The 72,089-nt window shown below is 34.5% G+C and overlaps 2 protein-coding genes across 2 annotated transcripts; one reads left to right on the top strand and one right to left on the bottom strand.

The window, feature by feature from the left end:
• Positions 1–43,011: 43,011 nt before the first annotated feature.
• LOC141697019 (uncharacterized) lies at positions 43,012–45,770 on the bottom strand. The gene is made up of 3 exons (XM_074501198.1): positions 45,622–45,770; positions 43,884–45,385; positions 43,012–43,428 (listed from the first exon to the last, which is right to left on the bottom strand). Exons 2-3 carry the CDS (start codon positions 45,260–45,262, stop codon positions 43,182–43,184), a joined length of 1,626 nt encoding a protein of 541 aa, XP_074357299.1. The 5' UTR covers positions 45,263–45,385; positions 45,622–45,770; the 3' UTR covers positions 43,012–43,181.
• A 12,814-nt stretch (positions 45,771–58,584) lies between these two features.
• On the top strand, positions 58,585–61,293 carry LOC141695973 (uncharacterized). The gene has a single exon (XM_074500173.1). It carries the CDS (start codon positions 58,585–58,587, stop codon positions 61,291–61,293), a length of 2,709 nt encoding a protein of 902 aa, XP_074356274.1.
• The last annotated feature ends 10,796 nt before the right edge of the window (positions 61,294–72,089 follow it).

Here is a 72,089-nt window from a genome sequence, read left to right as displayed (position 1 = left end):
TTGTTTGGTCTAATGTTTGTAAGTGATTCTTTTTTAATATATCTTTGTTAAACTTAAAAAAAATCGTCAATACTTTGGACATATTAAATAATATGTTATAATGTTATATGGAATTTTAACATTGGATCAATATACAACCATGTAGGATACTGTTGTATACTATAAATACCAATTCAAATGGTGGTATAAATGAGACATACAATTGCAGTAAGATAACTTTTTAGTGGATATTTCATTCATTCATTTGTATATGTTGAATGATATTTTATATACTTTCTAAAACAAATTTTACTATACTTTCTAAACTTTGTTAACTTTAATTGTATAATCGATACTTTTATACTAGCCTTGCCTATTAAGAATGTCCCATTTATTCTAATCTAGCTATACAATCAAACAACATGTAAATTTATGTTGACCAAATGATCCATTTGAATAATGATTATCATAACAAGTGAAATTAATTAATGCATAATTAGAAGTTCCTCCCAAAATAATGATTACGAAGACATGAACGTACTTATTTTCGTCCATTAAAATTGCAAGTTGTGATATTGTCTTCAAAACTAAGAAATATTAGAAACATATGCCTTATTTTTTTATTTTCTTAAGACTGCTTAAAGATAATCGAACCAAACATACACAATATATCTCGCAAAAAACAGAATATGAAAAAAGTATGATGTACGCATGTTATTCCCAAGGAACTAACAATGAGATTTACAGAAGGGGGGTTGAATGTAAATCTCAAAACTTTTTCAAGTTTTGAGCAGTTTCAAAGGCTAAGTGTTTTGATGAACAATTGTGTGTGAATTGCTTTGAGCAGGTGCAGACAGATATATATTCAAGACGCAAATGTAAAGAACACAAAGGCTTCAAAAACTTTTCTGGTGGATTTGTTGTTCCACCAGAGATGTGTATTTCAGAAAATATGTGATTCAAAGAATTGATCACAGCTGCGTCCTAGTACAAACTAGATGATTTTCTCTCTATATTTTTCTAAACAGCTCTGGAAAATTCATCATCTAATTACTAGCTGCAACTTGATTTATATATCACCAAGTTTACAAGTGAAGACAAAAATAAAATACAATTTTTAAAATAGTTCTTCACATGTTTCTTCTTCATTTCTCTATCCAATGTAATCTTTGATAATCTGTGAATCTTTGAATACTTCCTTGTTTGTACCAGAATGGAAATGCTGCATTTTCTTGATTCCTCCAAGAGGCTACCACATTCCAATTGTCTCTGTCAACCCATTTGCCTCTGTCAACTTATGAATTATCACTGTCAACTGCTATTGAACTGAGTATCCGTTAATGGCTTTATCCGTTGATGCTTTATCAGTTGAAGCTTTACCTGTTGATGCATTCATCCATTGATGGATGTTATCCGTTGAAGCTTTAGAGACATCCGTTGAAGCTTTGTTTCTTATCCGTTGAAGGCCTTTAATCTATCAGTTGATACTACTTCATTTATACAAAATTACAAGGCATGAAATATTTACAATTAGCCCTCCTATTTGTATATCCACTAGTAGTCAACATGACTTATAATTTCCCATAACTTCTAAGAATTATAACTTAAATACAGAAACTGAAATGTGCTACAATACTAAACTTATTTCTAAGTAAAGCTGTTCCATCAACGGATAGCCAGAATGGTCTTATCCGTTGAGGCTACAAACACTAGATTTCTACTTAAGTATTTTGCTTAACTTATCATTAAACTAATACACATATTCCTAACAATCTCCCCTATTTATGTCTACTAGAATTGTAGGCATAAATTTAGGTTTAACTTGATGATAACAAAATACTTAACAAATATATGAGCTGAAATCAAGTAGAAATTCAAAAGTGCTGCAAAAGTGTATGTACTGAGATAGAATTGAAGAATTACATTATTTCCAAGGATGCTCCTTTAGACTGGGCAAATTATTTTCTTTTCCTTTATTCCCTTGTTTTCTTCCCTAGCCTCCTGTCATTTTACTCTACATGGAGTTGGAGTTGTCTGTAGAATTCAGCTTCATCTTCTTCACTAATATCCAACTTAGATTGCATGTCCTTGAGAGTTTCATTATTGGCAATTTTAAGCTGGTCTTCAAGTCTGAAAAATCTTCTGACTCCTTTATTGTCTCTGAACTCCATCAGCCAATGAGGTGATTTATGAATTGTAATTCCATGCTCAGGGATGAGCAATATTCTAGGCAAGGAATTAGACTCCCACCAAGTTTTCCTTATGCTGGCAATCTTGTTGAGAATCTCAGTTTTGGCAGTCCTGGTAAAGCCAGAATCCCTTTTGATAGCTGAGTAGACTCTAACTAAGGTAGAATAGCCCTCATTCAGAATTCTTTGAAGAGGCCAAGTCCTTTCCTCACTTCCTTTATACTTGAACACTAGCCTTTTTGGTAGCTGTTTGTAGGCACTTATTCCCCTTACTTCCTCCAGCTCATCCAGATAGAGTTCAATATCTGTATACTCCTTTATGTCATAAATATGAACATAATCATCCTTTGAGGCTTGTGGCTTAGGCCTAGGTTTATGTTTCTGAGTGAATTTACTTGACGTTACGAGAGGTGTTGATTTGGATTTTCTTTTCAGTTTCTTTGGTGGTGGAGAGGTAGTTAGGAAGGTAGGAAAGTTGATGGTGTCCCAATCAATAGGTTCCTCTTTAGGGATGATTGGTTCACCATGGACATTTATACTGGGATCAGCAACAAAAGGTTCAGGAATGGAAGGTAGTGGTTTAGATTTTGATTGGGTTTCCACAGTGTCATCTCCACTCTTCCTTTTTGTATTGGCCTTCTTTCTGTTCCCTTTCTTCCATTCCTTTCTTTCCTCCAGACTCTCATCAGCCACATTCCCCATATCCACATTTCTGCTTTTAATCTTGTCTTCTTCACTCTTATCTTCAATTTTCTTCTTTTCTTCAGTCTAACTTGACTTTAGCTATTTTTCAAGCTTTGCTTGTGCTCTTTTGTCAGCCTTCATCTTTTTAGCTTCTTCCTTTAACCTCATGGTTTCTTCCCTCTTGGCTATTGAGAATTTGGGTTGTCCTTGCATCACACAAATGCTCTTTCCCTCTCTATAGATGATAGCCATGTTCATTCTTTCCACTACATCTTTGGTCTCTTTGTGCTTTATGATGTTACCACCCAAAACTTTGTCTTCATCAGGCTTTGAAAGAGGAAAATCCACTTCTTTGAGTTGAGCAGAGCTTAGAGGGTTCTTTGTAGAGTCCTTGTTGAATCTAGTAGATGGCTTGAGTACCATGGGCTTAAGGTTCCTGAAAGAAGTTTCTCCAACCTTATTCCTCCTTACTGGCTTGTGCTCCATTATGATTGGCTCAACTTTTGTGCTATGTTTCACATATAAGAATTTTGTAGTTGAAGAGCCAAACACTTGTTGCATCCTTTCATCAATTTTTCTCCTTTGCTCTTTCACCTTCATCTCAGCTGCTGCTAGCTGGATTAGATCAATTCCATCAAGCTTTCCTTTAATTTGAAGTGTTGGAGAAGTAGTGATGGCAGGAACTAGCACTTTGGATATTTGAATGTTTGTAGATGGCTCCCCTCCCCCTTCCACTTTATTCTCCCTCTTTTTGTTATCATCAAGGAGAGGAGTCAATCCTTGTGCTTTAGCTAGTTGCATTAGAAGACTGGTCTGAGACTGTTGATTTTGAAGAATGGTGACCACATAGTTTTCAATAACCTGAACTCTGTCCTCCAATTTGGCCAGCTTCTTTTCAGCATCTGATTCTCTTCTCAGTCTCAGTAACAAGTCCTGCATGGTACCATAGGGCACGATTGAGTCCGGCTTCTCAGAATTGTAGGACTTCAAGTCAGCTATATCCTTTTTGAGTTCATCCACACTCAAATTCTGTCTTAATTGCTGTAGCTTCATGAGATGTAGAGAATCTAGGTGGGCTTGAAGAGTAGCCTTGGTATCAGCATTTGAGGTGTTCTGAATGGCCTTTTGGATAGACATGATTTGTTTGACTAAAGATACATTGAATTGTCCTGGTGTAGACTCATTTGTTAATGCCCATTCAGGTAAATCTGGAATAGAACTTGGGCCTTCATCTCCCCCTAAGTTCATGCTTCCATCAAATGAAACAAAGTCATCATCATTAGAATTTACTCCAAATTCTTCAAATGGCTCACCAGCTGTAGAAGGCATCAAGTTGACAATAGTTTTATCCCTTTGTAGAGATTCTGAAGTATGTACTAGATTTAAAGTCTTCGCTGCCTCCTCATTGCCCTGAGCAGCCAACAGTTGATAGGCTGACACAGGATGAGTAAAAGTGTCAGCATCCAAGGAAATGTTATCAATTACAGCTTTGTAATGCTGCTGAAATTGTCTTTCTTTTTCAGCATCATCCACAATCATTGACTCATGAGCAATGGCTGGATCCACCCTTATACCTTCTGTACCTGCTTTTCTCTCAATTTCTCTCTTTTCTTGCATCAGGGCTCCCCCTAGCTCACACTCCTCACACCCTCACCTTCACCTACTAAGGTGGCACTCCTCTCACTTTCTTTTGCCATGCTGAAAGAAATAACATACATATTTAGACTCTCAAACTCTCCTTTTGCCTGGGAGCAACCCAGTCTCTCACTCAAATTTTCACTCCCTTCCCTCAATCATAGAAGTGATTGTACAGTAACCATGTCTTCTACACTTGGAATTAATTCAGTTATTTGTGTAGAGGCTATCAACGGATAAGGAGTATCCGTTGAAGTGGAAACTGATGGTATCAACGGATAACTGCTGTTAAGCTTATCCGTTGAAGAACAACCACTTGTCAACGAATGAGAGATATCCGTTGAAGAAAGAAAAGAAGTAGAAATTGAAAGTGACATAATTGTTGAATCTGTGTGGATTGATTTTAATTTAGGTGACACAGATTCTTCAACTAAGTCTGAAAGAATTGGCTGATGATCCAACAAAGCATCTAAAAGATGATAATCACCAGTATTTGAGTGGGGCTCCTCCCTGAGTTGTAAAGAGGGAGAATCAGGAATTGATGTGAATATCATGTCCATATCCATAGATGGTGATGGAGAGTTTGGTGATTGATGTGTGTCAATTTTGAGAGAATGGGGCTGTGACTCCACTTTTGTTGGAGTCACATCAAGCTGAATTTGAGAAGGCATAGATACAGGTGGGTGTATCTGTGCAGTGTGTGCCTCCTGTGTGGAAACTAGGGTTTTGACCCTTTTTCTTCTTGTAAAGTCTTTTACAGGTGAGTGTGTGGCTTCAGTGTCCCTCCCTCTTTTGTTTTGTGTCCCTGGTTGGGGACTATTTTCAATAATTGCGCCTTTTTGGGAGGATGCAACTAGGGATGAGTTTGAATCCTTTTCAACCACCACAGTCTTTTGAGAAACTGTGGCTTGGCTAGCTAGGGTATCACTCACCTCTCCTACCTTATCCTGGGGGTTTTCTTGATGTTCACCCTTCCCCTCATCACTCACACCCTGTTCACTCCCCTCAGGGTTTATGGTAGTTGTTACAACTGTTGTCTTTTGAGAAACAACAGAGGTGGCTTTCTTTGACTTTGGTTTTGAAACTTTAGGTTTGGTGGCCTTGGTAGGAATCTGTTGGGACAAAGACACAGATTCCATGGCCACACTTGAAGGAAAAGAAATGATGGGGTTGGAAGTAGTAGGAGTTGAAGAAGTATTTACCTCACTTACCTGAGGTGCATTCATGATTGGTAAGTATACCGTTGGCACCTGATTGTTGAGGTTAATTCTCAAAAGGTCTGCAAGGACCCTCTTCTCTTGTGCCCAGCATTTGAGTTTATTACTCTCATTGGTTATGACCAAACCTTTGAGAGAGAAAGTGATGGTCATATCAGTGGGGTTGAACTCTGCGGTTATCCAAATCTCCTCAATTACCTCACAGTAAATCGTTGGGGCTTCCAGCATTGCATAGCTTAGTTTGCAGTTTTTGATGAAGTCCATCATCTTGTGATAATCTGAGTGGGCTTCGTTCTTTTCCACCAAAGCTACGAAATTGTTTTTCTCATAGATAAATCCAGATTGGGACATTATCTTTACTACTGGTGCCATTGTAGTGGGTAGAGGTTGCAGAGAAAGGTTGAGAGTTTTGGGAGAGAAAGAGAGTAAAAGCTTTTGAAAAATTGTAAGAAAGCGTAAAATGAAAATAAGAATTCAAAGGAGCTTTTATACTTTCTTAAATTAAAATATAAAGAGAATAATTAAACAATATTTTTAAGCAAATTACAGCTGTTCGAGAATAAAGGCAAACTGTATGTATTCTAAAAACTGCCTTTAATACACATACATACAAATATGTATAGATATATGTATCAACGGTTAAGTAAAAAGAATCAACGGCTGTGACTTACTTAGAATGACTGATGTGACGCTTCAACGGATGAGGTAAACAGTTATCCGTTGAAGATTAACACAGTTTTATCCGTTGAAGGATAAAATTACCAGAAATGTATTTGTCTTTCAACGGATAATGAACATCCGTTGATAGAACAGTTTTGGCTTTCAACGGATAGGGAACATCCATTGATAGAATAGACTTTACTTAAAGCCAACTTTTTTCTTGCAACAAATTCATTTCAGGCTACAAAACAAATTACAATAAGGACATGAATGTATGAATAATTAAGCATGCCTAGCTCACTTACTAATCTTGTGAATATTGATTCATCAAGTGGCTTGGTAAATATGTCTGCAATCTGTTTTTCACTTGGAACAAAATGAAGTTCCACTGTACCATTCATCACATGTTCCCTTATGAAGTGGTACTTGATGTCAATGTGCTTGGTTCTTGAGTGTTGTACTGGATTTTCAGTAATGGCAATAGCACTTGTGTTGTCACAGAAAATTGGAATTTTGTCAACATTTAGCCAATAGTCAAATAGTTGATTCCTCATCCATAGTATCTGTGCACATCAACTACCAGCAGCAATATACTCAGCTTCAGTTGTTGATGTAGAAACAGAATTTTGCTTCTTACTGAACCATGACACAAGCTTATTCCCTAGAAATTGACAGGTGCCAGTTGTACTTTTCCTGTCTATTTTGCAACCTGCATAATCTGTATCTGAGTAGCCAATTAGATCAAAACCAGACTCTCTAGGGTACCAAATTCCTAGATTTTGAGTCCCTTTAAGATATCTAAAAATTCTTTTAATAGCAACTAAGTGGGATTCTTTAGGGTCAGCTTGAAATCTAGCATAGAGACATGTAGAAAATATTATATCAGGTCTACTAGCAGTTAAATATAGAAGTGAACCAACCATGCCTCTATAACTTGTAATGTCCACAGACTTTTCAGCCTTGTTTAATTCAAGCTTGGTGGCAGTGGCCATGGGAGTTTTTGCAGATGAACATTCCATTAAGTCAAACTTCTTTAAAAGATCATAAATATATTTAGTTTGACTAATGAAAATTCCACCACTAACTTGTTTAACTTGTAAACCAAAAAAATAAGTTAGTTCTCCCATCATGCTCATTTCATATTTACTTTGCATTAACTTAGCAAAATTCTTACAAAGCTTATCATCTATAGAACTAAATATAATATCATCTACATAAATTTGAACAAGTATTGTAGAGCCATTAACATTTCTAAAGAAGAGAGTTTTGTCAACAGTACCTCTTATGAAGTAATTATCTAGGAGAAATTTTGACAAAGTCTCATACCAGGCTATAGGTGCTTGCTTTAGTCCATAGAGTGCTTTCAACAGATAATACACATAGTCTGGAAAATTTGGATCTTCAAATCCTGGAGGTTGGCTCACATAAACTTCTTCCTCCAATTCTCCATTCAGAAATGCACTCTTGACATCCATTTGATAGACTCTGAAATTGGCATGGGCTGCATAGGCTAGAAAAATTCGGATGGCTTCAAGTCTTGCAACTGGAGAAAATGTCTCATCAAAATCTATTCCCTCTTGTTGAGAATAGTCCTTGGCAACCAATCTAGCTTTATTTATTATGACAATGCCATTTTCATCCATCTTGTTTCTGAATACCCATTTTGTGTCAATGGAGCTCTTGTTCTTTGGCTTGGGTACCAGCTTCCATACCTTGTACCTCTCAAATTGGTTTAGCTCCTCTTGCATTGCTAAAATCCAATCTGGATCCAATAGAGCTTCTTCCACTCTCTTAGGTTCTTTCTTTGATAGAAAACTACTATATAGACATTCATCTTGAGTAGCCCTTCTAGTTTGCACCTTAGATGTCGCATCACCAATGATCAATTCAAAAGGATGACTCTTGGTCCATTTCCTTTGAGGTGGTAGATTAGCTCTAGATGAGGTTGCCTCAGTATTGTCATGATGTGAGACAGAGTGTTGATTGGTTGAAACTCCCCCTAAGTTACTGATCCTTTGAAAGGAACTGGGAGTTCTATCAAATGATGAAGTAAATTGATTATCCGTTGATAGATTATGATCAACGGATGCTTCATTTTGTACTTCAACGGATGATGCACTTTGTCTTTCAACGGATGCTGAATTATGACTTTCAACTAATGCAGCATTTTATGCATTATCCAGAGGCAGACTTTGAATCCTTTTTGAAGTGTCTTCTCCATCATTTTCATCTTCAATATCATCACAATATATCTCAATGTTGCCAAATTTGAGTCCTTCATGATGTCCCTCATCTGTTAGTCCATCAATCTTTTTATCATCAAACACAACATGCACAGATTCCATAATAATGTTGGTTCTTAGATTGTAGACCCTATATGATTTTCCAGCATAATAACAAACAAATATCCTTTCATCAGCCTTTGCATCAAATTTTCCTTTATAATTAGGTTGGTTCCTTAGAATGTAGCATTTGCAACCAAAAACATGAAGGAAGTTTAAGGTTGGTTTTCTTCTCTTGAACAATTGATAGGGAGTCATGCCTTTTGCCTGATTGATTAGAGAGATATTCTGAGTGTAACATGCACAGTTAACAGCCTCAGTCCAAAAATATGTTGGGAGTTTTGACTCTTCAAGCATTGTTCTTGCAGCTTCAATTAGTGATCTGTTCTTTCTTTCCACCACACCATTTTGTTGTGGAGTCCTTGGAGCTGAGAACTCAAGCATGATCCCATTTTCTTCACAGAACAACCTCATGGTAGAATTCCCGAACTCAGTTCCATTGTCACTCCTGATATTTCTTACTTTGAAATCTGGATGATTGTTGACTTGCTTGATATGATTGATAATGATTTCACTAGCTTCATCCTTTGATCCAAGAAAGTAGGTCCATGAAAACTTTGAGAAATCATCTACAATCACTAGACAATATCTTTTCCTTGAAATTGACAATACATTGACTGGTCCAAAAAGATCCATGTGTAGCAGTTGTAATGGTTCATCAATTGTTGATTCAAGCTTCTTACTGAATGATGCTCTCTTTTGCTTTCCTTTCTGACAAGCATCACACAATCCGTCCCTTGAGAATTCGACTAGAGGCATTCCTCTAACTAAGTCCTTTTTGACTAGATCATTCATTGTCTTAAAATTCAAATTAGACAGCTTCCTGTGCCATAGCCAACTTTCATCTTGACTTGCTTTGCTGAAAAGACAAGTAATTGATTTTGCATCTGTAGAGTTGAAGTCAGCTAAGTACACATTCCCTTTTCTAACTCCAGTTAGAACCACTTTGTTGTCCTTCTTACTTGTGACAACACAGGCTTCAGAATTGAAGGAAACAGTATTCCCTCTGTCACATAGTTGACTGATGCTCAATAGATTGTGTTTGAGACCATCAACTAATGCAACTTCATCAATGATGACATTTTCTTTTGAAATCAAGCCATATCCCATAGTGAACCCTTTGCTGTCATCTCCAAAGGTTATGTTAGGGCCAGCTCTCTCCTTAAACTCTGTGAGCAGGGTGACATCTCCTGTCATGTGCCTTGAACAATCACTGTCCAAGTACCATAGATTCCTTCTTTTTCCCTGCACACAACAAAATCAAATCAAGTTGATTTTGGTACCCAAGTTTCCTTGGGTCCAGCCTTGTTAGTCTTTTTCCTAGACTTCATACTTCCCGCACCTTTTGACTTAGGTAACTTTGGGTCAGCCTTGGTCTCAGATTTAGTTGGTTGAAGTGTAGGGTTAGTCACAGAATCATTTAGCACATTTGGTTGAATTTGATAAGGCATAGATTGTGCAAACATGTTATTCTACATAGGCGTGTTGTATGGCATTTGAGGCATACTGAATGCAGCAAAATAAGGATTATTAACATATGGCATGTTTGTAAAATGTGCATGAGGATTCTGTTGAGACATAACAGGCATAACATGTAGAGGTGACATAGACATGTTAGGCATGGAAGGAGTTAAAGGCATGGGAGCATTCTTAACAGACTTGCAGTTAGCAGATAGATGATTAACACTTTTACAATGCACACAACTTTTTCTAGGAGCATACTTATCAGGTGTGTAATTATTGTGCTTGTTAATCCCTACCTTCCCATTTCTATTAGATTTCCTTTTAGTTTCCTTTTTATCCTCAACCAACTTAAGCCTATTTTTCAACTGATCTAAAGTCATGTGTCCTATGTTCACCTTACTGGCATCTTTGGATGTGCTAGCCTCTTCTTTGACAAAGTTCTTGGAAGTTGAACCAAACTTCTTATTGATATTTTTCGAATTGTCCTTTTTAGAATCACTTGCCTGTTTTAATTGATGAGCCTTCAACGGATGCTCCTTTTCTTCCTTCAACGGATAATTTTCATCATCCGTTGATTCCACATATGTTGACAATCCATCAATTAATTCTACTTCCTTTTTGTTTTTCTTCCAGGCATTCTCACAGAGTGATTCAATTCCCTGAACCTTGACAATCTGAGTACTAACATCCCTAGATATTTTCCAGGCCTTGATTACTTCTTGCTCACGTTCTAGTTGTTTAGAAAGAATTTCTAATTTCTTAACAGACTCTTCTAGTTCACTCTCAACAGATAAGCATTTGATTTTAATCTTTTGAAGCTCAATTACCTTGCCCTCTAACACAGTATTCCTATCACTTAAAAACAAATTATTCTCTTTAATTCTTGTGTTCTCTTTAGCTAGTGATTTAAGGGAAACACGTATTTGATATAATTCATTGGACATATCATTTATAGCTTCATTGCATTCATTTTTAGAAAGCTGAGAGAGGTCAGTAGTAATTACCTGGTTACTTGATGAACTAGTTTCATTTTCATCAGAATTAGCCATTCGGGCTAGGTTGACATACTCCATATCATCATCTTCATTGGCTCCATCAGCTGCCCAGTCATTTTTTTGAGTCAGAAAAGCTCTTTCCTTTTGTTTGAGCAAATTGAAATATTTCTTTTTGTAATCCACTTGCTCAAATTTCTTCTTTTCAGAAGTTGGCTTTCTGCACTCATTTGCAAAGTGTCCACTTATGCCACAGTTATAACATTTGAACTTAGATTTGTCCACCATGTTCTTGCTTGGCTTAGTGAATCTAGTATTTTTCTTGAATTTCATCTTTGCAAACCTTCTGGAAAGAAAAGCCAGATGTTCATCAACATCATCAGAGTCATCTTGACTGGAATTGTCTTCAACCTCAGCTACTTGCTCCTTTCCCTTGCTTGATTCTGATTTGCTTGTGCCAATTTTGGGACTTGGCATTGTCTTTTCTTCATTCCTGGATTTAGTTCTCTCATTGTCAGCTACAAGTGCAAATGATCCACTTTTTCTCTTTCCCTTTTCCAACAGCTCATCTTGCTCCATCTCAAGTTCATAGGTCTTTAAAATTCTATATAATCTTTCAAGTGTGAAGTCCTTATAATCTTGAGAATTCCTTAGTGAAACAGTCATAAGTTTCCATTCTTTTGGTAGAGACCTCAGAAATTTTAAGTTGGAATCCTTGACTTGGTACACTCTGCCATACAGCTTCAATCCATTCAACAGTTTCTGAAATCTATTGAAGGTATCATTCAGTGATTCTCCTTCTTCAAAATGAAAATATTCATACTGTTGAATGAGAAGCTGCATTTTGTTTTCTCTAACTTGTTCAGTACCTTCACAGATAAGTTACACAGTATCCCAAATTTCCTTAGCAGTTTGGCTGTTAATGACATTATCAAACATATCTTGGTCTAGGCCATTAAACAGAATGTTCATGGCTTTCTTGTCCTTGTGAACCTCTTCAATATCTTCATCAGTCCATTTTGCTTTTGGCTTGGGAATAGACTGTCCAACAGCAATTGTGGTAGTGGCAGCTGTGGCCACCTTGTGAGGGATGTGAGGACCTGTTAGGTCACACACACTGTAGAAGGGGGTTGAATACAGTGTATAGCACAATCAAATCGAATTCAAATAACACAAGTAACAGAAAACAGACTTTATTCAATGCAATAAACTCTGTTACAATATGGAACTGTCCTCTCTCAGTGATGAACAAATATCACGAGAGCTGCTAGGGTTATAATGAATAATATTCTCGATTATGATAACACTTTTAGTGTAAACCCTATATCTGTGTTTATATACTACACAGTTACAAGATAATCGCTAATTGATATGGAATATAATTCTGCTTCCTAAAATATATCAATCAGTTATCTTTTCTTCCAAGTATTCCATTCTTCATAGAATTCCTTCTTCATGCATATCTCTTCTTACGTTTGTCTTGATCTTCTTTCCTTTCAATCAGCCGCCTTCCTTATCTGAAAGTTTCCTTTAAGTCCTGATATTATCTCCTGATAAATATCTCCTGAATCTTAAGTACTGATAACTTAAGTTCTGACTTTAGTATAAGTGCTGATTTCAGTTAAGTGCTGATTTGTCCTGTTTAAGTAAGATCTGAAAACTAAATATAAATCATATTAGACATGACATTATCAAATATATCTAACAATCTCCCCCAACTTGTAAATTAGCATAATATACAAGTTTAACAGATATTTGATGATGTCAAAAACATTAACTACAAATGCATGAGAATTTGACTAGATAACTACAACTTACAGTCCTTAAAGCTTTACCAACTTTAACTTCTGATAACAACTTCAGTCTGTATACATATCAGAATTTGAGCAGTTGTAGATCTTGACTTGGCTTCACGTTCTGATCTCTTTGATGTCAGGAGTTGTTCTGAGATAGTTCTTTAACAAACATCTCTCAGCATATCTAAGTTCATCAATCATCCTCCTTTTAGCATCTTTGAGTTCTGCAGTATCTTCACCAGTTTGGAAGATAGCATATCCGAGATCATTAATTTTTGCTTTTCTCAACTCCTGATCTAGTCTTATGACATAGGCTTTGTCAGACTCTAGATTGAATTCAAGTCCCTTAATACCAAGATATGTTCTGATCTGTGCAGTATTAGGCTTCATATCAACAATATCACCCTTGTGATCTCTGTACTTGGGACATCATGTGCTGTCAGACTTTACAGAATAAAGCCTTTTCTGTCTCTGAATTTGAGTCTTCAAATAGTTTGCAGCACTTTCTGTTATTCTGTCATTCACTTGAAGTAAGAATAAACCATGTTCTAGTTCTTCAAAATACTTCAGTGGTATAGCATTTTCCCTTATATGGTAAACCCTACCATCTGTCATGAAATATAACAAGATGTGTTCTTTCAAGAAGGTATGATAGACCATCTGTATAGATTCTAGTTGATTCAATCTTTCAGGAGTTGCTCCAATACCTGGTTCACTTAAGGAAGTTGGATCATTGGTTGTGTTTTGCACTCTTCTTTCATCAGCACTACCCAATCCAGATTTATCTCTTGCTTCCTTTCCATTAACCACTCTTGCTTCAAAACCACTTGATGCAGCCTTCAAAGGTTGAGTCTGTTTGGCTTTAGTGAATCCTGGTAGGAGTAACTTTGAGGATTTAACATGAGCAATGTCAGAGGTTTCCTTTGACTTATCTTCTGATATCAAGTCAACTTGAGCTATGTCAGAGGTTGCTTGCTTCATGGTTATATCAGAACTAACTATATCTTGACTCTGAACAACTTAAGCCATGTCAGAGGTTGTCTTAGAAATCTTTCTTAAAGTCAGAGTAAGATCAGCATCTTCAACAGAAATTTCTTCATCCATAGGAGGCACATAAACCTTTATAGGTTCACCAAATTTTTCTTTGCCCTTGGACCTTGGATCTATCTGCAATTGTGATTTGGCCTTGGTTGCCACAGGATTTGTCCTTTCTTTTATCACAATGCCTTTAGCCGTAGGAAGTTTCTTTTTACCAACAGAAGCTTCATATTTGGAGTTGACTTTTTCTGACTTAAGTCTAGCTTCTTCTTCCATTAGACTCTCAAAGTCCATTCCTGGATTTTCTTTTAGAAATAACTGTCTTGAAATTTCTTCATCAAGATCCAAAAGTTCATCAGAACTTATCCTTTTACCAGTATCAGAAGTTATTCTTCTTCCAGTATCAGAACTTGTTCTATGACTTGTAGTTCCAGCTCTTCTTCATGAGAGACCTCCATCTTGACCACGACCTCCACCCATTCCAGAGTTTCCCGGATCATTACCATCATCCTTTCTCTTTAGTGTCTTATCAGGTTTGTATTTGGACTTAATTACTTTCTCCCCCTTTTTGGCATCAGCAGGTAAAAGAAGAGAGAGAAGCAATTCCACTGAGGATTGGATTTTATTGAGTTGAGATTGATGAGAAGCTTGATTTTACAAAATTTCATCAATCTGAGATTGTTGCTTCTCTTGGGTTTTCTCAATGTAGGCAACTCTGTCAAAGGTAGGTTTGAAAAAGTTTTTCTTTTCAAGTTTCATAGTTGTTTCTTGCTTGAGTAAAGCTTCTTGAATTTTATGCACCTCGGCATGAGTTGTTGAGTGTTGACCTTGAAGATGTCTAGTACTCAAAGCATTAACTCTCGGCTGTGTTTTGAAATCATCATTAACTAACATCTCATCAGCTTTTGCCAAGTGATCAGCAAGAATCTTTTCAGAAGGAATAAAATTGACTAAGTTCAATTCCTTAGTCCACTCCTGTCCTCTAGGAGTTTCACTCCAAGGTACTGGTGCATCTCCTCTAACAAACTTTTTAACTAGTTCAGCTTTTGAAGGAGCTTGTAGAGGTGCATGTCCAGAAGGACCAGCTTCATCAACATCTGCATTCGTAGCAACATCACCAGTATCATCAGCATTTACAGCATCAGAACTTACAGAGTCAACATCCTCTGATAAAAGAACAGTATGAGAGGCTATGGAGGCTTCAACATCATCCTCTAAGTGCTGATCTGCTTCCAAATTCTGATCAACAGCCATATTCTGATGCTCATCTATAGTCTGATCTTCAATGTCTAGATGCAGAGAAGGTGTTGTAGACAATTCTGGAGTTTCATTAGCATCAGGAATTGGTGTTGTTGATGGATTGATTTGAGCTGGTGGAGCTTCTAAATAGAGAACCTCAGGCACAATTAGGTTGTGAATATCAATCTCAGCACTTGTGCCTGGGTCTGCAGTAGATACTGGTTCATTTACAGGAGACACAGGTGGTGTAGATACTTTATCTTGAGCAGTTTCCTGAGTTGGTGACAATGGAGGTATAGATGCAGTAGCTTCAGCAAATTCTGGCTATTTTGATATCAGAGATTCCTGATCTCCTTCCTTAGTTGTTGCTTCCTCATCCTCTGAAACTGACTCAGCCATGTACCTTTGTGCTCTCTGTTTCTTGTATCTCTTTGAAGGTGGAGATTCCTTGGGAATTTCAGCAGAATACATCCTTCTAAGCCTTTTGAGAAGCTTAGAACCCCCAATTCCAATATCCTTCTGAGAAGAGACCTTCTCGGCTTCTTTGACAATAGGTTCTGACACAGGAACCTGTTCCTCACTGTCTGACTCATCTCTCAGAACAATCCTCCTTCTCTTCTATTATGTCTGAGGTACAGTCTTTGTCCTTTTGGGCTTTGAAGATGAAGGCCTCACAATATGTGATGATGATGAAGGTTGAGATATCTGTGAAGGTTTGAAATATGTTCTGACAGAGGGTTGAGTAGGTTAAGGTATATGTGTATTATGTTCTAATGGTTGTTGTGGTGTCTGGGATGTGCTGGTGGGTTGAACATCAGGGTAAACAGATCTGTAGGTGTGAGTATCAGCATTTACCAGGATCTGTTTTACAGACTGAGGTATCTGTAAGGGTCTAACCACCTTTTTCTTAAGGTCAGCATTTACCAAGTCATTAAAAGCCCGTTTTGCAAGCTTAAAGGGTGGAATTAAGTCAGTGGTAGGTTGGGGTTCATCAGCACAACAAAAGTTATATATAAGCTGACAGAATCTAGCAAAGTACACTACATTCCTATCTTCTGTCATCCTATCCCCTATAAAACCTAGCACATCACTTGCAAAATCAAAATGAGTTTGGTGAATAATAGCATACCCGATGTGCTGACTCATAATTGGAATGGCATCAAAGTTGGAACACTTATTGGTGAATGCCTTAGTGATGCAGTCGAAGAAAAAGCTCAATTCCTTCCTGATATGTTCCCTTTTCAACTGTCCAAGCTTGGCCAAACTCTTCTCATACCCCAAATTGGCCATGAGCTGCTGTAGAATAGGTTCCTCCGCTGTTGAAAAAGTGCAGCCTTCTGGTAAGTGGAGAGCTTTACGAACTGCTCCAGGAGTTACCACATGCTCAACATCATTCACTTCAAAAATAATGCTTGGGGTACCAGTAGCACCACCATTATCAAAATGCCCAGTCCGCCAGAACGTCAGAACTTGTTGGCTTGAAATGACTTGAGGTTGGGTCAACGCATACCCAACCTCACTGTGTGCTAGAAGATCTTGTACAAAGTGCAAATCAGATGGAGCTTCAGCCTTGTTTAAGATTGCAGCATAGTTGTTGGGAACAAACTTGGCTCCATCTATAATCAAATCCTTAGGTGCCATGAGAAAAAATTGAGAAATTAGGTTGCCTGTAAGGTATTTGATAAAATGTTTGTATGAAAAAGCGTCAGTAGATGAGAGAGAATAAAAGTAAAGAAAGAGAGATAAAATGTGAAAATAAATAAAAGATTTTACAATCTTTTCTCTCTTTTACTTATACACGGTAGAAAAAGTAACCTTTGGTACACCTGTCAGACATGCAGCAGTAAAGGATAATTAATGGGCACGGGAATTCAGTAATCATTACTTATCACATGCAGTTTTTCAAGGAAAAACAATTTCACTTACCAAGTAATCCCATTAATCAAGGTAGTTCAGTTTTATTTTAAAATTTAAAATTGTTCCCACTTAATAAATTATTTTTACTGCTAGACCAATATTCTTTAAAAATATGACCAATGAGAGAAGGACCATAAAGAAACCAAGTAAACAGATACTGCCATGTCAGGATCAGAACTTGATTTTTATCAAAGCTAAAAAGGTCATCAGAATATGGGTAAATCAGGATTTAAAAATTCATCAGAATATCAAACGACTCAGAGACAAAATCTTGCATAAATATAAAATTTCATTAAAATATTGAACAAATACATTTCATGAAATTTAAATTACATCACAAAATTACAAGATTGTCCTAAGCTACAAATCCTAACATCAACAACTTTTGTCCTAAGCTAAAAAGCCAGACAAAGCTGATGGTGAAGAGAAACAGGTAGGAGAAATTATTTCTTCTTCCTACTCTCAACAAAAAGAACAGCGAGATGAATGATTCGCTCCTGCTGTCGGAGAGCTTCCAGCCGTTCCTCTTCCAGTCGCTCAAGATGGCGATGGTAGTCCATGTAGAAGAACAAGAGGTCTGTGAGGACCTCTTGGGGAACCGAGTCCCAAATCTCATCAGGAATGGTAGTGACATGCCAGTCCTGCTGCCATTCTGTACACCTCATGGTGAGAGTGAAAGTATCATATTTCAGAGCTAAGTCGTAATGAACCATGGTTGTGATGAGAGAAAAAAAAATGAGTTTGAGAGTTTGAGAGAAAATGAGAGATGTGTTGGCTGAGGTGTTGGTTTATATAGTCAATAGAATGTCAAGAGACGCAAGGAAAATTGAATAGTGATAGGTAAAATTAATTCTACCTCGTCTCCCTAGACTGATGAGAATAAAAACAGCCATTGGAAGTGAAAAACAGGGTTTAATACGCACAAGAAACAAGTAAAAATTATTGTGCTTAGACGTGTACCACTAACCCAAATTATATTGACTGTTAATATCTCACCCAAACATATTCTGATTTTAAATAAGACTGTTCCAGATTTTAACCACAAATAAGTCAAGTAAAGAATCAGAGTGTAATATCAGAACTTAGACTTATATCAGAACTTAACAGTCATCAGAACATGATTTCTTAACTCGAAAAGTGAATGCCTATTTCTGTAATTCTTCACATAAATTCTGATTTCATTTATTTCAGAACTTACTCATCAGAACTTCCATCAGAAATTGTCCTCAGAATTTATGTAACTGACACTTAAACATACATCTAAAACACCATTTATCACCACAGTAATTTTCATCATTCATATGGAGTGTATGTGTGTACAGTAAGCTAAATATCAGATAAAGATTAAAGTCTGATTCACTTCAGTTCATCTTAAAAATAAGGCATAACTAAGAACTTTGCTCAAAATCTTTCATGATTCTGAAGTCTACTTTAGAATGAGTTCATGCATGAGTCTACCTCAACTATTTTGTGCTCATTTTATGCATCTTTTGAAATTCCATTTTACAGTGGCTTCTCAGTGTAAGTGAGTCATGACTGCTTATCAGAATTTATGCTATTATCAGAGTATTTCTCCAGTAATCATAGAGTGTGAAAAGTCACCAAGAAAAATATTTATTTTTGCTTTTCTGATGCATATTACTTAATACCAGCAATGCACTTGGGTCTTCCCTTCCACAGTTTTTACTCTAGATCTCAAAGGAGTAACTGATATTTATTCTTTTTCTTTTCCTTTCCTTTTGATAAGTGAGGCTTATCAGCACTTAGTACATTCACCAGATTTACTAACATCAGAACTTAACAGATGAGAAGCACTATTCTAGTTGTTGACTTAGTAATAAGATAGACAAATTAAACTTAACTAAGCTCAATATCAGAATTTGCTTATGTCAATAGATTTCCACATAAATATTTACTTCAAACATGAGATTTGTTAGTATATTAAAGACTACTAGGTCATCATATTGAATAGTTATCCTCATTGGATTGAATAATCACAGAAACATTCATATCACTATCAGAGTTTAGAAATTCACATCAGACAACAATCAGTACTTAATTAATTTTCAAATAAGCACAGAATACACAAAGATAGTAATATCTGTAAATACTGATCATAAAGTCTGATGCACCAGAACAAAAACTAAGCAGATTTAGAGAAAGAACCTGAAACCATACCAAGTTCATTTACCAATCTTGTAAAAGTAGCTTCACACAGTGGTTTTGTGAAGATATCTGCTAGTTGTTTATCTGTTGGTACAAAGTGCAATTCCACTGTACCTTCATCCACATGTTCCCTTATGAAGTGGTACCTTATGCTGATGTGTTTTGTCATTGAGTGTTGAACTGGATTACCTGTCATAGCAATAGCACTTTGATTATCACAGTAAATAGGGATTTTAAAATATGTTAACCCATAATCTAGTAACTAATTCTTCATCCAAAGAATCTGTGCACAACAGCTTCCTGCAGCAATGTACTCTGCTTCTGCAGTTGAAGTGGAAATTGACTTTTGTTTCTTGCTAAACCAAGAAACCAATCTGCCTCCAAGAAATTGGCAGCTTCCACTTGTGCTTTTCCTGTCAATTTTGCAACCTGCAAAATCTACATCTGAGTAACCTATTAGTTTAAAGTCTGATTCTCTAGGATACCACAATCCCAGATCAGTTGTTCCATTAAGATACTTGAAAATTCTTTTCACAGCTGTTAAGTGAGGTTCTCTTGGATCTGCTTAAAATCTTGCACAAAGACATATAGCATACATTATATCAGGTCTACAAGCAGTTAGATAGAGTAGAGAGCCAATCATACCTCTGTAATCAGTAATATCTACTGATTTACCAGTATCCTTATCCAATTTTATTGCAGTGGCCATGGGAGTGGATGCACTTGAACAATCTTGCATTCCAAATTTCTTCAGCAAATTTCTGGTGTACTTGGTTTGACAAATAAAAGTGCCTTCTTCATTCTGCTTGACTTGAAGGCCCAGAAAATAGCTAAGTTCCCCCATCATACTCATTTGATATCTTGACTGCATTAGTTTGGCAAACTTCTTGCAAAGTCTGTCATTTGTAGAACCAAAGATGATATCATCAACATATATCTGAACCAAAAGTAAGTCCTTTCCATGGTTGAGGTAGAACAGTGTTTTATCTATAGTTCCTCTGTTAAATCCACTCTCCAGAAGAAACTGAGCTAAAGTCTCATACCATGCTCTTGGAGCTTGCTTAAGGCCATAAAGTGCTTTATCAAGCTTGTAGACATGGTTTGGATATTTGGGATCTACAAAGCCTGGAGGTTGTTCAACATATACTTCCTCTTCCAATTCTCCATTGAGAAAAGCACTTTTCACATCTATTTGAAAGACAGTAAACTTTTTGTGAGCAGCATAAGCCAAAAATATTCTTATGGCTTCTAATCTAGCAACTGGTGCAAATGTTTCATCATAATCAATTCCCTCATGTTGAGAATATCCTTTTGCAACTAGCCTTGCTTTATTCCTTGTAATTATGCCATCACTATCAGTTTTATTTCTGAACACCCACTTTGTACCAACAACAGATCTGTTATTTCGTCTTGGCACTAGGGTCCAGACTTTATTTCTTTCAAATTCATTTAACTCTTTCTACATTGCTTGCACCCAATCAGCATCTTGAAGATCTTCCTCCACTTTCTTTGGTTCAGTCTGAGAAAGAAAATAATTATAGAGACATTCACTTGAAGTAGTTGTTCTAGTTCTGACACCTGCATCAGGATTTCCAATAATTAAGTCAGGTGTATGTGATTTAGTCCACTTCCTTGCAGATGAAAGGTTTTCTCTAGAATTGGATGCTCCCCCATGATCCATGCTATCTTCATTAACATTTTCTGATGCTCCCCCTGAAACTATGCTCTCTGAGTTGGATCCTTCAGTATTTGAGTTTTCAGAATTATCAGAACTTGATGAATCAGAATTTGAGGAGCCAGTTGTATGTTCTGATGCTTCCTGAGATGTGGTTATATCTTCAGTATGCCCCCCCTGCACAGGTGCATCTTCCTTTGGCGTAGTCACCACAGTTTCAATAATATCAGAGTTTAATCCATCAGAGTTTGCAGTATCAGGATTTAGACTGTCAGGATTTTCAGTATCAGAATTTAAGTCTTCATTTTCAAATCTCAGTTGATCATGATCATTGAAATCTTCAAGTCCAGTAATCTTCTTATCATCAAAGGAGACATTGATAGATTCCATGACAACCCTTGTTCTTAAATTATAGACTCTGAAGGCTTTTGTGGAAAGTGGATATCCAACAAAAATTCCTTCATCAGCTTTTAAATCAAATTTGGATAGCTGTTCAAGATGAGTCTTAAGAACAAAACACTTGCATCCAAATACATGAAAATACTTCAGATTTGGCTTCTTTTTCTTCACCATCTCATGTGGTGTCTTTCCTTGCTTGTTGATGAGTGTTGCATTTTGAGTAAAACAAGCAGTCTGCACAGCTTCAGCCCAAAAATAAGTTGGTAGTTTTGCTTCATCAAGCATTGTCCGTGCAGCTTCAATAAGAGTTCTATTCTTTCTTTCAACAACTCCATTTTACTGTGGAGTTCCAGGAGCAGAGAATTCCTGCTTGATTCCATGGTCTTTGCAGAACTCTTCCATTGTCAAATTCTTGAACTCAGTGCCATTATCACTTCTTATGATCTTCACAGAGTCTTTGACCAATTTATCCAGTTGTTTGACATGATCAATCAAGATAGATGCAGTTTCACTTTTTGTGTGCAAGAAATACACCCATGTGTATCTGGTGAACTCATCCACTATGACCATAGCATATTTCTTCTTTGCAATAGACATGACATTCACTGGACCAAATAGATCTACATGAAGTAGGTGATAAGGCTCAAGAATTGATGATTCAGTCTTGCTCTTGAATGAAGATTTTCTTTGTTTAGACTTTTGACATGAATCACAAAGGCCATCAGGAGAAAATACTGATTTTGGCAGTCCTCTCACAAGATCTTTCTTGACCAGTTCATTTATATTGTTGAAATTTAAATGAGAGAGTTTCTTGTGCCAATTCCAGCTCTCTTCAATTGATGCTCTACTCATCAGACAGATTACAGAACCATCAGTACTTGTTGAAAGCTTGGCTTCATAAATGTTACCATGCCTGTATCCTTTCAGAACAGCTTTGCCTGTAGATTTGCTTACAACTTCACAGTGTTCTTCAAAGAAATCCACATGATAACCTCTGTCACAGATTTGACTAACACTCAGAAGATTGTGTTTATGTCCTGAGACCAGAGCTACTTCTTTAATGATGACATTCCCAAGATTGATATTGCCATATCCCAATGTTTTTCCAATATTGCCATCTCCATAAGAAATACTTGGGCCAGCCTTCTCCACAAAGTCTGATAGCAGGGCTTTATTTCCAGTCATATGTCCTGAACATCCACTGTCCAGAACTAGAATTTTTTCCTGTTGCCCTGCAATCACAAAGACCACTAATGATTAGCTTTAAAGACCCAGACTTGCTTGGATCCTGTGGCTTTATTAAGTTTGTTAACATTTGCAGCGGATTTAGCATCAGAGTTTATGTTAACATTTTTCTTATCAGCATTTATACTATCAGACTTTGTATCAGAACTTACACTAGAATGAACAATGCTAACTTTCTTTAAAGAAGGTTTTATTTGATAATAATCATAGTACAAACTATGATATTCCTTACAAGTATAAATGGAATGCCATAGACTACCACAATAAAAACAAGGATTTTGTGGCCTATATCTAACAAACTGACTCTTAACTCCTGACTTTGAAGATAAGGAGTTTATGTTCTTATTCTTCCTGCAAAAAGAAGCCATATGGTTAGAACTTCCACAGTTATGACATGTTTTTCTAGGAGCATTAGGAACAGGCTTATAATCATTGCTTTTATTCACACCTTCCTTTCTATTCCTATTTTTCCTAGGTGACTTTACCTTGTTTACATTCTTAACATCTTTCAGCTTATGCTTAAGCTGCTTCTTTGTCATTAAGCCTACGTTTACTTCAGTTGTCTTTTCCTGTTTTAGTTTGTCAGAAGTTAATTCCTCTTTAACTTCTGATTTCTCAGTATCAGACTTTACAGCTACGAACTTAACAGGTTTTAACTTTGGCTTTTGTTTAACAACTATAGGCTTAATTTCTACAGTTCCTTTATCATTCTTATCATCTCCATAACCTAAGCCCTATTTCCAGTTTCCACTACTTAACAAATTCTGAGTTGTTCTGCCAGAGTTAGTCCAAGTCCTGATAATCTCTCTTTCCTTTTCTAACTCAGTTTTTAGAGATTCATTCATTTTAAGTACTTCATCCCTAACATAGAAAGCATCATCTCTATCTTTCTGAGTTTGATGGAACATGACTAACTCTTTTTCTAAATAATCATTCCTCTTTTTAAAAGCAAGATTTTCAGAAGTTAATATTTCACATGTTAAAGTTTGATCTCTATATCTAATGAACATGGTTTTAAGATATCTTCTCAACTCATTAATATCATCAGTATGACAGGCATAAGTAGTTTGAGGTACCTTTAACTTAGCAGCTTCAGGACTGCTATCAGCATTTTCCATCAAGGCATAGTTCTCCTCACTTTCAGACTCTGAAGAGTCTGTCCAGCTTTTCTTCTTTGTGACAAGAGCCTTGTCTTTGTCACTCTTCACTTTCTTGCAATCAGGAGATATGTGGCCTTTCTCACCACAGTTGTAGCATTTGACATTTGTGTAATCTCCTCTGTCAGACTTCCCTCCTTTGCCTTCAGATTTTCTGAAATTCTTCTTATCAGAACTTGCACCTTTCCTGGAAAACCTCTTTCCCTTCCTGAACTTCCTGTATGCAATCTTTGTGATTCCTTTCACCATAAGAGCACACAGCTTCATCATCTCTTCATCAGCATCCATCTCAGGCAAGCTTTCAGCTCAGTATCAGACTTTGTGATGAGCACTTTTCCCTTGCCTTTCCTTGAGGTAGCTGCCTTGGGGGATTCTTCTTCATCCTTAAGAGCAGTTGTCCTTGACTTTCCTCCTTTCCTCTTACTTCTTTGTTCCATCTCAAGTTCATGAATCTTGAGCATCCCATACATTTCATCAAGAGTTGTTTCTTCAAGATTATAGTTGTCTCTTATAATTGTTGCCTTCAAATCCCAACTTTCAGGAAGAGCTAACAGGAATTTAAGGTTTGAATCTTCAATATCATACTCCTTATCAACTAGTGACAAATCATTCAAGAGTTTGACAAATCTGTCATATAAATCAGTCAATGACTCATTAGGCTTTGAGTCAAAATGTTCATACTCTTGAGTGAGTATTGTCTTCCTGTTCTTCTTAATCGAATCAGTTCCCTGGCACCTTGTCTCCAAGGCATCCCATATCTCCTTTGTAGTCTTACAGTTAATTACCCTGTTTGACATTACATTATGAATGGCACTATACAGCAAGTGTCGTACCTTAGCATCCTTAGCAATTGATGCGATATCTTCAGCAGTGTAATCACTCTTCTCCTTTGGTACAGACTTTGCTACTTCACCTGCAACTACAACAGCGAGTTTTATTGGCTTGTGAGGTCCTTCATGGATTCTGTCAAGATATTCTGGATCAGTAGCTTCCAGAAACATAGTCATCCTCACCTTCCATATAGGATATTCAGATGGCTTCAGTATGGGAACTCTAATAGCCTCATATCGACAATGGATTTGAGTCTTTGGTGGTTTTTCAGTTTTGGTGGGCTTGGTTGGAGTTTCTGCTTCAGACATGATTGTTTTTGGATCTTAAACTGTTTGTGTGTTAACAGATAGGCTCTAATACCACTTGTTAGATATATTTGATAATGTCATGGCTAATAGGTTTTATGTTTAGTTTTCAGATCTTACTTAACAGGACAAATCAGTACTTAACTGGGAATCAGTACTTATACTGGAAGTCAGGACTTAAGGATATCAGTACTTATATTATCAGGAGATAATCATCAGAAGTTGGATATCAGAACTTAAGTGCTGAAGGACGATTAGATAAGGGAAGTAGCTGATTAAAGGAAAGAAGATCGAGATAAACATAAGAAGAGATATGCATGAAGAAGGAGTTCCGTGAAGAATGGAATACTTGGAAGAAAAGATATATGACTGATATATTTTAGGAAGCAGAATTATATTCCATATCAATTAGCGAATATCTTGTAACTGTGTAGTATATAAACACAGACATAGGGTTTACACTATAAGTGTTATCATTATTCGAGAAGATTATTCATTGTAACCCTAGCAGCTCTCGTGATATTTGTTCATCACTGAGAGGTAACAGTTCTATACTGTAACAGAGTTTATTGTTTCAATAAAGTTTGTTTTCTGTTACTTACGATATTAAAGTTCGATTTGATTGTATTATACACTGTATTCACCCCCTCTACAGTGAGTGTGACCTAACAAGTGGTATCAGAGCCTATCTGTTAACACACATACAGTTAAAGATCCAAACACAATCATGTCTGACACAGAAACTCCAACTAAGCCTACTAAAACTGAAGAACCTCCAAAGACACAAATTCAAAGTCGGTATGAAACCATCAGAGTTCCCATACTGAGACCATCTGAATATGCTATATGGAAGGTGAGGATGACCATGTTTCTGGAAGCCACAGATCCAGAATATCTTGATAGAATCAAGGAAGAGCCTCACAAACCAACCAAGCTCGCTGTTGCAGTTGCAGGTGAAGCAGCAAAAATCGTACCAAAGGAAAAGAGTGATTATACTGCTGAAGATATAGCATCAAATGCTAAGGATGCTAAGGTACGACACTTACTGCATAGTGCCATTGATAATGTAATGTCAAATAGGGTAATTAACTGCAAGACTGCTAAGTAGATTTGTCAAACTCTTGAATGATCTGTCACTGGTTAATAAGGAGTATGATCTTGAAGATTCAAACCTTAAATTCCTGTTAGCTCTTCTTGAATGTTGGGATTTGAAGGAAACAACAATAAGAGACAACTACAATCTTGATGAAATAACTCTTGATGAAATTTATGGAATGCTCAAGACTCATGAACTTGAGATGGAACAAAGAAGCAAGAGGAAAGGAGGAAAGTCAAGGACAGTTGCTCTTAAGGCTGAAGAAGAATCCCTCAAAGCAGCTTCCTCAAGGAAAGACAAGGGTAAAGCTCTTTTTACAAAGTCTGATACTGAGTCATCAAGTTCTGAAACTGATGATGACTCAGATTCTGAAAGCTTGCCTGAGACTGATGCTGATGAGGAGATGATGAAGCTGTGTGCTCTTATGGTGAAAGGAATCACAAAGATTGCATACAGAAAGTTCAGGAAGGGAAAGAAGTTTTCCAGGAAAGGCACAAGTTCTGATAAGAAGAATTTCAGAAGATCTGAAGGCAGAGGAGGAAAGTTTGACAGAGGAGATTATACCAATGTTAAATGCTATAAATGTGGTGAGAAAGGCCACATATCTCCTGATTGCAAGAAAGTGAAGGGTGACAAAGGCAAGGCTCTTGTCACAAAGCAGAAAAGCTGGACAGACACCTTAGACTCTGAAAGTGAGGAGAACTATGCATTGATGGCAAATGCTGATAAAGAAAGTGCTGAGAGCAGTTCTGAAGCTGCTGAAACAAAGGTACCTCAGACTACTTATGCTTTTCATACTGATTATATTAATGAGTTGAGAAGATATCTTAAAACCATGTTTGTTAGTTATAGAGATCAAACCTTAACATATGAAAGATTAACTTCTGAAAATCTTGCTTTTAAGAAAAGAAATGATTTCTTAGAAAAAGAGTTAGTTATATTCCATCAAACTCAGAAGGATAGAGATGATGCTTTTTATGTTAGGGATGAAGTGCTAAAAATGAATGAATCTCTAAAAACTGAGTTAGAAAAGGAAAGAGAGATAATCAGGACTTGGACTAACTCTGGCAGAACAACTCAAAATTTGCTAAGTAGTGAAAATTGGAAAGAGGGCTTAGGTTATGGAGAGGATAAGAATGATAAAGGAACTGAAGAAATTAAGCCTGTTGTTAAGCAAAAGCCAAAGTTAAAACATGTTAAGTTTGTAACTGTAAAGTCTGATAATGAGAAATCAGAAGTTAAAGAGGAATTAACTTCTGACAAACTAAAACAGGAAAAGACAGCTGAAGTAAACATAGGCTTAATGACTAAGAAGCAGCTTAAGCATAAGCTGAAAGATGTTAAGAATGCAAACAAGGTAAAATCACCTAGGAAAAATAGGAATGGAAATGAAGGTGTGAATAAAACCAATGATTATAAACCTGTTCCTGATGCTCCTAGGAAAACATGTCATAACTGTGGAAGTTCTAACCATCTGGCTTCTTTTTGCAGGAAGAATAAGAACATTAACTCCTTACCTTCAAAATCAGGAGTTAAGAGTCAGTCTGTTAGATATAAACCACAAAATCCTTGTTTTCATTGTGGTAGTTTATGGCATTCCATTTATACTTGTAAGGAATATCATAGTTTTTACTATGATTATTATCAATTAAAACCTTCTTTGAAGAAAGTTTCCATTGTTCCTTCTAGTGTAAATTCTGATTCAAAGTCTGATAGTGTAAGTTCTGATAAGAAAAATGTTAACATAAATTCTGATGCTAAATCCGCTGTAAATGTTAACAAACTTAATAAGGCCAAAGGATCCAAGCAAGTCTGGGTCCTTAAAACTAATAATTAGTGGTCTTTGTGATTGCAGGGCAACAGGAAAAATATTCTAGTTCTGGACAGTGGATGCTCAGGACATATGACTGGAAATAAAGCCCTGCTATCAGACTTTGTGGAGAAAGCTGGCCCAAGTGTTTCTTATGGAGATGGCAACATTGGAAAAACATTGGGATATGGCAATATTAATCTTGGGAATGTCATCATTAAAGAAGTAGCTCTGGTCTCAGGACTTAAACACAATCTGCTAAGTATAAGTCAAATCTGTGACAGAGGTTATCATGTTGATTTCTTTTGAAGAACACTGTGAAATTGTGAGTAAATCTAAAGGCAAAGTTATTCTGAAAGGATACAGGCGTGGTAACATTTATGAAGCTAAGCTTTTAACAAGTACTGATGGTTCTGCAATCTGTCTGATAAGTAGAGCATCAATTAAAGAAAGCTGGAATTGGCACAAGAAACTCTCTCATTTAAATTTCAACAATATAAATGAACTGGTCAAAAAGGATCTTGTGAGAGGACTGCCAAAGTCAGTATTTGCTCCTGATGGTCTTTATGATTCTTGTCAGAAGGCCAAACAAAGAAAATCTACATTCAAGAACAAAACTGAATCATCAATTCTTGAGCCTTATCATCTACTACATGTTGATCTATTTGGTCCAGTAAATGTCATGTCTATTGCAAAGAAGAAATATGCATTGGTCATAGTGGATGAGTTCACCAGATACACATGGGTGTATTTCTTGCACATAAAAAGTGAAACTGCATCTATCTTGATTGATCATGTCAAACATCTGGATAAATTGGTCAAAGATTCTGTGAAAATCTTAAGGAGTGATAATGGCACTGAGTTCAAGAATTTGATAATGGAAGAGTTCTGCAAAAACCATGGAATTAAGCAGGAATTTTCTGCTCCTGGAACTCCACAGCAAAATGGAGTTGTTGAAAGGAAGAATAGAACTCTCATTGAAGCTGCACGTACAATGCTTGAAGAAGCAAAGCTTCCAACCTATTTCTGGGCCGAAGCTGTGTAGACTGCTTGTTTTACTCAAAATGCAACACTCATTAACAAGCATGGAAAAACACCATATGAGATGGTGAAGAAAAAGAAGCCAAATCTGAAGTACTTTCATGTATTTGGATGCAAGTGTTTTGTTCTCAAGACTCATCCTGAACAGCTATCAAAGTTTGATCTAAAAGCTGATGAAGGAATCTTTGTTGGATATCCACTTTCCACAAAAGCCTTCAGAGTCTATAATTTGAGAACAAAAGTGGTCATAGAATCTATCAATGTCTCTTTTGATGACAAGAAGATTACTGGTCTTGAAGATTTTATTGACCATGATCAGCTGAGATTTGAAAATGAAGACTCAAATTCTGATACTGAAAATCCTGATAGTCTAAGTCCTGATACTGTAAACTCTGATGGATTAAACTCTGATGTTATTGAAACTGTGGTGACTACGCCAAAGGAAAATGCACCTATGCAGGGGGAGCATACTCAAGATCTTACCACATCTCAAGAAACATCAGAACATACATCTGGCTCTTCAAGTTCTGATTCGTCAAGTTCTGATAAGCCAAGTTCTGATAGTGCTGAAAATCTAAATTCTGAAGAATTCAACTCAGAGAGCATAGTTTCAGGGGGAGCATCAGAAAATGAAAATGAAGACAGTATGGATCATGTGGGAGCATCCAGTTCTAAAAAAAACCTTCCATCTGCAAGGAAGTGGACAAAATCACATACACCTGATTTGATAATTGGAAATCCTGATGCAGGTGTCAGAACTAGAACAGGTACTTCAAATGAATGTCTTTACAATTCTTTTCTCTCTCAGACTGAGCCAAAAAAAGTGGAAGAAGCTCTTCAAGATGATGATTGGGTGCAAGCAATGCAGGAAGAGTTAAATGAATTTGAAAGAAACAAAGTCTGGACCCTAGTGCCAAGACCAAAGAATAGATCTGTTGTTGGTACAAAGTGGGTATTCAGAAACAAAACTGACAGTGATGGCATAATTACAAGGAATAAGGCAAGACTGGTTGCAATAGGATATTCTCAGCAGGAGGGAATTGATTATGATGAAACATTTGCACCAGTTGCTAGGTTAGAAGCCATAAGGATATTTTTGGCTTATGCTGCTCACAAAAAGTTTACTGTCTTTCAAATGGATGTGAAAAGTGCTTTTCTCAATGGAGAATTGGAGGAGGAAGTATATATTGAACAACCTTCAGGCTTTGTAGACTCCAAACATCCAGATTATGTCTACAGGCTTGATAAAGCACTTTATGGACTTAAGCAAGCTCCTAGAGCATGGTATGAGACTTTAGCTCAGTTTCTTCTGGAAAGTGGATTCAACAGAGGAACAATAGATAAAACACTGTTCTACCTCAACCATGGAAAGGACTTACTTATGGTCCAGATTTATGTTGATGATATCATCTTTGGGTCTACAAATGACAGACTTTGCAAGAAGTTTTCCAAACGGATGCAGTCAAGGTATCAGATGAGTATGATGGGGGAACTTAGCTATTTTCTGGGCCTTCAAGTCAAGCAGAATGAAGAAGGCACTTTTATTTGTCAAACTAAGTACACCAGAAACTTGCTGAAGAAATTTCGAATGCAAGATTGTTCAAGTGCATCCACTCCCATGGCCACTGCAATAAAACTGGATAAGGATACTGGTAAATCAGTAGATATTACTGATTACAGAGGTATGATTGGCTCTCTACTCTATCTAACTGCTAGTAGACCTGATATCATGTATGCTACCTGTCTTTGTGCAAGATTTCAAGCAGATCCAAGAGAACCTCACTTAACAGCTGTGAAAAGAATTTTTAAGTATCTTAAAGGAACAACTGATCTGGGATTGTGGTATCCTAGAGAATCAGATTTTAAACTAATAGGTTACTCAGATGCAGATTTTGCAGGTTACAAAATTGACAGGAAAAGCACAAGTGGAAGCTGCCAATTTCTTGGAGACAGATTGGTTTCTTGGTTCAGCAAGAAATAAAAGTCAATTTCCACATCAACTGCAGAAGCAGAGTATATTGCTGCAGGAAGCTGTTGTGCACAGATTCTTTGGATGAAGAATCAGCTACTGGATTATGGGTTAACATATTTCAAAATCCCTATTTACTGTGATAATCAAAGTGCTATTGCTATGACAGGTAATCCAGTTCAACACTCTATGACAAAGCACATCAGCATCAGGTACCACTTCATAAGGGAACATGTGGATGAAGGTACAGTGGAATTGCACTTTGTTCCAACAGATCAACAACTAGCAGATATCTTCACAAAACTATTGTGTGAAGCCACTTTTACAAGATTGGTAAATGAACTTGGAATGATTTTAGGTTCTTTCTCTAAATCTGCTTAGTCTTGTTCTGTGTTATCAGACTTTATGATCAGTATTTACAGAATTTAATCTCTTTGTGTATTCTGTGTAATTGATAAATGTGTTTAAGTACTGATTGTTGTCTGATATATGTTTCTAAACTCTGATAAGTGATATGTCTGTTTAAGTAACCATTCAATCCTATGAGGATAACTGTGCTAGATGCTGACCTAGTAGTCTTCAATAAACAAATGATCCCATGTAAGAAGTAATTATTTCTATGGAAATCTATTGACACAAGCAAATTCTAATAATAGAGCTAAGTTGAGTTTACTTTGTTTATCTTATTACTAAGTCACAAATTAGAATAATGCTACTCATCTGTTAAGTTCTGATACTAGTAATTCTGCTGAATGCACTAAGTGCTGATAAACCTCTCCTATCAAAAAGAAAAAGTAAAAGGATCAAAGAATAAAATCAGGTACTCCTTTGAGATCTAGAGTAAAAATATGGAAGGGACGACCCAAGTGCATTGCTGGTATTAAGTAAATATGCATTAGAAAAACAAAATATTTTCTTGGTGACTTTTTACACTCTATGATTACTGGAGAAATACTCTGATAATAGCATAAATTCTGATAAGCAGTCGTGACTCACTTACGCTGAGAAGCCACTGTAAAATGGAATTCAAAAAGATGCATAAAATGAGCACAAAATAGTTGAGGTGGACTCTAGCATGAACTCATTCAACAGTAGGTTACAGAATAATGACAGCTCTTTAGCAAAGTTTTAATTATGCCTTATTTCTAAGATGTACTGAAGTGAATCAGACTTTATTCTTTGTCTGAAATTTAGCTTAATGCACACACTAATCACTCCATAAGAATGATGAAAGTTACTGTGGTGGTCTGTGTTGTTTTAGATAAACAGTCATTGTGTCACTTTGCACAAATTCTGAGGACAAGTTCTGGTTGCATGTTCTGATGATTAAGTTCTGAAAAATATAACTTAGAATTTGTATGAGGACTTACTAAGATAGGCATTCCTTTTTCGAGTTAAAAAATTATGTTCTGATGACTGTTAAGTTCTGATATAAGTCTAAGTTCTGATATTCCAGTCTAATTCTTTACTTGACTTATCTGTGGATAAAATTTAATAACAGTCTCGGTTCAAACTAGATTTATGTTGAAGTGGAAGATTAATAGTCACTATGGTTAGGGTTAATGGTATTCGTACTTGAACAGTCAACTTTTACTTGCTTCTTGTGCGCATTAAACCATGTTTTCTCTTTCCAATGAATGTTTTTCTTTTTCCAAGTCTGGGGAGACGAGGTAGAATAAATTCTATCTGTCAACATTAAATTCCTTTGCGTCTCCTGGCATTCTCTTGCCTATATTAGCAACCACTTCACATCAGTCTTTCCATCAAATCTTTTCTCTCAACATCAACTTACCTTCATACTTTTTCCTTGAAAAACATCATGGTCAGATACAACATGTTTTTGAACTACCAAAACTTCAATATGGAGCTAAGTTGTGCCGATTGGCAGCAGGAATGGCACGTTACTGCCATTCTTGATGAGATATGGGACTCTGTCCCACAGGAGGTGCTCACCCACCTCCTGTTCTTCTATATGGACTACCATCGCCATCTGGAGCGATTGGAGGAGGAAAGGCTGGAAGCTCTCCGCCAGCAAGAGCGAAACATTCGACTCGCCATTCTGTTTGTCGAGAGTAGGAAGAAGAAATGATTTATTTTCTTCTTCCTGCTTTCTTCATCATCAGCCTTGCCCTGCTTCTTGAGCTAGGACTAAGGCTGTTGATGTTAGGTCTAACAGCTTAGGGAAATCTTGTATAAATTCTGATGTAATTTCAATTTCATGAATGTATTCACTTGATATATTAATGAAATTTGTTTTTGTTTCAAGATTTTATCTCTAAGTTATTTTGTAATGCATTGATAAATCCTGATAACGATTCATATTCTGATGACCATATAAATTCTGTTTTCATTTAAGTTCTGATTTTCCTTTTTCAGTACTTACTCACCTGATTTATCTTGGTCATTTTCACTTATTTTATTTTCAGAATATTAATGATGCAGTGAAAAATAATTAAATCAGTGGGAACGGTTCCAATTTTGAATTAAAACTGTTTCACCTTGATTAATGGAATATCTGGGTAAGTGGAACGGTTTTTCCTTGAAAAACTGCAAGTGGGTAAGTAATGATTACTGTTTTCTCGTGCCCAGTAACTATCCGTTATTACTGCATGTCTGACAGGTGTCCAACGGTAACATTTTTTTCAGAGTATAAGTACGACAGAGAGAGGATTTTTTAATCTTTTATTTCCTTTCATACTTTTTCTCTCTACTTGCTTTTACTCTCTCTCTCTCTTCTTCTCACGTTTTTTTTTCATACAGACATTTTATCAAACACCTACCAGGCCCTCTTCAATCTCAACTTTTCACATGGCACCCAAGGACATAATCTTCAATGGAGCAAAGTTTGTTCCTAATAACTTCTCTTTTATACTTCACACATCAGAGGCACCCTCTGAACTTCATTTCATTCAGGATTTTCTCACTAGTTCTGATATTGGGTACGCTCTAACTGAGCCCGAGTCAGTCTCTGGAGTTCAAGTACTGGAGTTCTGGAGGAGTGGAGTATATGATGATGGTGGTGCTCAAGGGTCCCCGAGTATTATCTTTTCATCAGGGGACAATGAGTATGTTGTGACTTTGTCTACGGTTCGACAAGCACTGCAGCTACCTGAGAACTGTGTTATTCTACTGTTGACGAACCGGTTCTTCAGAACATGATGGCCAGTCTAGGATATGAGGGAACATTGGCAAAGCTTGGCAAGTTGAAGAGATCTTTCATAAGGAGGGAATGGAGTTTCTTCTTTGACTGCATTACCAAGGCTTTTGCTAACAAATGCTCAAATTTCGATGCAATTCCCATATTCAGCCAACAAATCGGGTATGCTCTTATAAATCAAACTGATTTTGATTATGCAAGTGTTGTCTTAGGTTTTATTGGGGATAGGATGACAGAAGATCGAAATACTGTATATTTTGCCAGATTTTGTCAGCTTATTCATAGGTTCTGTTGTAATCAGCCCCAAAGTTTTGGTGATTTAATTCCATCCTTTAGACTAGCTAAAAGAGCTTTCACTGATTTATTATCTACTGATAATAAGAAGGCTGTGTTAAGACCCCTCTTAATACCTTTATCTGTCAAACAAGCATTAATCACCTATGACCCTGTTAAGTACACTGCACTTTATCCTGATGTTCAACCATCAGAACCTCATCCCTCAGTATCTACTATGAAGTCTTCATCTTCCAAACCTAAGAGGACAAAGACTGATCCTCAAACACCTCAAAAGAGAAGAAGGATTGCCTTGAGAGATGAATCTGATACTGAGGACCAGGTTCCTTCTTCAGAACCTGTTGTAAAAGAAGCTGAGAAAGTGACTTCTCAGAAGGATTCTGGAATTGGGGGATCTAGGCTTCTCAAGAGGCTTAGAAGAATGACAGTTTCTGAAACTCCCAAGGAATCCAAATCTTCAAAGAGATACAAGAAACAGAGGGCAAATAGGCCAGTTTCAGATGATGAAGAGGAAGCAGCTAAGGAAGGGGATCAGGAATCTCTGATCTCACACGAAAAGGAATTTGCTAAAGTCACTTCTTCTCTGCATCTAGATGCTGATGATCAGAATTTAGGTGAGCATCAGGATATGGCGGTTGATCAGAACTTCGCACCAGATCAGCATTTAGAGGATGCTGAAGCCTCCATTGCTACTCACACTGTTATTTTATCAGAGGATACTGATTTTGTAAGTTCTGATGCTGCAAATGCTGGAGTTACTGGTGATGCTGCTCCAAATGCAGATGCTGAAGAAGCAGGTCCTTCAGGACATGCTCCTCAACAACCTATTCTTAAGTCTGAACTGGTTAAGAAGTTTGTTACCAGAGAAGCACCAGTGCCTTGGAGTGAAACTCCTGCAGGACGGGAGTGGACTAAGGAATGGAACTCAGTTTCCTGTGTTCCAAATGAGATTCATCTTGCTGAGCACTTGACTAAAGCTGATGAAATGTTAAATTCTGATGATTTCAAAACCCAGCTTCGAGTCACTGTATTGAGTACTAGACATCTACAAGGTCTTCATTCAACTACTCATGCAGAGCTACACAAGATTCAGGAAGAATTTATTAAGCAAGGAGAAGTTTGGAAACTTGACAAGAAAAGGTTCTTCCAACCTACCTTTGACAGGATTGCTGATATTGAGAAGACTCAAGAAAAACAACAAGCTCAGATTAATGATATTTTGACAAATCAAGCTTCTCAGCAATCTCAACTTACTGAAATTCAATCCTCAGTGGAATTGCTTGTCTCTCTCCTATTACCTGCTGATGCCAAAAAGGGGGAGAAAGTAATTAAGTCCAAATGCAAGACTGACAAGACACTGAAAGGGAAGGATGATGGAAAAGATGATCAAGGAAGCTCTGGAATGGGTAGAGGTCATAGTCAAGGTAGAGGATTCACATCAAGAAAAGCTGAAATCACAAGTCATGGGACAAGTTCTGATAATGGGAAAAGAATAAGTTCTGCTACTGGTAAAAGGATAAGTTATGATGAACTTTTAGATCTTGATGAGGAAATGTCAAGACAGTTATTTCTTCAGGAAAATCCAGGAATGGACTTGGAGAGTTTAATGGAAGAAGAAGCCAGGCTTAAATCAGAGAAAGTCACATCTAAATTTGAAGCTTCTGGTAAAAAGCCACTTCCAAAACTCAAAGGCATTGTGATCAAAGAAAGGACAAATAATGAAGCAACATTGGCTAAATCACAACCGCAGATAGATCCAAGATCCAAGGGTAAAGAAAAGGTTGGTGAACCTATCAAGGTTTATGTGCCTCCTGAGGATGAAGAAATTACTGATGAAAAGGATGATCTTGCTCTGACTTCAAGAAAAGTTCTTAAAACAACCTCTGACATGGCTCAAGTTGTTCAGAGTCAAGAAACTGTGAGTTCTGATATTTTGAAGAAGCAAGTAACCTCTGACATAGCTCAAGTTAACTTGATATCAGAAGATAGACCAAAGACACTCCTACCAGGATTCACTAAAGCAAAACAGACTCAACCTTTAAAGACTGCTGCAAGTGGTTTTGAAGCTAGAGTAGTTACTGGAAAGGAAGCAAGAGATAAAACTGGATTGGGAAGTGCTGATGAAAGAAGAATACAGAACACTACCAATGATCCAACTTCCTTGAGTGAACCAGGTATTGGAGCAACTCCTGAGAGATTGAATCAACTGGAATCTGTACAAATGGTTTACCATACCTACTTGAAAGAATATATCTTGTTGTACTTCATGACAGATGGTAGGGTTTATCATATAAGGCAAAATTCCATTCCATTGAAGTATTTTGAAGAACTGGAGCATGTACTATTCTTACTTCAAGTGGATGACAGATTGACAGGAACTGCTGCAAACTATTTGAAGGATCAGATTCAGAGACAGAAAAGGCTTTATTCTGTTAAGTCTGACAGCATATATGTTCCAAAGTACAGAGATCACAAGGGTGATATAGTTGAAATGAAGCCCAATTCTGCTCAAATTATAACTACCTTTCTAGGGTACAGGGCTGTGGAATTCAATCTTGAGTCTGATAAAGCTTATTTGATCAGACTGGATCAGGATATAAGAAAAGCAAAGATTAATGATCTCAGGGCTGCAATCTTTCAAATTGGTGAAGATACTGCAGAGCTTAAAGATGCCAAAAGGAGAATGATTGATGAACTTAAATATGCTGAGAGATGTTTGTTGAAGAACTATCTCAGAACAACTCCTGACATCAGAGAGATCATAAAATGAAGCCAAGTCAAAGATCTACAACTACTTAAATTCTGGTATTTGTACAGACTGAAGTTGTTATCAGAAGTTAAATATTGGTAAAGCTTTAAGGACTGTAAGTTGTAGTTATCTAGTCTAATTCTCATGCATTTGTACTTAATGTTTTTGACATCATCAAATATCTGTTAAACTTGTATATTATGCTAATTTACAAGTTGGGGGAGATTGTTAGATATATTTGATAATGTCATGGCTAATATATTTTATGTTTAGTTTTCAGATCTTACTTAACAGGATAAATCAGTACTTAACTGGGAATCAGTACTTATACTGGAAGTCAGGACATAAGGATATCAATACTTATATTATCAGGAGATAATCATCAGAAGTTGGATATCAGAACTTAAGTGCTGAAGGACGATTAGATAAGGGAAGTAGCTGATTAAAGGAAAGAAGATCGAGATAAACATAAGAAGAGATATGCATGAAGAAGGAGTTCTGTGAAGAATGGAATACTTGGAAGAAAAGATATCTGATTGATATATTTTAGGAAGCAGAATTATATTCCATATCAATTAGCGAATATCTTGTAACTGTGTAGTATATAAACACAGACATAGGGTTTACACTATAAGTGTTATCATTATTCGAGAAGATTATTCATTGTAACCCTAGCAGCTCTCGTGATATTTGTTCATCACTGAGAGGTAACAGTTCCATACTGTAACAGAGTTTATTGTTTCAATAAAGTTTGTTTTCTGTTACTTACGATATTAAAGTTCGATTTGATTGTATTATACACTGTATTCACCCCCTCTACAGTGAGTGTGACCTAACACCACTTGTTAGGTCACACACACTGTAGAAGGGGGTTGAATATAGTGTATAGCACAATCAAATCGAATTCAAATAATACAAGTAACAGAAAACAGACTTTATTCAATGCAATAAACTCTGTTACAATATGGAACTGTCCTCTCTCAGTGATGAACAAATATCACGAGAGCTGTTAGGGTTACAATAAATAATATTCTCGATTATGATAACACTTTTAGTGTAAACCCTATGTCTGTGTTTATATACTACACAGTTACAAGATAATCGCTAATTGATATGGAATATAATTCTGTTTCCTAAAATATATCAATCAGTTATCTTTTCTTCCAAGTATTTCATTCTTCATAGAATTCCTTCTTCATGCATATCTCTTCTTTACGTTTGTCTTGATCTTCTTTCCTTTCAATCAGCCACCTTCCTTATCTGAAAGTTTCCTTTAAGTCCTGATATTATCTCCTGATAAATATCTCCTGAATCTTAAATACTGATAACTTAAGTATTGACTTCAGTATAAGTGCTGATTTCAGTTAAGTACTGATTTGCCCTGTTTAAGTAAGATCTGAAAACTAAACATAAATCATATTAGACATGACATTATCAAATATATCTAACAGGACCATTTTCAATGCAGTTGATGTAGCTTTCATCTTGAGAGAGAAGATGTAGATGCATCTTCACTTTTCAGTGATGATAATTATCTCTTTCCAGGATTGGAATCTTTACTCCAATATCCTTCTTACTCATGATGTTAGTAGAATAGATCTTTAAACTCTTTGTATGTTAAGAACTTGCTCTGATACCAATTTTTATTCCCAAAGAACTAACAATGAGATTTACAGAATGGGGGGTTGAATGTAAATCTCAAAACTTTTTCAAGTTTTGAGCAGTTTCAAAGGCTAAGTGTTTTGATGAACAATTGTGTGAGAATTGCTTTGAGCAGGTGCAGACAGATATATATTCAAGACACAAATGTAAAGAACACAAAGGCTTCAAAAACTTTTCTGGTGGATTTGTTGTTCCACCAGAGATGTGTATTTCAGAAAATCTGTGATTCAAAGAATTGATCACAGCTGTATCCTAGTACAAACTAGATGATTTTCTCTCTATATTTTTCTAAACAGCTCTGGAAAATTCATCATCTAATTACTAGCTGCAACTTGGTTTATATATCACCAAGTTTACAAGTGAAGACAAAAATAAAATACAATTTTTAAAATAGTTCTTCATATGTTTCTTCTTCATTTCTCTATCCAATGCAATCTAGGATAATCTGTGAATCTTTGAATACTTCCTTGTTTGCACCAGAATGGAAATACTGCATTTTCTTGATTCCTCCAAGAGGCTACCACATTCCAATTGTCTCTGTCAACCCATGTGCCTCTGTCAGCTTATGAATTGTCACTGTCAACTGCTATTGAACTGAGCATCCGTTGAAGCTTTCATTCGTTGATGGCTTTATCCGTTGATACTTTATCAGTTGAAGCTTTACCCGTTGATGCATTCATCCGTTGATGGATGTTATCCGTTGAAGCTTTAGAGACATCCGTTGAAGCTTTGTTTCTCATCCGTTGAAGGCCTTTAATCTATCAGTTGATACTACTTCATTTATACAAAATTACAAGGCATGAAATATTTACAATTAGCCCTCCTATTTGCATATCCACTAGTAGTCAACATGAATTATAATTTCCCACAACTTCTAAGAATTATAACTTAAATACAGAAACTGAAATGTGCTACAATACTAAACTTATTTCTAAGTAAAGCTACTCCATCAACGGATAGCCAGAATGGTCTTATCCGTTGAGGCTACAAACACTAGATTTCTACTTAAGTGTTTTGCTTAACTTATCATCAAACTAATACACATATTCCTAACAATGCATCTTTCTTCTCATTCAAAAAAATGAAAAGGTTGTTTTCCGAAAGAATCCCGCCTTATGTGTGAACATGTAAAAAAGTAGAATATAAGTATAAATAAGATGTAATATACAATACCGAATAGTGACAATTGTAAATCATTTTTATTCCACATAAAGCACTTTTTGATATCTCGAACTCAACTTTACTTAAGGACACTCATAGAGATTCTATTTAAAAATTTTAATAAATTCATGTTCAAAAAATTCAAAGACAAGAAATTCTAGCTACTAGAAACGGATTAGTGACAATAATGTATGGATCCCATAATAAGTTAATTATAGAATGAAGCACAATAACAAAATAAAAATAAAGGAATAAACTGATAGTATATGCTACTAACACTTTAAAATCTAAGATCTATCGATCCCATTAGTCAATCAAGCACTCTAATTGGACGTCTCAAAAACCTTCAATATGATACCATTTCTCCCTGAAGGTTTAAATCACGCATGTCTAGTGAAAGTAAGTTACCCCAAGTTTTTCTCAGTCTTTCTTTCCTTCTTGCACTCGGTAATACTAAATCTTCCACTCTCCGCACTAGAGCCGATATACGTCTCCTCGGACTTGTCTAAACCTTCGCAGTCTACCTTTCCTTACTTTATTTATAATAGATGCAACTCGTAATTTCCTTCTAAAAAAGCCAGTCGGCAATCTATTTAACATGGTGCGATCATAAATCCAACACAACGTCCTCATTTCTGCTAACTCTAGTCATAGCTCTTGAGCATTCTTCACCGCCCAACACTCAAGCCTATACAACAAAAATGATCTAATTGCTACTTGATCAAATCTTTCCTTTTTAATCTTAAAGGGATCTTTTTATCACACAAGTACTCTTGAGGCCACCCTCCACTTTAATCATCCGAATTTAATCATCAATGTACATCGACATCTATCTTACCATCTTTAAGGGATTTTTTTTGAAAAATACCCAAGGTTAAAAATAATTTTGCAAATATACTGTTATTTTTTCAAAAAAAAACTTTTTTATTTACAAAAATAATATATTTTTATTTTTTGGGATTTTCCAGCAACTCGATTTAGTTAAATGCAACGTTGAACGAGTTTTTACAATTTCATGCAATCTCATGGAACCTCATATGCAATCAAAAAAATTCGAATCAACTAGTTACATATGTTCTTGATTTTGATTTAATTTATGTTGCACCGTATTTTTGCAAATATTTTGAATATATAGTAAAATCGCAAAAAATAACTTAGAAAAATTAGTATTTTTGACAAATACTCAAAAATTAATAGTAAAATATTATAGAAAAGAATTATATATGTTATCTTACTTCATATATATATATATATAATTTTGTTAATATTGTAATAAGGATTTATGACGTTTGTATTTTAATGTTTGAAATCAAGTATTTGTATAAATTAATTATTTTATTAATAAATATTTTTCTTTTATATTAATATTAATGTAATTAAAGTCCTAAGTGCCCATTTGGTAAATTGTATTTCATTTGAAATTCTAAATTTGATCAAATAACATATTTGGATGAGTTAAAAAATTTGGATTTGGATTTCATTTGAAATTCAAGACTTTCAAATTTTAGTGCAAATATGAGAATTTGAAATGACAACTCAAATCATGTCATTTGAAATTCATCAATTCAAATAAAATGTTTGTTTTCAAATAAGGCATAAGAAAATATAAAAAAATATAATTTCAAATGAAATGTTTGTTTCCAAATAAGAGGCATAAGAGAATATAAAAATATCGCTCCTACAAACTTAACTTTCTAGCTCCGTCATGTGAGATTATACTCCGTCCTTCTGCATTTCTTAACAAACGGCAAACGTCGGCCGGCTTATTGAGGATCTATAAACTACGAGAAAAATTAAATTATTTGTTATATACCCCTCACAAATTGAATTACACAATGCAAATTACAAACAAAGGGGGGACTAATCGGACCTATGCACATCTCGAAAATGATCTTGTATTAACGAGTTACATTTATTTTCACTTATTTCCTTTCAGGAATGAGCACATGGTGGACATTTTTATATTCTTGACCAGATCTAAAAATATTCTAGATATGATTGCGTTATTTAACATTGAGTTTTGGTTTTATAGCGGTTGGTGTATGCATTTCATCAATGTACAGAGTAATAAAATCACTCAATGTCAAAACAAAGCTCAGAGGATCAGAAAACACTCCAGGCAAACATCCAAAAATCTGACGTTTTTAAGATAACTTTACAGTACTGCTTTTATAGAAGCATGGGATGGGGGTTGAGTTCCATACTCCATTTCCAATCCTGATGCATGATCAATTGTAATCATTTAACAAAAGTTGTTACTTTGGTGTATAGACAAGAGCTTAATTACAATTTAGGCATGTGATTGTGTCGCTTAGAAACATGGGCGGAACCAAAGCTGGAGAACCTAGGTTGAATACCCTGCTGGACTGCTCCCATATTAAGCAAAGAGGTGGGAAAAATATTATAATCCGCAGCTAAACCCACTGTCTTAAGCAAAGAGAAATGCAAGAGCGTTTTGTTTGATGGAATTGTTAACAGAAATCAAAATCTTAATCTCATTGGTCCGATACTAGGTTAAAAAGTGAGAATCCAACAAATAAGTGAGAATCCAGCTTTGTTCGAATCCTGAGCGTGCATGAGTTTTGCTTGAGAAAAAAAAAACTTAAACTACGAGGAGACTGTTACTCTTCACACAAAACCTTTTACACTATAGGAATTTGCTGCACCATCTCCAACCCAACTATAAAAATATATTTTTATATTATTATAATGTAAAATTCTTCTACAACCCAACTTTAAAAGTTGTGCTTTTTTGGTGTCACACCAAAATTTACACCAAATTTGATGTCAAACTAAATTTTTAGAGTTTTGTATATTCCCATATTAATTATGTACTCTTTAAAAAAAACAAATTTGTTGCATTTGTGTCCCATCACTTTATTACTTTCAACTTTAATTTTGTACTTTAGTAATAAAATAATCTATATAATACAATAATGATGTAAAATTTAGCGTTGATGAATTAGAGTAAAATTCGAAAATAATGTGGTTTTTACACTATCTTGATGTAAAAATTATAGAAAAATAGTGTGATCGGTTAGAGATGATCTTAGTATGCATTTCTCCCCCAAATAACTGACATAAAGTTGTATACCCAAAAAGCTATATATAAAGTATAAACCAAATTCATTTCCTATAGATATGGATCAAGGGAAAAAACGTATCTATAACTGCAAAAAGGTCCGAAGTTTTCTCTTTACATGTGTTATTAATACAAAGGTACATGATTCACTTATTACTATAGATGATGAACAAGAGAATTCCGGGGGTTCTGTATATGGTAAATTTACTTTGCTTCTTAGATTCTGTGCGTTATACCGAGCTGTCATCGGAGGAGGATAGAGGAAAACAAGTATCTTCGCCGCCAGTGCTCCATAGGAAATGAGCATAGTTTGCAGCGTAGTAGGAGTTGCTGGGATCAATAGAAATGGCTTCCAAGTAAGTCTCTTCAGCAGCCCACAAGTCCTTCCTTGCTTGCCACAAGAAGCTTGCGTATTTGCTCACAGCCTCAGCATCTTTAGGCTCCACATTAGCTGCCCTCTTGAAATAATCCTCCGCTCTATAACAAAACATTAACAAACACATGAGACAAACTGCAAATTGACTAATACCATAAAGGGAACTTAACAACACCACACATTTCCTATCAAGATCATTTATCCTAGCCTAAATTACACAAAACCACATTTCAACTAAAAAAATATCTCAATCCCTTTCATGATCAAGAATAATCCTACCAAAAATCTTGACCCCGCACTTAATTTTATTTTCACCCGGTAACTAAATTAAGAACAGTATTTACGCAAAGAGTAAATCTATTATTCCTAGACAATTGGATCAGAAAATCAATTATTCCTAGAAATAGAGAAGGTGTATTCTTTATACCTCTATGTATGTGCTTCCTATATTATAATTAAATGCAAATCTAAAATTGCAACAATAAATATTTAAGTTAGTTGGTAAAACTGCTAGATTATTTACAGTGAACAGATAACCAAATATTTAACTTCTTACCTATCATAGTCCTGTGCTACCAAGTACAGGAATTGTGCGTAATTAGCAAGCAAAAGAGTGTTACTGGGCTCTTGCAGCAACTCTGTTTGATACAAAAGCTCTGTTCGGAGGTAATCCGCATAATCATCCGATTCAATCTTTGCAGTCACCGGTGATACAAATCTCTGCATAGTTTCATGATCAAGAGATTCATCTCTCAATACTGCTTGCATACTTGAAGCTTCTTCGACCACAGAATTCCACAAACTCAACTCTTCTTCTCCACTCACTTGTCTTAACCCGGACTCTTGTTCTCCAGATCTTCCAGTAGTCGATGGCCCATCAGGAACATCTGTTCGATGATAATCTGATGAAACTGACGCGTCAAAACGTTCATCCCCATTGGTTCCACTAGCAATAGATGGAAACTTCCCATCACCACCATTGTTTCCACCAATAGAAGTCATCTTACCACTCGAAGAAGACACTGAAAATGTCTTTATTGATGAAGTATCAAACTTTTGGTCTACATCATTCCGACTTGATATATCTGAAACTGACTCCGTTGTATAAGATAATGGCTGTGCTGCAGCTAGAGCACTATTACTCGCCATGGAGTGAACACTATAATTTGCTAACAATATCATTACATACAACATTAAAGTAGGTGTTTGGGAAAACACTTGCTGAAATAACCACACGAACGAAGCATTCATTTCCTTCTGTACTCTCACCAAAATCGCCTGTAAATCTTCATAAAACAAAACTTCTCTCATTTGCAAACTATAGCTCTGCAATTCACGAATTATAAACACCATTGACGAAAACGCCTTCTTCACAGAAGTGCACGCAGATTCTCCAACTTCCACAAACCCTTGCTTCAACTGCTTCTTTTTCTTCTTAATCATCCTTAATGAAAACGGAAGCTCAACGGAATTCGCCTTCCGCTCTATACTTCCACTAATAACATCCTGCCAATCCGGTGGCTCAACTGGCTCAAGCCTCGACATATAAAAGGCACTCCGATCCCTATTCCCCTTCCCACTACCATTCCCCTCACTCTCAACCTCCGGCCCAAAACTCGACTCAGTGTCACCACCACTTACACTACCCTCTCCATCCACCATCTGAAACCGCAACGCCAATTCTTGAATATTCTCCGAAAACTCCTCATCCGAAAACTCTCCCATACTCGCACAACAACCACGCCTACTCCTCCGCCCTCTCAAATTCCCCATTTCACAAGACCTAGTCCTATAAATCCTCGACGAATCTCGAAAAACACCTAATCGATCACCATATCGAAGAAAGCCAAGACCTTCACTCAAACTCCTTGGTTCCAAACTCGAATGAGGAACCGACAAATTCAAACAACTGGTTGCAACTCTCATTCCTCCCATAATAAAACTCAAACCAACCAATCCTAAGTATATATGAAAAATATATAATTCTTGAAATGATAAATTTATAAATTCAAAGTCACAAAAAGTACTTGAGAACCCGCCTTTAAACTCAACTTAAGCCTGCAAGAGTATAACAATAATCAAATCAAAAACAGCTCACTATATTAAAAAGATCATATAGAACTAAACTGTAGAAATGAATATTAAAACTATAGTAAACATTTGTGTGTGCATATAAAAATGATGATTACACCGACTATACACAGAGATAGGCATTTAAAACGGATCAAGAAAATTAATGAAACTATTAATATACGGCTTGACTACTTTGATATACATCCCGAAATAAAACTTACCGAAGTGTTGACGGGGGTTATGAAAAGTACTCCGGCGAGCCTCGGGAATGGTGAGAAAATGAGATTTCTCACACTCGGTTATCAAGAAGAGTTGCTTGATTTGAGGCCATATATATACAAAAATATCTTCACGCGTATATTTCTTTTTTCAACTCATCATATCGTATATGTACGTTTATAAGCAATGTTATTAGTCTTCTTTTTTTAAGTTCGTATGTGTGTCATAAAACTTAAAATGTTGATATATTTTCATCCTATCATTTATTAACTATTTGTGAATTTTTTTAATAAATACATAACAATTGCAATTTGCAATAATCAATTAGTATCATTATACAAAAGTGAAATTGGTGTAAAATGACATGTATTATATTTAAAATTAATATTTTTTTAAGACTATTTGGAATTACTAATTTAGTTATGCATGTAAATTGCAAAGTGGTTTTCATGCTTAAAGGCTTTTCTTTTATACATACGGTGAATTTTGTTAATCATGTCTAATATTTGTAAATAGCTTTCATAAATGGTATAATTCTAAAATTTATAGATTCTCGATTATCACGACACCAAAATAAATATCAAAATTTGTTCTCAAATAATATGATACACGATGATATGTGATCGTTTAGATCTATTTAATTAACTAATACTCCCTCTGTTTTTTTTATATGTCGTTTAACTTTTGTGCACACATTTCTAAGTCCATTGACCACATAGTTAAAATAAAAAATTTTAATTTTTTTTTCTGAATTAAAGTTTGAGTTATATATTTTTATTCACAAAAGAAAAATTTTAAAAATTATTATTTTAACTATGTGGTCAAAACACTTAGAAGTGTGTGCACAAAAGTCAAATGTCATATAAAAAAAACAGAGGGAGTAGATAATTTTTATCTCAAATTAATAATCAAAATTTATCTCAAATATCATATGTGTTGTGTCTAATTACTCTGGTTTGTATATGGTCGTCTTCTTTCATTGAATGTTTTTTTTATTATATTTCTCAAAAATCATATCCAGGAAGGAAAACGAGGTGACAAATTAATTGTAATTAATTTGTAATGTCACTTTTATTGTAATTTAACATTATAATGTTGCTTTTAATATAATTAAACTTTGAGAAAAAAAAGGACCGAAATAGACAAGAAAGCAACATGTGCATAATTAATTGTGTATGTATAGTGTTTATCGAAACAAAGAGTGAGGTGAGCTTGAGGCGGCTAAGTTCACGGGGAAGTAAATCTGGGGGGGTGCAGTTCCCAAGAGCCACGTGTCCACACCGACCCCATTTCATTGCCTTTTTCTCTACTAAACCGTGATGTCGCCGATCCGGTTCTTGTTAAAAACTTAGATCTCGTGGTTGATGAAAAGTTTATCTCGCTATTAATTTGGCAGACCACGTCCATATTTACTTTTGGAGAACGTGATTTTACTTTTAAATAAAATCATGACTTTTATTATGTAACTTCCACTTCTAAATGTTAAGAAAAATACTTGTTATCCTAAAATTAGATCTTAAAATTACTAGTTTAAAACCCGTGCATCACACAGGTTCCGTTAATATTTATATTTTATATGATTTTATTGAAATTCTAATATAAATAAATAAATATGTTAATTGATAATAATATAATTATAATTTAATTGTGTATAACTTTAAGTTAAATCAAACAGTATATTATAAAATGGTATATTGTTGATGAGATTTGAACCATTAACCTTATTTATAAATAATAATTAAATGTCTGATGTTGGCGGAGTTCGAATATGTGAACTTGGTTAGTGTATTTATTTATAAATATTAATATAAATGTTTGTTGTTGGTAGTATTCGAACCTAGAAATTTACTTGTAATTTTATAAATAATAATAAAAATGTTTGTTATTGGCGGGATTCGAACCTGTAATCTTGGCTGATATATTTTTTTTAGTATTCGTATTTAATGGTTATGATCATTTGGTTAAAAAATCTGACGGTCGTGATCGAAAAACATAACCAAAAACAGGGGTGATCGAAAGGGATAACCAAAAACAAAAACATGGTTAACCAAACTACAAATTATACCCATGTTCGGTTATTATAATTTAGTATAGATTCCAAAATATCACAGTTTATTTAGTTGGTTATCATATAATTAATATGATAAACTTTCATTATTCACATTAATTTCATAAATTAAAATAATTCAATTTGATACATCACATGTGTGACATCATTTTAAATTATTGTTTTACTCCTTCCGTCTCATTTAATTATATATAATTTTTTTAATGTTCGACACGCATTTTAGGATGAATATAAAATGTATTTTTATATTTTATTTTTTTTCTTTGTATTAACTTGGGAATTTTAGTTTTTTATTTAGAAAAAAATAATAATAATAATTTAAGAAATTATACTTTAAAATAACGTTAAAATACTTATCGGACCTATTTCCCAATACAAATATACAAATATAACTTGAAAGGGAGGATACTCAATTTTGGACAAGTAGCACTGGTAAAATGTGAAATGAAAATCGGCTGAACACTGATCTCATTTTTATTTCGAAACTCTCAATTGAATTAATCGGTGTAATTCCGAATTTTTTTTAAAGAAAACATGATTTGAAAATTTTCGTAACTTTAGCTCTATTATTCGACGCGTATACCATTTATGAAACATAACATATGATAAAAAAAAATCGCGTGTCTCGCATTTTTCATTATAACTATGAACGAATTGAACTGATCGAGTTCTGTTCGAGCTGAGCCGAGCATAATTTTTTTTAAAATGAGCCAAGTTTAAAAATCGAGCCGGAAAAAATGTTTACAATCGGCTCGTTTATAAACGAGCTGAACACGAGTTTGCTTACGAGCAACCAAACTGAGCCGAACTTGAGCCGAGTCAGGTTGTCCACCAATAATTCGCATAAATTTTTTAATCGACCAACCTTAAGATATAATTTATAATTTTCAAGTCGAGTTTTAAGAAAATAATCAATTTTATTTTAAATTATTGAGGCATTCACAATTTTAGAAATCTTACGTTAATTTTAAAATTGTTTACATTGATTGTCAAGAATTTAGTAATTTTTAATATTTCAGTTAAATTTGTTTGGATTAGAAAAGATATATAAAAGAAATTAAAAAAGGCAAGCCCCTTTAGCCGATAAATATAATTATTAAAAATTATTTTATCTTTTCTTAAGAATATTATAATATAATAATTTATTTTAACAACTCACTGTTTTCATTTTTTGGAAATCGTGATTTTTTCGATTTTATCAAAAACTCCTCTCATAAAAGTGTGAGGTGAAATTTAGGGTTAAGTTTAAATAGTATTTAATTATTAAAGTAATCAAGCTCTAATGATATGTATTAAATTAATTATTTTATTTATTATTAAATTATGTATTAAATTTTAATTAAATTAATCACATTAGTTTAAAATATTTATTAAATTTTAATTAAAAAATAAAATATTTATACAAGTGATTAATAAATATTTATTATTTGTTATATAAATAAATTTGATTCGAGCCGACTCGAGTTACCGAGTTCGAATAGAACTTGAGCCGAGTCCGAGTTAAACGAACCGAATTAGAGTCGAACATACAAAAAATTCAGCTCGACTCATTTAATTATTCGAGCTCAAGTTTTTGTTCACTTAAATGAGCCCATCATCCAGAGTTTTATCAACTAACGAACGCTTTTCGTTTGCATCCCTGTTTTTCATCATCTTAGACTTAAACTAGTATAGTTTGTTGATACTATTAAACTAAATCATAGGATGAACAATTACATTCCTAACCTCGAACTGAACCAAAAATGGTCTAAAAAATTGAACATGTCAAAGACGTTTGGAGTATTTTAAGACTAACATGGGAAGGTTACATGGTTATATAGTTGTCAAATACTGATGATAATAATAATAATCATAATAGCACGTGCTTAATTGTGAATGAATACATAAAAAATTACACTTATTAAATAAAGTAAATATTAATAAATTAATTTATATTTAAATAAGAGATATTTGGAGTAGTTTGTGTGGTTGGACCCTTTTTAATCTCATAAAATGATATGTGGGATAGTTTGTATAGTTGGAGCCTTTATATTCTCATAAGAATTAAAATATATTTACCAGTCTGATCTGTTGTACTAACAAACTGCGAAAATACGATGACATTTGTAAAAGAAATGATAATGAATCTGGTAGAGAAAAAATAGAAAATATCTGATGAAAAGATGGAAGAGAGGTGAGGGAAACAACGGATGAAAATGAAGCAGAAACTGAAAAGGCTGTAACCCAACTTGCCATCAAATCTCCATCACATTCACCTACATGGCTGCTACTGCTACTCAACGTGACTACCTCATGCACATGAACTTGAGATCTACGGTCACCCTTTTTTTCAATTTACTTTAACATAAATAATTGAGAAAATTATATTTTACATCCTCAAACAAAGTTGAAAAAATAATTTTGTACCAGAACTTTCGGAAATACAACTTGCATCCCTCAATTTCAAACTTACTAATTTAGTATGCACCTTTTTGCAGATTATAATTAAAATAATAAGGGGTGAAAAGAAAACTTTATTTTAAAATATAAATAAATTTTAGTTAGAATTTCAAAAATAAGTTAAAATATTTATAAAAATGATTTCTTGTATATTAAATATTAATATTGATCAGAATATTTTCATTAAATGCACTTTAAAATCATAACGACGTCAAAGACTTTAAAATGAAATAATTACATTAAATTATATATATATAAAATATATATAAAAAAAATTATTTTGAATTTAATTTTGGTAGAATTATATAATTTTTGGCATTAATAATATTACTAAAATTCAAAACTCAACTATATAATATTATTCAAAAAATTTAAAGATATTATTTTATAGCTATAATAATAAATTCAATTTTTAATATAATCTGAAAAATAAAAAAAAATAGTTTAGTTAATATTTTACTGAAATTTCCATTCTACCCCTTACTTTTTTAATAATAACCGTCGAAGGGGTGCTTTCTGAACTGACAAGTTGAAATTGAGAGGTGCAAACTGAGTTTCCAATACTAATGATACATATTTGTTTTTAAAACAAAATAAGAGGGTGCAAAGTGCAATTTTCTCTAAATAATTTGATGAGCCGATGCATCACTTCTCAACTTAACTCAAGACTCAAGTAAGGTAAGTCAAATTCCGTTTCCATCGACTTGGACACAAACCATTTCAGCTCTCTTCGTTTACAACTCTGCTCTTTTATTTATTTTTTAAAAGTTAAAACATTTAAATTAATTTACCAATCTAAAATTTAGTATTTAAATAAGTTGTTGTGAACTTTTATTCTAAAATGAGTATTTGGTTGTTAAATTGTTACAAGTGAAGTTGTTAGGATAAATCATAATATCAATTTCTCCCCTTTTTCTGATTCCTCTCGTTTGCGATTCACCTGAAAACATATTATATGCGGCTGCACTTTTAAGATAAAAATATTAAAGTATAGAATAGAATGATAAGAGTACTTTGAGATAATCTCGTTAAGAAAAAATAAATAAAACGAGAAAAAAAATGTAAAAAATTTCGTTTGTTATAACGTGAATGTTCTTAGAATTTTCTAAAACAAAATTCTTCACTTTCCATCGTGTTCTTGTTTTTTGTCCTTTCAAATGCCTTGTAATATATATGTATTGCACTTATGAATATGTGTCAAAGTTAAGTTTGTATACATACATTTTCACATTTTTTTTCTTCTCTTCTATACCATCCCTCCCTTAAATATTATGCTATATATTTAACATGTTATCATCACGAATTACTTATATTTTTGAGATTAGCAAGGAGGTCACTTTGCTTAAGATTTCAAAGGCACGATTATTGAAAATTAGACATTCAATATGAAATATTATAATGTAGAGGTCCTTAAAACTATTTAAAACAAATTTTTTAATTTACTAGTTCATATAATTTATTAACCTTTGAAATATCTTGAAACATTTATGTATTGCACCTATAAATGTGTCAAAATTAAGTTTATATACATACTTGAAAGTAATATATTTTCACATATTTCTTTTTTCTATTTTTCCTTAAATATTATGCTATATTTCTAACACCGGTAAATTTCTTTTAATAGAATGGGAGCAGGAGATAATTTTTTTTTTCTTGCACGTCCTTTTGAATATTTCCCACAAAACATTTTTTTAAAATTTTCTTTTAAACATGCTTTGGGGGTCACTTACCTGCTAAAAGAAAAATTAAGGGGGAGTTAAGATTAAAAATCACATGGACTTACCTACTGAACAATGCTCTTGTTCTGGTACCAGACAACCAGTAGGCCATAAACTTCAATAAAATGCAACACAGACCACTTAATTTGGTTTCGAATTAGGACCACACCAAGCATGTGTGAGAATTATAAACTTTTCGTAACACTAATATTATACTGAACACATATTTTAACACTACACACTTCCTTCGTCTCAAAATATAAATTTATTTAACTTTTTAGACATACTTTAAGATTTATAAAAGTTATAGTTCCACATACTTTTTTAATTATTTTTCTTAAATTTAAATTTAATGTTTATACTTTTATTGACGAAAAAGAAATTTGAAAAAAAATTTGTGGAACTATCCTTTTCATTCACCTTAAAATTCGCGTAAAAAGTCAAAAACACTTGTATTTTGGATTGGATGGAGCAATTATTCAGTAAAATTTGTGTCCGAAGAAGTCCGGTCAGATAAGATATCATTGAGTAACTAGGTGAAAACACCGCGTTTCGCGCGGTCCCAACACATATTTATAAAAAATTAAAGATTACATATAAAATATATAGATTATATTTTGTGATTACTTTTAAAATTCTAACAGCAATCATAAAAATAATGTCCTGAAATTTTATTTTTTTATATATTATAAAAAATGGGTTTTAGAATGTTCGTGTTTACATGATTTTTAACAAAAATAAAGCTGCTTTAAAGAAATATTTTTTTTGCCCTTTTTTATACTGATTTTTTAAGTTATTTACGTTTTTTAAGTTTCTATTTGCAAAAAGAAGGAATAACCAAAATATCTCATTTTTAACTCAACTGCCCAAAATACCTAAAGGTGTTGGACACATCTCAAATCCGCTATATACACATATGTGAGATCAGTATTCATATTTTTTCAAATTTTAAAAAAAGACTCGTGTTAGACGCGTGTTTCTTTTTTTACTTAGAAGGAACACGCATTAAAAATACACGTATGTGGAAGTTGACAAAGTGAAATACGAATGAACCTAAAATGCACTCTTTACAAATTTTAAGAAAACTTAATTTGCATCTCCTACATGTGCATTTCATGAATATTTAGGACAGGACGGGCCCGCCCTCACATATATAACATCCAATGAGAAATTATTTTTTGTGGCATGAAATATTGATAATGTTTATGTAAGTACAACTAAGTGCAAAATATATCTTATTTTTTAAGTGATATTTTAAAATAAAAATATGATTTTACAGCTCGATACATTCACATGCAAATTAGAATGCAACAAAAAATTCAATTATTTTTTAGTAAAATAAGTTGCCTAAATGGTTGCCTTTTGTTGTAAACCGTATTTTTGTAAAATATTTTAAAATCGTAAAAAAACTTTAAAAATAGTATTTTTGATAATATCTCGATTTTTTATAGAATAAGTAATGATTTTCTGAAAAATCACATACTTACGAGAAATTATTTTCCAAGATAAATACTTTCTCATATTTTTTTTGTAACTTCTTTTATAATATGAAAGTAGTTATATTTCACCAACTACGTTTTTCGAAAAAAAATTTATAAAAAAATATTTGTCAAAAGAAATCATTTCCTAGCAAAAAAATGAAGATTAAAATAATAAATATATCATGTAAGTTGGATTTATAAAATTTAAATTTAAACACTCCATCTGATATGTAACAAATAACAACTTTATAAAACTTTAAAATTAAACTAATGTAACTTTTACCGATAATTAATAATTATTATTAAATTAAATATAAAAAATATACAAAAAATATCATTGAAGCATATATTCATCAAATGTATTCTTTTAACTTAAAATTTTGTGTTTTTCAATAAAGTAATCCAATTTTCGTTACACTTGATCTTTCTTCTTTCAATTTTAAGCTTCATAATTTCATTTTGTGAGTTTGAACACGATAACTTGAATATACATTTTCATAAGAAAAATTGTTGGGCATGTAACTTTAAACATGTTCAATGGGGATATGGGTCTCTTGTTCTTGGATAGAAAAATAATTATTAACTTGCTCGTAGTTATTGCGAATAAATAAGTTCAATTTAATAAATATTGTATTTTTTTATAAGAAAATAAATAAATACTGTTTTTAATAATGTCAACTGTTTTTATATTGCTATTAATTTTATTAGATTTTGAATTATATTATTTTTCATTTGTATTTTTACGTTATTCAAAAAGAGATAAAATAATTGAATAAATTTTTTTTGACACTTGTAGATTGAAAATATATAAATCTATATTTCAAAAAGTAAAGAAATAATTAATTTCATAACATAATTCTATTATGCATATTATGCCGGTGGATTAAATATCCATGGCCATTAAGTGTAGGTCTCATTTTATACAATAAAAATAATTTTAACGGTTTAATGATTACTGTGGTTCAACTTTGAAAACAACAAAATGCTAACTTAAGATCTTTTTAAAAATACGTATATTTTTATGATAGGAAATCATTTCCCTCTGTGTCTTTTCTTTGTACATTTTTCTAGTTTGTACACAATTGTGTGTTTGTTTGTTTTTTCATGTTAGGCAGCTGAATTACTTGCTCCCCAGGGGCGTAAACACTATTTTAAAGGCCTCCCCACAAAAAAAATTTAAAAAATAAAAATTTAAATGATATTACAAATCCACGAAATCATGTGGTAATATACTAATGAAAAACTAATTTACTACTTGACTATATAATTATCTTAAATTCCCAAAACTCATGCAGGTGAAATTTCAGGTTTTTGTTAGACAAAAAATCATTTGACATACAAAATATATGTCATGATATCATTATAAATCTCAACCCGAAACCATAAATAAATTTTTTGCCCTAAAGTTTAAATACATTTATGTCTATAATTCTTATCTCAAATTTCAAGATACTCCCACCTTAAATTTGAGGTACTTATACCTTATAACCTCCCTGTCTGCAATCATTATTGTCATTGTACACATGAATATGTGTATTAATATTTTTGCTTCAAAAGTCTGGAAGACGTGAACCAAAGTCTGAGAAACATTGCAGAATTTGACTGTAAAAACATAAAAAATTAGTAACGCCAATTATAGATTACATGACATGTTAACTGAGTATGCATAACTTTTAGTTTTTCAGAGGTCATGTCCGAGAAATCTTGATGCCAAATATTGGTTAAATGGGTCAATCACAACGGCCTGCTTTTGAGTTCAAAAAATAAAAAAAGAAGCTTTAAAAATTAGAACATAACAATCACCTTTGAAATGAGTGTATATATGAGAATGGAGTAGGCATATGAAAAGTTCTAAACTATAAACTGATGATAGTAAAAATATAAACATAAAAATACTGAAGTCAATTATAGATTACAGAACATGTGAATTAAAATGGAAGGTAAGTTTCAAGTAAAAAATAATACACATAATCTTTAGCTTGAAGAGTTCATCTCCGAGAAAGCTTGCCGAATGCAAATATTCACCATAGCGAAAAAGAACGTCTCATGAGCAGCCAACCAACCTGAAAGTAATCTATAAATAAAAATTGAGTAAAATAGAATAATATACTCAAGCACTCACATAAAATAGCACATTAATATATATAGTTGTACATAAATGAGAAGGAAGTGCTCGTATTGACCACATCTGACCATACAATAAAACAATATTATTTCTCTATTTTGGCATGCAAAAAAAATTGCAGATGTAATTAAGCTTCTTACATAAGTGAATTAATAGCTTGAAGAGATCATATCCGACAAAGTTTGATGCCGATCATTCATGAGGAGCCTGCTATTTTAAAAATAAAAAGATGCGTTAAACAATAAGAAATGGCTTGTTTGACATAAAAATAATAACTTGTGAAAAATGTGTATATATACACATGAATGAAATAGGCAAATGAAAAATGTGTAAACTATAAACCGATGACAATACTCTTTAATACGGAATTCCGAAAAACACATGGAGTCCTAATAAAGGGCTTCTAAAATTTATTTGGTAGATTATATACATTAAAATTTATGTGAGAAATATAAGAACTCTAGAAAATGAGGGAAATGAGTGAGAAATAATATGGGACATGCCACATAAGCATGGAGATTCTATTTTATATAGATATCATATTGGTACTCCCTCGGTTCTATTTATTTGTCACGTTTAATATTGACCCAAATTGACTAAAATTTGATCAAGTTTATTAATATTTTATAATTGATCAAAATAAAAAAATTACATCACCAAAAAATAGATTTAATCTACTTTAATACATAATTTTTAATTTTTTGAAATAATATAAGATTAATGTTTAATTTTTGGTCAAAAATGAGTCAATTTGACTTCTATAAAAGGAAATGTAACAACTAAAATGAAACAAATGGAGTAATTTTAACCCCTTTTATTTTCATTATGTTTATTTGAATTTCCTTTTATTTTCATTTTGTTTATTTGGATTTATATTATATTTTCCTTCTAAGATGCACCCCATAAAATAAATATCGCTATTATTTGCACCCAACATTTCCCATCTAAGTTGATAAACAATGAGATAAATATTCGTTTTTTTATCACAACTAACCAAAATACTAGGATTGTTCATTAAACCGCTTAAACCGCACAATGTTGCAGCTTACGGTGGATGCTTGGATGCTACCGTTTATTATTTTTTGTCAATGAATAAGATAATTTGAAATTTTATCTGATGTATGCCAGAAAAAATAGAAATTATAGTTCATGATTCAGATTTACTAAAATTGCATTTTGAAGTAATAATATCAACTTGAAACTTATTTATGTATTGAAAATTGTAAACCTCCCGCACTAAAATTTATTAGTTTCTTAAATAGTTTAAACCGCTCAAACCGAATGCGGTGTAATTTGTGCGGTTTAAAACTTACGTGGTGCGGTTGCGGTTTGAGAATCTGGACAAACCGCACTCTTGGTTTGATTTGCGGTTTTGGTCCAAACCGCACCCCACCGCACGGTGAACACCTCTACAAAATACCTATAGGATTACCCAACCACCTCTACAAAATACCTATATTGGAAAGAGGTGGCGAATTTTACGGATTCGATTACCCAACCACCGAATGCGTAACCACATCACCCCTTTCTTCTTTCTGGACTCATTTTCTTTCTTCTTCTTCGACTCATTTCTGTGATCCACATCCATAAAAGCTCTCTCTTGTCTTTTAAAAATACTAACCCGATTGATCATAAGATGCTTCGATGGAGATTTGATTGGTTAAGCAAAGAAAAATTTGGACAAAGGCTGTATATACATATATACATACATATATACATATATACCTATATATACATGTTATTGATTGTACCGTATTCTTGAAACTTGAAAGTAATGACAAGACGCATATGCTAATTGGGTATGCAGAGAATATGCAATTTTTATTTAGGTCTTCTGAAAAATATTCTAGCAGTTTACCAACTCATGATTGCGTATCTAGTTTTTAATATAAAATAATTAGATGATACTCAAATTACATATGCGTATTAGCTCCCTCACAACCTATTACCCACTCTTCATATGTCTTCATATGCGTACTAACTTATACCCAAGTATATAATGCCTTCAATCAGGTATTTATAATCATACTTATCTAGAACTATTATTCTCACTAGTGACATGTAAAAAATGTTATTTCAACCTTCATCTCTAAGTTCAAGGGGTGCAAATAGAAATGACATTCATTATACGGACTGTCACTTCAAAGAAAGTATACAAAAAAGTATATATAGAACAAAATAAAAAAAATGAGGATAGAAACTGCCGCTTACCGTGTATTATTCAACACCAATTAGTTATGTACTTACATTTACACAAGAATATTTGTTTTGATTTCATATCCCGTGATCTACATAAGTCTGTTTGATTTATATTCGGTTGAGGTACTCGGGAAAATATTGATTCATGCCAAGTGTTTTACTAGGCATAAGGGTAAATACGTATCGGTTCAACAGCAAAACGGCCGTGAAATGATGGTCCCTGTAGTAACTTCTTTTTACTAGTTGTTAGGTTCTCTAAGAATTTTCATACATTTGAACTTGTAAAATAGGACCTGACATCTCTTAGTTAAGTGGTATCTCTCTACTGCACTTACAAAATATTGATGATTCGAACTTGTGTTAAATTAGGAATTTTTTAAAAAGAAAACAGGTACGAGGGGAAACACTCTTTGTTGGACAGCACTTACATGATCCCGCATTTAAATATTCTACCCTGAAATTTCTTTGCAGCTTTGCCACTTACTGAACGTTCACCTTCTTAGAGTTGGCACGAATCAAATACTGATACATCCTTGTTCAGAGTTTGTACTTCCTCGATGGCAACTCACAACGATAACAAATATGAAGTTTATTTTTTTACTCTATGTACCGTTTGAAAATTAGATATTCATATGGAAAAACTAAAGAAGAGACCGGTAGACAAAGAATATTGAGCTCTCCATCTGAGCCTTACATTTTTATTTTTTGTACTGATAAATGAAATGTCTTTTAGCAACTAAATAACTGTTAATCATATTTAGAGCAAGTCTCCGTTGACTCAGGCTACTCAGGTCTTAGCCACAAGTCAAAAGAGCTGGCAATTAAATCAAATGTTGTGCAATTTTTTTCATGACTTTCATGTACCTTCTTATAGAAATATATACAAGTTCTTGTCGAATTAGTCTCGTCTATAGCTGTATAACTTATCTCTAGCCATGGAAATGCAAAACCATGTTAGTTTATTGGTTCTTGTTTATGCATTAGTTTTTTCTTCAAGTTTAAGTTGTGGTTGCGGGAGCATAGTTGAAGGCCACCGAAATAAGAGCTGCATTGCGAGTGAGAAACGAGCTTTACTGCTCCTTAAAAAAAATCTTATTGATGACTGGAATTACTTGTCGTCATGGGTTGGCGATGATTGTTGTGCATGGTATGGAATTGGCTGCAACAAGAGGTCAGACCACGTCATTCAACTTGATCTTCGAAATGGTTACTTAACAGGCGTGATTCATCCTTCTTTGCTTGGTTTGAAATATTTGGCTTACTTGGACTTGAGCTGTAACAGATTTGAGGAAATCCGAATTCCAGATTTTTTTGGCTCCTTCAAGGACCTACAATATCTAAACCTCTCTTACTCTAATTTTGTAGGTTTAGTCCCCCATAATCTAGGAAACCTTTCCAGCTTACGACACCTTGATTTAAATTATAATAATCTATTAAGCATTGATAGCATGGGATGGTCATCTAAGCTCTCCAAGTTGGAGCACTTGGATCTTTCTAGTGTTAATCTTTCCAGGGCCACTGATTGGTTTGCGGGGATTAACATGCTTCCTGGTTCAGTTTTAGTACTTAAACTGCACAACTGTCATCTACCCACCACCATTCCTACTCTTCTCCCCTTTATAAATCTAACATCTCTAATCTCACTTGATCTCGGTGATAATGGACTGAATTTTTCTTTCCCTTCATGGGTACTCAACAACACTGATCTGGCACATCTCAATCTCGGGTCCAACCATTTTAGCGGTCCTATCCCTGATTCGATCGGAAGTTTGACTGCACTCTTTGAACTTAATCTTTCATTCAATCTTTTTCAAGGTTCAATTCCTCCTTCTATTGGGAATTTGACACTACTGTCTAATTGTGATTTTTCATACAACAAATTAGATGATTTAATTCCACAGGAGATGGACAAGCTCACCGAACTTACTGGCCTCTACATAGAATCAAATGAATTAAGGGGTTGTCTACCTAAAGCATTTTGCCAAATGTCAAAGTTGGAATCATTGTACGTTAGTGATAATCAACTAAGTGGATACATTCCTAAATGCATCGGAGAACTATCAAATCTAAAAGTATTAAGTCTGTTATCTAATTCATGGGAGGGTTTTCTATCGGAGCATCACTTTGTTAACCTCACGAAACTGACCTCTTTGATAATTTCTTCCAAGTCAAATTTGGTATTCAATGTTAGTTCTGAGTGGGTTCCTCCGTTTCAGCTTGAACAAATATATATGGAGTCCTTGAAAGTTGGGCCCAAATTTCCACAATGGCTTGTAACACAGAGACGGATGCCAAATACGAGTATATCAGATACCATCCAACCTGAATGGTTTGTTAGTCTTCTCTTAACTAAACCATTAGTTGTTGATCTATTTAACAATGACATCACTGGAGATCAACTGTCCTCAATTCAAGCAGCTCCAAATGGTTTGAGTTCATTAGAACTGTCGAATAACCGTTTGTCAGGTGAATTTCCTACATTTTTATGCAGTCTAACGTCCTTAAAGGTTTTAGTTCTCTCGAATAATGATTTTTCGGGGGAGCTCCCGCAGTGCTTAGGGAATTTGACAGAATTGGGAGATCTCGATGTAATGAATAACAGTCTTTCTGGTGTTCTACCTACTACTTTGGGTTCTCTAGGCAACCTGACTTATTTAAACTTGCACAATAACAAGTTTCAAGGGAGACTCCCTTCATCCTTTGGAAATTTAGCAAAGCTGGTTCCTCTTGACGTGGGAAGGAATAATTTAACCGATACTATTCCCTATTGGATTGGGGAGAATTTACCTCGTCTCCGATATTTAATACTTCGGTCCAACAATTTCTACGGTAATATTCCCACACAACTTTGCCGCCACCACTCATCAATTCAAGTTTTAAACTTAGCTCGAAATCAGATCACCGGAAATATTCCTCCTTGTTTTGGAAAATTTAGTGCCATGATTACAAGTGACAGTAATGAGTACCTTTATTATCAAAGCTTCAGTTTGGAAAAAGTTAGAATGATGATAGATGATACAAAAGGATATGAGCAAAAATACACCTCCACACTCAGGTTTCTGTTTTCAATTGATCTATCAAACAACAATATTAGTGGGGAGATTCCCAAAGAGTTGATGGATCTCCTTGGTTTGTTAAATCTAAATTTAGCTGGTAATCATCTAGGTGGAAGAATCCCTGACATGATAGGGAAACTAAAAAAACTGGAATTTCTTGATCTCTCTAGGAATGAACTTTACGGTTCTATTCCTCAAAGTCTATCGGATTTAAACTTTTTAAGCCACCTGAACCTCTTCGTCAATAATTTATCAGGAAGAATACCCACTGGAAACCAACTCCAGACCCTCAATAGTCCCACAATCTATGCTGGAAACAGTCAACTCTGTGGCCAACCTATCCTGAAGCCTTGCTCCGCTGATTCAGATTTAATTATCATCCACAACTACACTGAACTTCTTTCTGATTCAGATGATGAGTACATGTGGGTTTATGCTGGTATAGGACCTGGTCTTTTGGTTGGCTTTTTGGGATTCTGTGCTTCTTTGCATTTCCTTAAGTCTTGGAGGTATTTTCTCTTTTACTTCGTCGAACAAGCATTTGACAAGATAGCGCTTGCATTGCAAAGGAAGTTTCAGAATAAATAGGTAAACTCTTTTAAACCTCCCTCCCTCTCTGACACGTGCATAAAAAAACTCCTATAGAATTTTAATCGTAGTCCGGTAATCATTTTTTTTTTCTCTTCCATTTCCAGATGGTCTCTCAGTTCATAGGTTGTAGAACAGTGCATCATAAAAACAGAGACCAGGAATCTTAAAACTTTCAGTATCATACTATCATAGATAGTTATGTAAACATGCATTACTTGTATGATTATATAAACCCTTTGAAACTTATAATAAAGGATGGTTTCAGTTAGAGGCTTATAAAGGGCTTATTAGTTAAGTAAACTGATTAGCAATGAAGGGCTTATTAAAAGTTATCCTAGCCAAGTTCTATCAATCTTATTAATGCTTGTCTAGTCCACCTCTTTCACAAGTTATAGTTTTGTGTACAAATTGGTTATCATCTTGCACAGACAAGTTCCCCAACCACAGTTCTACGTATCTTTTAGCCAATTGTGTAAGATGTGTTGTCACATGAATTAATGAGCTTACACAAATTAAAAATTTAATTTTATATAAAAGAAAAGAAAAATGCTTGGTGTACATAATTGTGTACAAAAATTTATACATAATGACATGTAGTGAATTTTAATTGGAATGAACCCTATATTTACATCAACAACACTAATTAAAACAATCCACATCAATTGTCATGTCATTTGTACAATTCTTTTGTACAAAATTCTGTACACATAGTTAGCACTGAAAGAAAATATGAATCAAATCTATTTTTAATGTATTTATTGTGAAATATGTTAAAAGAACTTTTAATTGTTTTTTGCCGAACTTTTTATTGTTTTTTGACAAATATAATTATATAGTTTTATAAATGAGTATCTATTCTGATAAATTAGGTAAGCGACGGTCGAAACACGATCGATGATAAATTGTCGAAAATAAACTCTTAATCACTTAAGCTAAGTAACCGTGCTAAATTTTTTGTTATTTTATTAGATTAGTTCTTTCAAAATTTTATGGGTTTTTAACTTACAAATTAAGTTATTTAATTCATTTAATAACCATTATTGTTATGCACAATTTACTTTTTCGAACATTAATATTTTGAAGCATCACTCCTATAAACTATTAATGATATTTTTTGGTATTTGCTATTAAGGAAAATTTACAATCTCTTCTATACATAATAAAAGACTGAGATTAAAAAATCTCCTTGAAAAAATTAAACTACCTCTATTTTTAATATTTATAATGTGATTTGTGGGAACCGAATTCAAGATATTTAATTCACCTATACAATCTCGTACCAATGCACCATATTGTTAGGTGTGCCTTTTATCATACACATAATATGTAATTGTGCTAAATTGATATTTTATTTAACTTTAAAGATAGTTATTTCAATTCTACAAAAAAAAGATTGTTACTTGAAAATTTGTACAGTTATTTTTAAAGAATTGAATTCCAGATATAAATTAGGCATAGTACATAAATGGATTATTATCTTATTTATTAATCATTTTTTAGTTTGAAAATATATCTCATATTTTTTTAACATATTTTTTTATAAAAAGTATTTAAAATATACATATATAATTTTTTTAAAAATATTGAAAATAGAATCGCTTGTATATAGATAATTTATTGGTTTTACATATTTAGATAAATTCGAACTATAATGAGTCAATGCATTTTATTTTATTTCGAATTTCAAATCAGATTTTGGCACATTGTTCAAAAAATACTCAAAATTTGACTATATGACCCGGCCGAAAAACATCGTCACATTCTATGTTTAGTAAATTTAAATTTCAAACTCTGCAAAAATATCTTACCAATAATGTGAAATTTTTTAAGAGTAAAGTGCACTTTATGTACTCGCACTTTGGTGAAGACACCACTTGCAATATTACAGTTCAAAAACAACCAACTGAAATACTACATTTCTATTTTCGTTACAGATGAATGCAATCCGTTAAATCTGATTAACGCCGTGAGGGTATTTCAGTAAACTCAATTCTCAACGGTTAGATTGGGTATATGCATATAAACATTTCACTGTATGTATCTCCTTCATCAGTCTAAACCTAATTTCCAAATTACATCCCACCCAAACAGAAATATGGCATCTACAGAAGACATTTTGGATCTCGCTTGTGATTGTGATCGAATGAGTATGGTTAAAACTCGTTGGTTTGGTGTGAACGCGGGTCGGAGGTTTCGCGAATGTGGGCAGCAATCTTGTGCGTACTTTGTTTGGATTGATCCACCCCTTGGAGCTCGTGCTGTTGAGGCTATTGATGAGTTACACGCAATGCATTTTCAAGCTCTTCGAAGGAACAACCGCATGAGGGACAGGTTGATTGAAAGGCATGAAGCTGAGACTCTTAATTTGAAGCGAAAACAAGGTTTTATGGTGGTTGCTATGTTTATTGTCTTCTCTGTGATGATGAGTACTGGACTTGCTTCAGTTATGCCTGATAATGTGGTTGATGATTACGAGTCCGATGAAGATGCTTAAGATCTTAAGTTTTAGGTTTTTGTTGGTGTGTTTTGACTTTTAGCTATGTTCATGAAGATGCTTAAGATTTTATGTTTATTGTCTTAATGTATTCGAATTGTACTGTGATGACTATGTTATTCTCTGTAATGTATCTGATCTTTCATTTTCAAATTTGACTGCTATATTTGACAATGTATTGTAATAGAATTTTAACTTTCAAATTAAACAAAAGAGGTCAATTCATTGCAAATTGTAACATAAGGTTCCATATCAAGGTTGACCATAACAAAAGAAGGTTCATATAGACCATAACCATGAGTCATGACTACAAAGGTTCTATTACATCCATACCAAAAGAGCCAAACTAAGGTTCATATAGACCATAATAAAAAGTTAGCATCAAAACAAGCATTGTCTTCTCAAGATGGTTGATCAACAATCATAATCATTAGGTTTTTTACAACTTTCAAACAGGTTTCTGCTTAAGCCTGCTTTCCCTTTTCTTCCTTGCTAGCTCCAGATTCCTCAAACTTGTAACACTTGGCCTTGTCTTTAGTTGTGAATCCAAGTGCCTGAACACCAAGAGGATTGTTTGTGCCTTGTTGAGTGTTGGTATTGGTGAAGAAACCACCTTGACTGCCTTTTCCAAGTGTAGTGGACCTTGTTGCCCTCCTTTTACCACTTTGTCCACCTTGATTTGGAGTTTCTTGGCCTCCCTGACTGGCTTCTCCAAGTGTCCAGGAGTTTGAAGCCTCCTTTCCACCACCAACTTCAGTTGTCTTTGCCTTCTTGGTCCTAGTTTTCACTTGCTTCTCACAACCATTAGCTTTGTCATGTGCCTGTGAACATAAGAAGTACATACTCTTCATATACTACTCCTGATGTGCACACATTATCATATTAAGATAATGAAAAAACAACATACCCTAGCAGGACAAGTCCTCATGTTATGAGAATATTCAGTGCAATAAGAGCACCTGACTTTGGTGTTCTGTCTCTTTAACCTTGTAGCCCCAGGGGTGGTTGCATCATTAGTTTTGTTCCTTGATTTTTTTGGCCTTCTTGTTTGTACCTTAAGTACAGGTGGTAGTGGCTTAGGGTAGTCTGTTGCATCCCATTCTTCTTCACCACAAATGGGATCAAGAATGTGGTTGTATGTTGCAAGGAAACTATCCTTTGAGTAGCAAGCATGAATATACTCTTCATAATTTTTCTTAGACCATGCTATGCAAGCACAGGCATGGTAACATGGTATACCTGAGATCTCCCATTTCCTTCATGCACACCTTTTGGCCTCCAGGTCCAACACCATTTGGTAACCCCCATCACTCATAGTAAACAGGTACTTTGCACCTCAGACCATACCACATGACAACCTTTAATCAACTCAACAGATCTGCAAACAAAATATTAGGCATTAACAATTAGTATCACATAAACTTAAAACATGACACTGCAACATAGTTAGTTGAAGACACTTACTTATTCAGTCTTCTCATGGCATTAGGGCAAATAGGGTTCAAGGCATAACTATTAAGCATCTTGTCCCTCCTTTTTTGTATCCTTTTCATGACATCTGTTAGATATATTTGAGATGGCATGTCTAATCTATTGTGTTTAGTTTCAGAACTTAATATCAGGGCTTACTGGAAATCAAAACTTACTGAAGTCAGAATTTATATCAGAACTTAAGGCCGTTAGGATTTATATCAGGACTTAAGTGCAGATACTTTAGATAAGGAAAGCAGCTGATTTACAGGAAATGATCGTGACTAAAACAATAGAAGATATACATGAAGAGTTAGAAGACTAGAAGACTTGTAGAAGATAATATCTGATTGATATATTTTAGGAGACATAATTATATTCCATATCAATTAGAAGATATCTTGTAACTGTGTACTATTTAAACACAGCTTAGGGTTTACACTATATGTGTTATCATTCACGAGGAAGATTATACATTGTAACCTAGCAGCTCTTAGTGATATTGTTCATCACTGAGAGAGAACAACTGTTCTATTGTAACAGAGTTTATTATATTGAATATACTTGATTACTATTACATACTTGTATTGATAAATCGATTTGATTGTATAAACACTATATTCAATCCCCTTCTATAGTGTTGTGTGACCTAACAAGTGGTATCAGAGCCTTTCTGTTGATTTACAAACAGTAAGATCCAATTTACAATCATGTCTGAAGAAACACAAACCCCACCTAAGCCCACCAAAACTCAAGATACTCAAAACAATCAAACCCACAGTCGATATGAAACTATTAGGGTTCCCATACTGAGAGCATCTGAGTATCCTATATGAAAAGTGAAGATGGCTATGTTTCTAGAAGCCACAGATCCAGAATACCTTGATAGAATCAATGATGGACCATATAAGCCTACCAAGCTTTCTGTTGCAGTTGCTGATCAACCAACAAAGATGATACCAAAGGAGAAAAGTGAGTACACAACTGAAGACATCTCATCTATTTCCAAAGATGCAAGGGTAAGGCATCTGCTGCATAGTGCAATTGACAATGTCATGTCAAACAGGGTAATTGGATGTAAGACTGTAAAGGAGATATGAGATGCTTTGGAGACAAGATGCCAGGGAACTAATGCAATCAAGAAGAACAGGAAGACTATACTCACATAAGAGTATGAGCACTTTGACTCAAAAGCTGATGAGTCATTAATTGATTTATATGATAGGTTTGCCAAACTCTTGAATGATCTATCACTGGTGGATAAGGAATATGATCTTGAAGATTCAAATCTAAAGTTCCTTTTAGCTCTTTCTGAAAATTGGGATTTGAAGTTGTTAGATATATTTGATAATGTCATGGCTAATATGTTTTATGTTTAGATTTCAGATCTTATTTGAACAGGACAAATTAGTACTTAACAAATCAGTACTTATACTGGATGTCAGAACTTAAGGGATATCAGTACTTATGTTATCAGGAGATAAGCATCAGGAGATAGATATCAGAACTTAAGTGCTGAAGGACGATCAGATAAGGACAGTAGCTGATTAAAGTTAAGAAGATCAAGATAAACATAAGAAGAGATATGCATGAAGAAGGAATTCCGTAAAGAATGGAATACTTGGAATAGAAGATATCTGATTGATATATTTTAGGAAGCAGAATTATATTCCATATCAATTAGCGATTATCTTGTAACTGTGTAGTATATAAACACAGACATAGGGTTTACACTATAAGTGTTATCATTATCGAGAATATTATTTAATATAACTCTAGCAGCTCTCGTGATATTTTGTTCATCACTGAGAGATAACAGTTCCAGATTGTAACAGAGTTTATTGTTTCAATAAAGTTTGTTTTCTGTTACATAAGTTCTTGAAGTTTGATTTGATTGTAATAAACACTGTATTCACCCCCTCTACAGTGAAAGTGTGACCTAACAAGTGGTATCAGAGCCTTCTGTTAACACACATACAGTTAAAGATCCAAACATAATCATGTCTGACACAGAAACTCCAACTAAGCCTACCAAAACTGAGGAATCATCAAAGACATCAACTCAAAGTCGATATGAGACTATCAGAGTTCCCATATTGAGACCATCTGAATATCCCATATGGAAGGTAAGGATGACCATGTTTCTGGAAGCAACAGATCCAGAATACCTTGATAGAATCAAGGAAGGGCCTCACAAACCTACCAAGCTCGCTGTTGTAGTTGCAGGTGAAGCAGCAATGACCGTACCAAAGGAAAAGAGTGATTACACTGCTGAAGATATAGCATCTATTGCTAAGGATGCCAAGGTACGACACTTATTGCATAGTGCCATTGATAATGTAATGTCAAACAGGGTAATCAACTGCAAGACTGCTAAGGAGATATGGGATGCACTGGAGACAAGGTGTCAAGGAACTGAAACAGTTAAGAAGAACAGGAAGACAATACTCACTCAAGAGTATGAACACTTTGAATCTAGGACTAATGAGTCATTGACTGATGTATATGATAGATTTGTCAAACTCTTGAATGACTTGTCATTGGTTAATAAGGAGTATGATCTTGAAGATACAAACCTTAAATTCCTGTTAGCTCTTCCTGAATGTTGGGGTTTGAAGGCAACAACAATAAGAGACAACTACAATCTTGATGAAACAACTCTTGATGAAATCTATGGAATGCTCAAGACTCATGAACTTGAGATGGAACAAAGAAGCAAGAGGAAAGGAGGAAAGTCAAGGACAGTTGCTCTCAAGGCTGAAGAGGAATCCCCCAAACCACCTTCCTTAAAGAAAGACAAGGGTAAAGCTCTTATCATAAAGTCTGATACTGAGTCATCAAGTTCTGAGAGTGATGATGACTCAGATTCTGAAAGCTTGCCTGAAACTGATGCTGATGAGGAGATGATGAAGCTGTGTGCTCTTATGGTGAAAGGAATCACAAAGATTGCATACAGGAAGTTCAGGAAGGGAAAGAAGTTTTCCAGGAAAGGCATAAGTTCTGATAAGAAGAATTTCAGAAGATCTGAAGGAAGAGGAGGAAAGTCTGACAGAGGAGATTACGCTAATGTTAAATGTTATAATTGTGGTGAGAAAGGCCACATATCTCCTGATTGCAAGAAGACCAAGAGTGACAAAGGCAAAGCTCTTGTCACAAAGCAGAAAAGCTGGACAGACACCTCAGACTCTGAAAGTGAGGAGAACTATGCATTGATGGCAAATGCTGATAAATCAAGTTCTGAGAGCAGTTCTGAAGCTGCTGAAACAAAGGTACCTCAGACTACTTATGCTTTTCATACTGATGATATTAATGAGTTGAGAAGATATCTTAAAACCATGTTTGTTAGTTATAGAGATCAAACTTTAACATGTGAAAGATTAACTTCTGAAAATCTTGCTTTTAGGAAAAGAAATGATTTCTTAGAAAAAGAGTTAGTCATGTTCCATCAAACTCAGCAGGATAGAGATGATGCTTTTTATGTTAGGGATGAAGTGCTAAAAATGAATGAATCTCTAAAAACTGAGTTAGAAAAGGAGAGAGAGATTATCAGAACTTGGACTAACTCTGGCAAAACAACTCAAAATTTGCTAAGCAGTGGAAACTGGAAAGAGGGCTTAGGTTATGGAGAAAATAAAAATGAAAAAGGAACTGTAGAAATTAAGCCTGTTGATAAGCAAAAGCCGAAGTTAAAACTTGTTAAGTTTGTAACTGAAAAATCTGAAAATGAGAAATCAGAAGTTAAAAAGGAATTAGCTTCTGACAAACTAAAACAGGAAAAGACAGCTGAAGTTAACATAGGCTTAATGACAAAGAAGCAGCTTAAGCATAAGCTGAAAGATGTTAAGAATGCAAACAAGGTAAAATCACCTAGGAAAAACAGGAATGGAAAGGAAGGTGTAAATAAAAGCAATAACTATAAATCTGTTCCTGATGCTCCTAGGAAAGCGTGTCATAACTGTGGAAGTTCTAACCATCTGGCTTCTTTTTGCAGGAAGAATAAGAATATTAACTCCTTATCTACAAAATCAGGAGTTAAGAGTCAGTCTGTTAGATACAAACCACAAAATCCTTGTTTTCATTGTGATAGTTTATGGCATTCCATTTATACTTGTAAGGAATATCATAGTTTGTACTATGATTATTATCAAATAAAACCTTCTTTAAAGAAAGTTTCTGTTGTTCCTTCTAGTGTAATTTCTGATTCAAAGTCTGGTAGTATAAGTTCTGATGAGAAAACTGTTAACATAAAATCTGATGCTAAATCCGCTGCAAATGTTAACAAACCTAAAAAGGCCAAAGGATCCAAGCAAGTCTGGGTCCTTAAAACTAATAATTAGTGGTCTTTTTGATTGCAGGGCAACAGGAAAAATATTTTAGTTCTGGACAGTGGATGTTCAGGACATATGACTGGAAATAAGGCCCTGCTATCAGACTTTGTGGAGAAAGCTGGCCCAAGTGTTTCTTATGGAGATGGCAACATTGGAAAAACTTTGGGATATGGCAATATCAATCTTGGGAATGTCATCATTAAAGATGTAGCTCTGGTCACAGGACTTAAACACAACTTACTGAGTATAAGTCAAATCTGTGACAGAGGTTATCATGTTGATTTCTTTGCAGAACATTGTGAAATAGTTAGTAAATCTAAAGAAAAAATTGTTCTGAAGGGATTCAGGCGTGGTAACATTTATGAAGCTAAGCTTTCAACAAGTTCTGATGGTTCTGCAATCTGTTTAGTAAGTAGAGCCTCAACTGAAGAAAGCTGGAATTGGCACAAAAAACTCTCTCATTTAAACTTCAACAAGATAAATGAACTGATCAAGAAAGATCTTGTGAGAGGACTGCCAAAATCAGTGTTTGTTCCTGATGGTCTTTGTGACTCATGTCAGAAGGCTAAACAAAGAAAATCTTCGTTCAAGAGCAAGACTGAATCATCAATTCTTGAGCCTTATTATCTGCTTCATGTTGATCTATTTGGTCCAGTGAATGTCATGTCTATTGCAAAGAAGAAATATGCGTTGGTCATAGTAGATGAGTTCACCAGATACACATGGGTGTATTTCTTGCACACAAAAAGTGAAACTGCATCTATCCTGATTGGTCATGTCAAACATCTGGATAAATTGATCAAAGATTCTGTGAAAATTTTGAGGAGTGATAATGGCACTGAATTCAAGAATCTGATAATGGAAGAGTTCTGTAAAAATCATGGAATAAAGCAGGAATTTTCTGCTCCTGGAACTCCACAGCAAAATGGAGTTGTTGAAAGGAAGAATAGAACTCTCATTGAAGCTGCACGAACAATGCTTGAAGAAGCAAAGCTTCCAACCTATTTCTGGGCTGAAGCTGTGCAGACTGCTTGTTTTACTCAAAATGCAACACTCATTAACAAGCATGGAAAAACACCATATGAGATGGTGAAGAACAAGAAGCCAAATCTCAAATACTTTCATGTATTTGGATGTAAGTGTTTTGTTCTCAAGACTCATCCTGAACAGCTATCCAAGTTTGATCTAAAAGCTGATGAGGGAATCTTTGTTGGATATCCACTTTCTACAAAAGCCTTCAGAGTCTATAATTTGAGAACAAAAGTGGTCATGGAATCTATCAATGTCTCTTTTGATGACAAGAAGATCACTGGACTTGAAGATTGCATTGATCATGATCAGCTGAGATTTGAAAATGAAGATTCATATTCTGATACCTCAAGTCCTGACAATCTAAGTCCTGATACTGTAAATTCTGATGGATTAAACTCTGATGTTATTGAAACTGTGGTGACTACGTCAAAGGAAGATGCACCAATGCAGGGGGAGCATACTCAAGATATTATCACATCTCAAGAAGCATCAGAACATACATCTGGCTCTTCAAATTCTGATTCGTCAAGTTCTGATAAGCCAAGTACTGACAGTACTGAAAATCTAAATACTGAAGGATCCAACTCAGAGAGCATAGTTTCAGGGGGAGCATCAGAAAATGAAACCGAAGACAGCATGAATCATGGGGGAGCATCCAGTTCTAGAGAAAATCTTCCATCTGCAAGGAAGTGGACAAAATCACATACACCTGACTTGATAATTGGAAATCCTGAGGCAGGTGTCAGAACTAGAACATGTACTTCGAATGAATGTCTTTACAATTCTTTTCTCTCTCAGTCTGAGCCAAAGAAAGTGGAAGAAGCTCTTCAAGATGCTGATTGGATGCAAGCAATGCAGGAAGAGTTGAATGAATTTGAAAGAAACAAAGTCTGGACCTTAGTTCCAAGACCTAAGAATAGATCGGTTGTTGGTACAAAGTGGGTATTCAGAAACAAAACTGACAGTGATGGCATAATTGTAAGGAACAAGGCAAGGCTGGTTGCAAAAGGATATTCTCAACAGGAGGGAATTGACTATGATGAAACATTTGCTCCAGTTGCTAGGATAGAAGCCATAAGGATATTCATGGCTTATGCTGCTCACAAAAAGTTTACTGTCTTTCAAATGGATGTGAAAAGTGCTTTTCTCAATGGAGAATTGGAAGAGGAAGTATATGTTGAACAACCTCCAGGCTTTGTAGATTCCAAACATCCAGATTATGTCTACAGGCTTGATAAAGCACTTTATGGACTTAAGCAAGCTCCTAGAGCATGGTATGAGACTTTAGCTCAGTTTCTTCTGGAAAGTGGATTCAACAGAGGAACTATTGACAAAACACTGTTCTATCTCAACCATGGCAAGGACTTACTTTTGATCCAGATTTATGTTGATGATATTATTTTTGGGTCTCCAAATGACAAACTTTGCAAAAAGTTTGCCAACCTAATGCAGTCAAGATATCAGATGAG

The sequence above is a fragment of the Apium graveolens genome, chromosome 11 (assembly GCF_009905375.1).
Source record: "Apium graveolens cultivar Ventura chromosome 11, ASM990537v1, whole genome shotgun sequence".
NCBI classification, from domain to species: Eukaryota; Viridiplantae; Streptophyta; class Magnoliopsida; order Apiales; family Apiaceae; genus Apium; species Apium graveolens.
Note: the sequence above shows the minus strand (reverse complement) of the source record. Positions and strands in the feature narration are given on the sequence as shown.

Coding starts and splice junctions, on each gene's coding strand:
- LOC141695973 (XM_074500173.1), top strand. CDS start 58,585: ATGGAAATGCAAAACCATGTTAGTTTATTGGTTCTTGTTTATGCATTA.
- LOC141697019 (XM_074501198.1), bottom strand. CDS start 45,262: ATGGGAGGAATGAGAGTTGCAACCAGTTGTTTGAATTTGTCGGTTCCT. Junction 43,429..43,883: donor GTAGCACAGGACTATGATAG/GTAAGAAGTTAA, acceptor GTTTTGTTATAG/AGCGGAGGATTATTTCAAGA.